The following is a 72089-nucleotide window of genomic DNA, read 5'->3' as shown; positions in this document are numbered from 1 at the left end:
CGGCAGGCAATGGCAAACCTCCGAGTGTATTTCTTCCATGAAAAAGCTCCTCATAAAAAATATCTGCCGTTCGGGGTCGGCTTGAAACTGTAGTCCCTCCTTATATACATATATATAAATCTCCTGGTGCTCCTTGGCTCGACCTTTTCAAATTTTAATTAATTTCAGGCGTGCTCCGCTTATGATAGTTGGTCCACATTTGCTAAAGATCTAATATGTATATCTAAAACTCTTTCTAGCGTTTTAAGGAGGAAGGAGGTAAGACTAATCGGTCATCCTTCGCCATTTCGTGTTTTTCCTTACCCGCTTTGCGTATGAAGATTACCTTGACTCTTCTCCAGCTCCCTGGGATATAAGTTAAGCGGAGACTTGCTTTAAAGATTCTTAAGAGCCAGATTTGCATGTGCTCCAAAAGCTTTGGAGGCATATTTGGTGTAAGGCCATTTGGACCTGCTGATTAATAAGGCCCAAAACTGTTAATTAAAAATACAATCTTTTCTTTATTTACTATTAAGTCTATTTCACGTACTAGAAGTTTTTGGACATTCCCGATTCTTGGCGTGCCATAGAAATTACCCACAGGAAAGTGTCATTTACCTAACACTTCTTGTGATTCTTGTGCAGGGATTGTTCACTCTCCGACATCGCTTCTAATGATGGTGGGACTGTAGTATTATTTTGACAGTACCCTGCTCAGCCTTGCGGATTCCCTAGAGTTTTCTATTGATGTGCAATAGGATATGCCAGTCAGATGACATTCGTTAGAAGTTGACCTTTATTTGTCTCTGATCTTTTTCAATTCTCCGTTCCACCATGGTGGAGATTTGTTTTTGATAACACAGATTGGTGTGGACTTCTTGAAGGCCCTATTCAGGACCCTCCACAACACGTTAAATTTCATATCCAAATCGGCAGTGGAGTGTATCCTCTCTTCGGGTTTTCTACCCCTGGTTTACGGCTGGATATTCTAATGAATGCATCCCAATTCGTTCTCTGGGATTTCTAAAGATGGAGGGAGCATAGATCGATCCTTGGAGATTGAATGCTATAAAACAGTGGTCAGACATTGACATTGATTGATCTGATACCATCCAATCCTCTACAGACACACTACTGCTCTCTGTAAACAGTGTAAGATCTTCCTCCCATCATTGAAATCTATCTGCACTTAGGAAGATGAAAGTCGGTTTTTTACCTCTATTACATGTACTGAGCTTAGTATTTAGATGATGACACCGATGCCCTGTTGATACAGCTTGAAAGCCGTTTTCAATTCCTCCGGCGGTGCTTCCTTGTCGTGAGGCATGTATACTGAGACAAAAATTAGGTTCTGGAACCCGGCTTAATATATTTTTACTACCGTCATATCTGATGTGCTGCAATTGTATCATAGGAAAGCATTTCTATATTTCTAAATAAGAATGCATGTCCTAGCACTACCTGCCTCTTTTCGGTAGAAAAAATTGCATGTACTGTTGTTTAGCCCTATGACTTTACCATTTTTAACACACGGCTCCTGGAAGAGGCTAATGTGAATATCCAGCTCTCTGAGAAGGATATCTAGATTGTTGGTAGCGGGTTTTGAATGCATGAGATATATCTGAACGAACCTTAACATCCCTAATGTTAGTGTGTATTTATCTCCATAAGCATCTGATCCGCGAAGTCAACTTTTTTGGTCTTGTATTCTTCTGGGTTTGCTCCGCCTCTGAAGGTTTTCATTTTGGCGAGCGATTCTTCACTTATGGTCAACAGGGAAAGTCGGGCGGTTTTCTTGGCTTCTTCTACTTTAATCAGCTGCCATTCATTTATGGCTGATATCTTGCTATTCTGTAGCTGATACACCGAAGCAGATTTCACCTGGCTCGTTCATCGGTGGCAACCAAATGCAAGTCCTGTGTCTTCTCGGGATCTCACTCGCCGGGATCAGCTTGAGCTTCAAACCCGATACCGTGGCACTTAGCGACACTGTCGAAGAGGAAATCCAGAGAGAGTTGATCTGCGGATTTAATTACCTTATAGCCCCTAAAGGTTTCCGATGAATAAAACTCCGTTTGAGCAACTTGCGGTTTTGTCGTTACATTCCCACATCGATCTATACCCAATTTTGCTGAACTGACGGTGTTTTGCTTTCTTCATCTATGATCGCTACCTGTAGATGGTGTCTTGGCACCTCGCTGAAGTGCCTTATGACTGCTTGATCTTCACCTTGTTGTTCGTTCCCCTTTTTGCCCTTGTTGGATGAGCAGTACCGCTTTCATTATGAGTTTCATTACGTTATTGTAACTTTTTGTACTCCTCTACAACCTCCTCGGGCTTACCGACTGGGTCACGCTCATGCACGGTACCGGCTGCTGCATTCTTGGCTATTCTGTCAAGCATGCACAATAGAATGGGCCGAAAAATTTTTTTTTTTTAGGTTCGAATTGTAATAGTGCGGAAAAGTTGCACTGTTAGAATAATAAAGTTTTTGCCACTTTTCAGCCCAATCGAACGATCTGAACAATCTGAACCAGTTTAACTTTTTTGAAAATACTATTTGTTATCATACTGGCATATGTTAAATACAAATTTTATATGAGAAGGCCCACCGAAACAATTTAATTCACTACACTCCACTCTGTTTGTTTGATCAAGCAATACGTTTATGGAGCTCCCAATAGCTCAGCCTTGTACTGCGAGTTGAATTGAAGTTACAGCAATTACTTTGTCTATTTTTTCTTCCGCTTTATTCGTATAAAAGCATTTAATTATAATGTTTTATTAAAAGTTTATATGACGACAATGGCATTAACCCAATTTTCCCTAATACAAACGTTTAATTCCCATTGTTTTGTAAGACCTAAAGATTTGCTACGTCATCAACCACCAAGTTATGAAGATCTAATGAGATGTTGTTTTTTTCAAAGACGGGAACTGGGAGTAGTCAGGAGAAAACAGAGAGTCGGCCTTTTCGATCATAGCCGGATAATTTGCTAAGAAAATCATTTGTATTTATAACAATACTTCTATTCCCACAGTTTCACATTCACGCGTAATATACATGATAAATGAGTATCATAAAAAGTACAGAGAAATTAAAAAGGGTTTGTATTCTGCACATTGAAGTCCTGCTTTAAAAAAACGTGCTGATGACTTTAAGTTGAATACTTCAGGACTTTTTGATAGTTCAGCTTGTAATTGTCAAGATTTTACAACTTGCTCACGTCCAAGAGAAAAAATGTTCTCCAAAAAGAGCAAGCTTTTCTGTCAGACCAAAGAGGTGCTCGTATAGGCCGTATCAGAATAGTGGACATACCTGAAACAAAGAAACTTATAGAAAAACAACGACGCCGCGATGAGATGACCAAGCAAATTACTAATAAAAAATTCTGTGGTCCAGAAAACTATCCCTCTTGCTCTACGTTCGGCTGCGATATATCGGAAGTGAATTACAGCAAAATGATAAACTGGTTTTCGGTAAAAATAATCTCTCCCGCCGATCTAAGGAACGTATCAAATGAAATTCTTACGAAGATTTTATCATCCAACAATGTGTATGAATTGGGCGTTCTCTAAATATACATGCCACACACTTGCGATGGAGCAAATGGTGAAACTCGTTACTGAAGCATCGCTTCTAGTATGCGGAAATGACGCTCGGGATGAATTTATTCGGTGTACTTTAGCATCCCGTCAAATTATGCCTCAGTTTGACAACAAAGCACAATACTCCCTCTGATTTGATAGATATGAAATGAACTATTGATTTACGTTTAAAAAACGCAAAACGTATTTCAACTTTTATTTTATTATTACAGGTGCTTAATCTTGGATAAATGTATGTCTAATTAGGCGTGGCTACACCAGAGGCCACCTTCAACGCTGCTTTAGAGTTGAAAGCTATGACTAGATGTGTACTCTTCTTAGAACCTTCCCGTGCTTTAGTTGTCGCCGGGATTGTCTTTGGGTCTGCTTGCGATTCAAACGTACTACGTCTAACCCTATCCTGAACGGTAATCGAAGTGTCTTGATTGAAGGCCTAAAGTATGTCTTCGTCCAAGTCGATGGAGATCTCCCCCAGAGTCAAAATTTTTGGGTCGGTTTTTTCGTTTTTGTTGTTGTTCCTGTATCGTTCATTTTTGGTCCCACGAGTATGCTCGGAAGGGTTTGGTCACTCGTTTGCAGAGCCGGCATAAGTAGAGAAGGCACTTAGTACAACCGACCTTACCCGGGCGTCGAAAGGGACCGTAACCGAATGGTTGTTTAGGCACTATCAGCCATGCAGCTCTCGGCACGAGTATCTCAACACCTTAGCTTAAAGTGTTGTGGGAATCTTAGTCTGGCACAGCAGAGTTAGCCTGAACGCTGTCCATTCTGTCGGCATAGCCTTACTCCTCATTAATGCACGCAAGCCCCTCTATAGCGGCAATGTTTTGTTACCCAAGAAGGGGGGAGAGGTCATGGATGCCTAGAAAGTAATAACTGTTTATCCTGTATTCACAATCTCCAAAATATCCGCGGGTTCAAAATTCCTTGAACTTGTTGTGAAAGATAAAATTTATTTTGTAGTTAATCGTTTAATCTCTGTAGACTAAAGTGGTGCACAAGTCGACATATATGTGCTTTCAAGTCATTTGCTAAATTCACACAACAATGCAGTGTTTTGTTCTCAACTAACAGTAACAGGCAATAGCAGCTAGAGAGAAAACCAAATCATGCTTTTGTATGACTTGTTTCTCTCTCAGCATTATCACAACACACATATTTCGGCAAGATAGCAAGAAAAGCAATGACACTGAAAGGCAATGAAAAACAATTCAATTCAAACAAGTGAATTGTGACAAATGTGGATTATTTACTTACATGAATTCCTAATATTTTAAAATCAAATAGGCAGTTAATGTTTGGTATGATGGTTTTGTAGAATAAAAATTAAATTCTGATTAATATTTGAATGTAACTTACACTTTGCCTGCAAATATTCTTCTGCGCACTTTATTGGATTTTAAGTTTACTAAAAGCTGTCTTATTTCATAACTTCAATAGCTTTAAAAATTATTCATCGAAAGTTTACCGTTATTTATTAATATTCTCCCCTTAATACGCAAAAGTGCGCGGGGAACGAAGAAATGTGTATGTTTGCAATTTTCATACATCTCGAAGGTGTGCTAATACACACTACGTACATATGACACCAATTCACACATTGTACTTGATGTCTTTCGGCTTGTATGAGAATGTTTTTCTACCATTGCCATGCAAGCATATAAGCAGCGTCGTGCAATTCGTGCACTGTCGATAGAGCCGAAGTAGTATTGCTTGTTGAAGACAGTTTTTCTTCGTTGCTGTTCAAGTTGTGTGCCTACATTGCTTTTTGTCTTCACAAACAGTGTCACATGCAATGTGTGACTTGTTGCTTTGTAATAAGCAAGTCATTTGTGCACCACTTTACTGTAGACCAACATGGGTTCAGAAAAGATAGATCAACTTTTACAAATCTACCAGTTTTTCCTGAACATGGTATATCAGCTTTTCCAAATAAAATTCAAGCATTGAGTATAAGATAGAGTCACAGTCACTTTCAATTGCCTATTATTATATATTTATATCTATAAATTATCTCCTCATCATGTTGGTCTCCTTACCGCGGGGATGAGGCTTAAGTGGTAGTCTGACCCCCATATCATGGGGACCAACCCAACACGAACTAAGAGGGAAGCTCCATATGGGGGTTGGCTAGTCATCCATCTGCTTTACGGCGTACTTGTCACCGTACCGACGAACATCCCTTTGTCATTCCCAAACCCCTTTCATCCCGTTATTTTCTCTCCTTACCCATCCCCTAATCCAGGGTGTTATATGACACCGCGCTCATTGGATGGTTTGTACCCAGGAAGTTCACCAGACCGGCTGTATTTCGACGGCGCCTTCCAAACACCGGGCCGCCTTAGGAAGTAACTGCGGCCTTGCCACGGCATGGGGCACTGGCAGGGGTTGCGCTGGAGTGCTGCAAGGATGAGACATTACTCTTTGGGTCTTGTTATACGCCACATGATGAAGAAGTACCACAGACGGAACTTCGGAAGCTGGTAGAAACAGCTGCCAGAAAGAAGCACGCTCTGGTGGTAGGAACGGACGCAAACGCACATCACACGGTCTGGGGTAGTGCAAACATAAACGACCGAGGTGAGTCACTATTTAACTATATTCTTCAGAGTAGCCTAGACATGGTTAATAGAGGTGAAGAACCAACATATGGGACCAACCTCGCAGAATGTACATGATTTAACACTTTACACAAGCAAGCATGTTGTGGAAGAGGAATGGAAGTGTTGAGTAGCCCTCAATCTCTGATCACAGATACATAAGCTTTCAGGTTATATTCCGCTCAAAAAAAAACTTATATCCTCTAGAAATCCTAAGAATGCGAACTGGGACTTGTATTGGGATATACTATCAAAAACACCAATGATACCCCGGAAATACAGGTCACATGTCGCACTTAAGAAAGGGGTTGAATTGTTTGCAGCTACTCTCGTCAAAACCTTCAAAAGATCCTGCCCCCCAACACGTAATAGACGCAAGGTGAAGCTTCCTTGGTGGAACAAGGAATTAGGAGCACAAAGGCGTAGGGTACATGAATTCTATAGGTTAGCCAAAGTTGCTGACAATGAGTTCTGTTGGAAGGAGTATAAGGATCTACTAAAATTATACAAGAAAGAGATGCATAAAGCCAAGAGAGAATCTTGGAAAGACTTTTGTAGCAGTATGGAAGACACTAACGAAGTGGCTAGACTTAGAAAACTGTTATCCAAGAAACCGTCTATGCCAAGAACAATACGAAAAATTAAAGAGGAGTGAGCTGACAGCTGTGAGGATTCTCTAGAAGACCTAGTCAGCACACATTTTCCAGGATGTGCGGACACTACAGATCTCGAATCTAGAGGAGATATTGTGCACGACATCCCGACGAACGTAATTACGACCAACAAGATAGAATGGGCTATACAAAGTTTGGGCCCATATAAATCGCCGGGCTGGATGGAATCTTCCCAGCCATGCTCCAAAAGATAAGCCATCTTGTGGTACCATGGTTAAGAACGATATTCAGGGGATGCTTGAGGCTTAGTTATGTTCCTGTATTGTGGAGAGAAGCGAAAGTTGTGTTTATTCCAAAAGCTGGGAGAAGCAACCCTCTCTACTCGAAGGAATACAGGCCCATTAATGGTTATGGTTAATGGTTGTAAAGGGTTAAGGAGTAGCCCTTTAGCACTGCGACCATATTGATCTATTGTGCACCCTATGCTGTCTATTGACTGTTAAGTATGCTTATGAATTGTACCAGCTCCTTCTGAGGGAGTGATTGAAGGTCTTCATCTGTAAGCATGAACTTGTTTAAAAACCTTTTCCTTCTATGCGTCAACCCCGGACATTCGATAATGAGATGTTCTATAGACTCCTCATCTTCGCAGCAGAATCTGCAGGTGCTGGTGTTAGTTATGCCTAATTTATGTAAGTGTTTGTTGCAGGTGAAGTGACCCGTGAGGGCGCCTGTGAGAGTGCGAATGCTCTTTTTGTTTAACGTGAGGGCCATGTTGGCTCTTTTAGCGTTGAAGCTTAGGAACTTTTTGGAGTGTCTAAGACCCTCTACATTGTTCCAATGCTGATTTAACAGAGTTTGGCTCAGTATTTTATTTTTTGTTTTAGGTTGTTTTTGTTGAATCCGAACATAGGACTAGGTCCGATGAAGTTTTCATCTGCCCCTTTTTTGGCTTGAACGTCTGCCTTTTCGTTGCCGTCATATTCCTCATGTCCCGGTACCCAAATTAATGAAACATTGTTTTTGGATGCCAGATTATTGAGTGCCTTGTGGCATTCTAAGAGGGTTTTTGAGTTGTATGTATAGCTATCTAGAGCTTTTAGGACTGATTGGCTGTCCGAGAGTATTTTAATCCTTACTCTCTTGTGGTTCCTGCGTTGCATGATGTTTACTGCTTCCATTATTGCGTATAGTTCCGCTTGGAATATAGTGGTGTCCCTGGTGAGAGTGTATGATTTGTGGATTCTGGGTCCCATTACACCTGCTCCTACACCGTAAGGTGTTTTTGATCCATCAGTGTACCATTTTTGTGAATCATCATTCATCCATTTCGGGTTTGTTTTCCACTCTATCCTCTCTGGAAAGGTAACTGAGTATCCTTTTGTGAAACAGCGGGTTGGGTCAATGTGGTCTGAAACTTGAGCCATGCTTATGGTGTTTTTGATTTTGTTTAGGATATTTAGGTGACCGGTGAGGTTGCCCAATTTGAAATTTACTTTCATGTGTAGCATGAGTGCTTGCGTAGCTGCTTCCTCTTGGATTGCTATATGAAGTGGTGGGAGATTAAGGAGTGCTTCCATGCCAGCAATTGGGGTAGTTCTCATAGCCCCTGTGATGCATAGGCAAGCAAGCCTTTGTACTTTTCCCAGTTTGGTTATCGCTGTTTGTTGGATAGATTTGCTCCATAATACTAGTGCCCCATACAGTATGATTGGTCTAACCATTTGGGTGTATATCCAGAGGGCCATACTAGGGCTGAGGCCCCAGGATCTCCCTAGTAATTGTTTGGTTGTCCACAAGGATTTCGTGGCTTTTTTTGTTATATTATTTATATGTGATTCCCAAGTGAGTTTTTTATCTAAGGTTAAACCTAGATATTTGACCTCTTCCTTTAGTTCTATCACTGTTTCATTTAGTTTCAATGCAGGAAACTTTAACTTTCTTTTTCTTGTGAAGGGGATTATTGTGGTTTTGTTAGGGTTGATCGACAGCCCCTCCTTTTTACACCATTCCCATGTTGCGTTCAAGGCATTTTGCATTAAGTCCGTTAGTGTCCTTTCATGGTTGCCTTTTATTATAACAGATATGTCATCTGCATAACCAATGGTTATGAATCCCTTGCTGTTTAGGTGCTGCACCAAGTCATCAACTAGTAGGGACCATAGCAGTGGAGAAAGAACTCCTCCTTGCAGACATCCCTTTACTGTTGTGACATTAAGTTCAGCTTGGCCTAACGAGGCTTTAATAATCCTCTGATTAAGCATTTGGCTTATCCAGTGAGTTATTATTGGGTCTGCACCTCTTTTTTCGAGTGCTGTTTCCATGGATTTGTAATTTGCGTTGTCGAAGGCTCCCTCTATGTCCATAAAGGAACATAGGGCTATTTCTTTTTGATTTAGGGCCTTTTCTATATTGACAACGAGTGTGTGCAGTGCTGTGACTGTGGATTTCCCTTTTTGGTAAGCAAAGTGCAGCTTATGAAGTGGTTTTTTGAAGATTACTTCTTCTCTTAGATGGTATTCGAGTAGTTTTTCCATTGTCTTTAGCATGAACGATGATAGACTGATTGGTCTGTAAGATTTTGGAGAGTCAGGGGGTTTGTTACCTCCCTTAGGAATAAATATTACCTTCACTTTCCTCCATATCTTTGGAATGTATTCCAATATTAGGCTAGCTCTGAAGATTTTCACCATGACACAGTGCCTTTGGATAGAAGTGCTGGGAATATTCCATCCGGCCCTGGTGATTTAAAGGGTTTAAAGGAGTTAATTGCCCACTCTACCTTTTCGAAGTTTACGATTTTATTGACAAATGAGACCGTAGATCTCCGTTGATGGTGAGTTACCATGTCTAGACTATTGTCGATTGATGGGTCATGACTTTTACAATCTGGGAAGTGAGTCTTTAGAAGAAGCTCTAGTGTTTCTACGAATGTGTTGGTAATAGTTCCGTTTGGACCTTTTAGTGTGCCTATGGGACTTGAGTCACCTTTGGAAAGTGATTTTTGGATTCTATCTGTTGCTGGAGTATCTTTTAGATCCTCGCAGAAGTTTTTCCAAGAGTTTCGTTTGGATTTCCTTAGTTCTTTGTTATAGTTAGTTGGGGATTTCCTATATTCGTCCCATTTGTTTGTTTTCTTTGCAGTGTTGAATAGTTTTCTCGTTGTTTTCCGAAGTTTGTAAAGTTCGTTGTTCCACCAGGGGACCCTCTTCGTGGAGGATTTCATTTTTAGTGGACAACAGTCTTGATATGAGGCCATGATTGAGTCAGTCATTTCTGTTACTGCCTCTTCTAGTTCCTCTGTTGATGTTATTTTGCTTACGCTGTTATTAAGCTTAGCTGAAAGACATTCATTGTATCTTTTCCAGTTTGCTGTTTTTGGGCTTCTGTAAAATGTGGAGAACTTTACCACCCCATTTAGGTCAAAGAGTATGTGTTTATGGTCAGACATTGAGTCCTCATCCGAGACTCTCCAGTTACTGATCATATTCAAAGATTTGTTAGTAATTAGAGTTAAGTCGAGTACCTCTTGTCGTATTGCGTTTACAAAAGTGGGTTTATTGCCCCTGTTTACTATTGTTATATTACTAAGTAATAAGAATTCAAGGAGTGACTCACCTCTGTTGTTTGTATTCGTGCTTCCCCATGCCACATTGTGGGAGTTGGCGTCGCATCCAATTACGAGGGTTAGATTGTGGGCTTGGCAATACTCCACTAGACCTCTGATTTTTTCTGGTGGTACTATGTCGGCGCCTCCGGGGAAATAAGCTGAGGCGATTACGACCTCTCTCTTGCTTCCGCCAGACACCGCTTCGACCAGTATTGTTGATGTGTCGCCATCCATGAATTCTGTGAATGGCAAGAATTTAATATTGGTATCTATGATTATCGCAGCCCTAGGTTTGACAGCGCTTTTGTCATAAATTACCTGTGTGTTTTGGACATTGAGGCCTTGAGGACGGCCTCTGTAGATCCAGGGATCTTGGATCAGCCCTATGTTGATACCTCCGGCAAGTCTTCTGCTAAGCTCAGTGGTGGCAGCCTTAGCATGGTGAAGATTTGCCTGGAGGCACCTCATTTCGCCGGTTGTTTTTCGGAGTCTTTGGGACGACTTTCATCCTCTTCTTGTAACTCCACTGCCTCCATTTGGTCCACTAACTCCTCGGTCGTTATATTTTCAGATTTCAGCCTGAGGGTCACTTGTATGAAACGGTAGTTTACTCTACCATTGTACTCCTTCAGGCTGGCGGCTGATTTTTGGTCTACTGCTATGACTAGCGTTACGTTGGAGCCTCTTTCGGCTCTTTTTAGCAGGCGCTAGGAATCAACATTGAGGCCTTTATTCTGCCCCTGCACAAAGTCCAGTATCTTGGCTGTCTCGACTTTGACTGAGTTGGGAAAGTACCCCACTGCGATCCGAGAGTGAGGAATTTTGGATTCCTCTGTGGCCCACAGTGTTGCACCCTCCCATGGCGACGCATTAGAAATGGCCGCCTTGACCCATTCCGCCGAAGTGCTCTCCTTACAATGCAGGACAAGGTATCCTGCCTGTGTATCCGATGTAGACGGACCATCATCTTTAGGCCGCTTTTTTGCTGTTGCTTCGGGTGGTGTGTCCTCAACCGACCTTAGTCGTTTCGGCCCCGTCGTTGGTTTTTCTGTGTTTTTGCACATGGGCTCCAGAGCCTTAGCATAAGCTTCTTCTCTGGTTAGCCCTTTTTTAGAAAGTGTGCAAGTCTTCTCTTGCCCGCACCACTGAGCCTTTTTGGCTGTTCCGTTTTCGGCCCTTCGCCATCGGTGTTTGGAGTCGTCTCGGCAGTTCTCACGCCTTCAACTGCGGACCGTTCCTCCTTATTAGTTTGAGGCTTGGTGGCCTCTTTCTGTTGAGGTGTGACCGCCTCTGGTTTTTGAGGTTTTTTGCTAGCCTCTTCGTTGAAGCCTTCTTGGCCGCTTCCGCCATTTTTTTGTTTTTGTTTACTTGTATTCATTTTTGTTCCCACGAGTAAAGGGGTATATCGGTCACCTGCGCCAGTGCCCCGGTAGCGCAGGAAGGCATTTTTGAAATGGGGCCTCGCCAGGGCGCCCCAAGTCCGCATACTAGCGACTAGATCCCCCTCTAGCCAAGCATCCCTCGGCGTATGCTGTTCCACCTTGGATTGGGGATTTATACTTACCCAAGGAAGTTTACTCTTCCCGCCCGACTGTATTAGCCAGGACCCCAACAGAGACATGACCGTGCTGGGGTATCCTGTTTCCAGTGGCCACCACGGGGAGGAATAGTCGCACTTCCGACAGTCTTGCAGTTACGGCACAAAGTCCACGAAGGCCTTTGCGTTATTCCCCCTACAAAGACTTTTGGCGGTGAGGTTGGGTTAAAAATGCCTTCGCACCATATAGTAACCGTCGCTACTACGTGTGTGGTGATTCCACTGGGTTTTTCCTTCCATCCCGGGACTACTTCCGCATTGCTTCGAGGTAAAGGGCCAAGACGGCGTCCTAGGAAGGACACTTACTTACTCACCCTGCGTCCAGGGTCACCTGTTTTGAGAAACCAATGATCAATGCTCTTTAGCATATCATTCCATTTCGCGGTTCCTTTTTCGGATAATATCCTCCACAAAATTTGCGACGGCATTCCATTTTTCTGCGTCTATCATCATTTCCCGATAATTTCTTCAGGAGTAAATACACCAATAGCTCGTTGCAGACCTGTTCTCCCTACGTTCCATCTCTCGCATTTAAAGAAGGTGTGTTCCGCATGATCATACTCAGCATCTCCAGTATCTCAGTATCCTGTATGACGAAGCCACTCTGAGAGTGCAGGTACGTTGCACAGATTGCAGAGTTTTCCGCCGGCATTGCATCCTTAGCGAATCTGCCCATATTTCGCATCCGTATAAGAGAATCGAGTTCGTCGTGTCCATTAAAAGTTTTCGCTTGTTCTGCGTTGGACCTCCAAGGTTTGCCATGAGCTTACTTAACATGCCGCTTACTTTGGCAGCTCTTGTGGCAGCATGGTTTATGTTGCCCAGTAAGTTAGTCTTGTGTCTAATTGCATTCCTAGGTTCTTGACCACTCTTTTTGTCGAGTACTTGTATGTCTACTTCTAATGGGATACGTCTGTTCGTTAGAAGGATTAGCTCTGTTTTCTCTGTGGCCAGCTTTAATCCATGGTCTTCTAGCCATGTCTTAACTCGGATCATCACCTGATTTAACTTCCTTTTGGCTTCGTCAGTTTTTTGGGCGATTATTGCAGCTGCAATGTCATCTGCGTATACCACTAAATGCACATCCCCAGGCATCTCTATTCGAAGGATTTCATCGTAGCTTATATACCAAATTTCAGGTCCGAGCATTGCTGTTATTTGTTTAGTCTTGTACCCTTCTTCAATAGATTATTCGGGACCTTGAATTTTACCAATACGGTCTGTAAGCGGACGCTAATGTTGGGTCTCCCTTTCCCTTACTGACTAGTACTAGTTTTAGTTTTTTTCCATATTTCTGGAAAAATGGCATGCGTTGTACATGTTTAGCAGCAAAAGAGGATGTTCGATTGCGAAAAGTTTCAATATTTCTGCAACTATGCCATCAGGTCCTGGCCCTTTATTGCATTTCATTGCTTTTGCATCATCCATAAGCTCTTCTTCTGTGAATTGGACAGGTTCCGTTGCTTCATACTCGAGTTCTTCCCTCTCAGCACAGTGTGTTGGGAAGAGTGTGTCGACTATTTTGCTTACCACTTCATTTTCCATATCAGCAGCAGGGGATTTGGCTCCTAGCTTTTTCATAACGGTTTTGTAGCCCAACCCCCATGGGTTATTGTTTAGATCAGTGTTTCCCAACCTTTTTTAGGCCATGCCCCACCTTAACATTTCTAAAATTTTTATGCCCCCATACATAATTTTTAACCTTTAAAAAATGTTTTGTTCCCTTAAGAAATATAAATGATAAGTTTTAGGAAGGAATCACTATGAAATTGTTATCAAAACATCGTAAGTAAAATTTCAAAACGTATAATGAAAAACTGAAATTCAAAATACTTTTAATATTGATTTTTTTATATTCATTTCGTGCGATCCTTGCGCTTGATGCTTGCTGCACAGAGATTTTATTATATTAGGTTCCAATTTACTTAGCTTTAATCTGAACTCTCCACGTTGTGTTATATCAAGTCGATTTCTTTTTTTTATCAGTAAATCATTTACAGCACTAAATCCACATTCAGCTAAATATGAAGATGGAAACGGTAGTAAAATTTTTCTTGCACATTTGGTTGCATTTGGGTATTTAGTTCCAGTTCCTTCACAAAGTCATGCCATCGCTCCTTTTATATTAAATAAAGTTTTTACGGATTCATCATTTTGCAATTCTGCGAGTTCTTCTTGATACTGCATATTTGATGTATCAGACAAATCCACTAATATTGGCTGCATCATCCATGTTGGGAAATCAATTTGTTTTAAATCAGAAAATCTTTCTTTTAAATCAGCGGATAGAATATTCAAATGATTGACAATAACAAGTAAAGCGGTATCAGTTACTTCACATTTTTGGAGCCAATGAAATTGTTCAAAGTTTTTGTTGTTAATGTGTTTCTGATATAACTCTATATTGGTAATGAAACCAAATATCTTTGTTTTTGCATCGACAAGTGTTTTATTTGGTCCTTGAAGTTGCTTATTTAATGTACTTAGTTTTTCAAAGATATCAGCTAAATAACTTCCAAATGCTTTACCATCGATTGTTAACAGATACTTCATTTCAGGTTTGTCGCTTGAAAAATCACTAAGAGTGTCAACAGTTGCATAAATCTTTTCAAGCAGTTGCTTTTGGATAGCCATCTTACTTCAGTATGAAGTAAAAGTCTCACATGGTCTTCATTTTGTTGTTCACAAAATAACTTGAAAAGACGTTCACATTTGGCACTAGCTTTAATAGCATTAACACACTTTATTACTGTATGTAGTACTTCATTTAGAACAGGCGAGATATTTTTAGCTACCAAGTTTTCCTTATGAATAACACAATGTACAATAATCATTTCTGGATTCGCATCTTTCATCAATTTTAAGCAGCCATTTTTCTTGCCCATCATATTAGGGGCGCCATCTGCAGCACAAGATGTTATATTTTTCATTGGTATATCATTGATATCTAAGTAGTTTTTTAACTTATTATATATATCTTTGGAGGTAGTGGTGCTTTCTAATCTTTTACAGAACAACATTTCTTCAGTAAAATGCCCTTCATCAATATATCTTACATAGGTTATCAATACTGCCTCACTATCTCTCAAAGTTGATTCATCCATTTGTACTGAGAAATTTCTTGTTTTCAGCTTTTCAATAAGTTGTTTTTCAATATCTTCACTCATTTCGTCTATTCTTCTGCTAACAGTATTGTTACTGAGTGGCATAGCTTTTACATCTTTGTCATCTTTTTCCATTTCCGTTTTAAGAAATGCTGATATTGACGGTTTTATCAAATTCTCTCCTATAGTGTGATTTTTTCCAGTTTTAGCGATTAATAAAGAAATTTGATAACTAGCCTCAGAAAGACGATTATTTGTTAAAGAACGAGCAGTAAATAGAGACTGTAATGTTGTTCTTTTTTCAAACTTTTCTTTTAAAGTTTTAAAGTAACTCAAATCTGAATTTATATGAGCATTATGTTTCGCCTTCAAATGCGCCTCAAGACGACCTCGTTTCATTGATTCGTTGGTCAAGCATTGCTGGCATAAAAGACAAAACGGCATCCGCTCATCGTGAACAGCGGGTATGAACCCAAATTTTATATATTCCTCCGAATATTGACGAGTTTTTTTCTTGTTTGTTCCACTCATTTTATTATGGGCTAAAAAAATCAATTAAAAAACAATATAATAAAATATGTGTTAAAATTAATTCAATATGACAGAGTAAACGTATGACGCAAAGAAACATATTTATTTAAATGTATATAATACGATTACCGACATTTTTTTCACTTGACAAAAATTTCTGGAAAGTTAAATGCTTCTAAAATTAAAATAAATATAAATAAAATCAAATACTTACCAATTATATCTGTTTAAGCAAAAATATACAACGTGATCACTTCGAAGCTGTACAAGCAATGAATTTTATTGAGCGTCTCATTTTAAGTACAAAGGAAAATAACTGTTTAAAGCTAACTGTGCATAAATACCATATGTATGTATGTACATCATGAAGTAAATAACAGATGCGTACGAAGAAATAATACCAATACATAGTAGATATGTTATAGTACATAGGAAGTTGCTATAAATTAAGGTGGTGCCAGATTGGACGAATTCTAAACAATATCTATACAATATTGTTGTTGGTGGGTGTTAAAATAACAATAACTAAATAATAATTATATAATTTTATTTAGAATATAACAACTTAAATACTTTTATATATTGAAAACTGGTTGCGTATCTTGAGCGAACGATGTCGACTATATTACTGATCGTGTTATGATGCGCATTGCGCAGTCATGAGTTATGTATGCATGTGAGTAATACGACATAAGCGTAACTGCTACAATATATTATATCTAAATATATTTGTTAAATCAACGATTACTTGACGGATACTTATTTCAAATTAATACCAACTGAATGATGTGAAACACTTCAGAAGTTGAGTTGGGCCAATTAGGTGCGAACAACGCCGTTGTTTAGCGAGTTTTAAAACGTCCGGGGTTCCCCGCGACAGGTGGCGCACTCCACGGTGAATCCCCGACGAAGTTTACTTGACGAGTCTAATTACCCAGTTGATATTTTGGTAACGTCAAACGAAATTATACCTAATAATTATTTACAGCATTTTTTTAAGAATTTGCCTTTTTTGTTAAATTTGTCACCGATATTTAGCATTGCATTTAAATAACCCAAAGCGAAAGGGTTAAAGTCGTGTCGAGTCCATTTTAAAATTGCCCCCCTTAACTATCAAATTGATCCCTGTGGGGCGTGGGCCCCACGTTGGGAAACACTGGTTTAGATCGTTTCGTAGGTCTTCCAATTTGTCTTTTTGGCTTTGGCTTATAAATAGCTTTCCTGAATTATTTTCTGCTCTTTTTGTATTTTTCGGACTCCGTCATCGCCGGGCCCAATCTTCTGGCTCTAGTGTACTTTCTACGCTTATGGATGCGCATATCTCTATGTTCTGCTATCTCATGTGTCCACTAGTATACAGCATTTCTTTTTTTGTTCTTATCTATTTAGGCATAGATGCGTTGCAACCTATAGTAATGCATTGCATTGTTGTCTTGACTAGTGTTTTTTCTGTACTATTTGTACAGATCGTCGTTGTATTTTCGTCAATAGTTGCAAGGAGCGTCGCTGGGTTTAGCTTGTTTATGTTCCATTTGCGGGTACATTTATTTCGAACTTCAAGCACTCGTTGGTTTTCCATTGTAATCTTACAGGACTCTTCAGTCGTCAGTAAAGGTGCCTATGCTTTGCGATACTAGGGTTATGTCGGGTGTTGTGCCTTCGCAACCTGGATTTCGGTACGTAGTCGTTCCTGTGTTGAGCACCACTAAACCTAGTCAGGCTGCCATGCCCAGCACTCGTCTACCTCTTGAGTTCGTTTTCGACGAGCCCCATTTGGTTGCTTTTGGTTTGGGTATCCCACTATTACTAATCGTCCCTCTAAACTAAAGGCTTTGTCTTCAATATTTTCCAGTTTCCGGGTGAATTCATCTATATTGTCCTTCGGTGTAAGATAACAGCTTATCATTGTGAATTGGCTGTTTTGAACGTAGACGAAACCATCGCCTGATCCTTTCGCACTTATTACGAAATTTGTGCTCTAGGCAGCCAGATGGCGGCAGTTCCCGACTCGTCTTCGATCCAAGCTTTCTCGGATTGCGCATATTGTTCGCTTATCAATACTGCTTGAACTCCTTTTTCTAAGACCATCTGCTCCATTAGCAGGTCTGCATTTTTACTCCTGTGCATGTTAGCTTGAAGTATAATCATATCTTATCTTACCTTGACATGTTCTTTTGTCATCGGGCATTTGCCCGAGCCTGGCATATGCTTTGTTTCGCTGCGATTTGCATCAGTACATAGGCAGCATTTGCCTCTTTGGTGCACTCTTTCATTTTGTGCTCAGTTTCTCCACATCGGATGCATATACCTTTTCCGCTTCTGTCTGGTCCTTTGTAGTTTGATTGAAGGTGTCCGACACCGAAGCACCGATTGCACCGCTTCAGAGATGTGTTAGCTCTCATCCTTGCACTAACCCATCCGATTTTGATAGGTACTATTTTGCTTGAGCAGTTTTTCTGCACTTTCAATAGCGAGAGTAACATAAGCCCGTACTTGTTGTCGTTGATTAGGTTTTGTGATCCTAACATCGATATTTTTATAAGTGCCAGCTAGCATTTTTCTCACAGCGTCTTCAACTTCCTTCTTCTCCGTGACGGCATCCAAGTCTCTGATCTCTACAGTTGAAGTTGGTCTGAGGGTTGTAATGGGACCGACCGATTTTACAGTTTGTTTTAAAAAATTAGCGTTAACTGTTTTCCCCAATTTTGGTTGTTCTTTTGCCTTTCACCGTTGTGGTTTCGTCTGCCATGGTCTTTTATCGGATGTTTTTGAGGATTTCAGCATAACTGTTGCCCTCTACCGGCTTTACCAACACAGCCTCCGATTTTGGTTTTGGTATTCGTTCATTCTTCTTTTGGTTTGCTTTAGCCTTCCTTGCTCCATCGTTCTATGCTCCATCACTTCCTTTTGGCACGGTATTGGGCCTAGATTTTTGCCAACTCACCACTTGCCATTTCTCAGGCTCTCGAACTCTTGGTTCTTCGAAGAGTCGGGTGCGGCAGGACTTGGTGCATTCCGTTTTGCGGTTAAAGGAGTACTCTCCTGGACAACACCAGTTTTTCGAGCTGTTGCGGGGGTGTCACCTCCGAATCCTTTCGTTGATGTGTCCGGCAAGAGACGACCTTTACCGGCTTTCTCAGCTCGAATCCAACCTCTTCTGCAGTTTTTCATGACGTCGAATAGTTCGTCAGGCTCTGAGACTCGGGTCTTTATTTCCGTGGAAGTATTCCTACTCTTCAATATAACTGCTTTAATCTTTCTAAGCACTCTCAAACCTTTCTCTTTGGCTTCCTCTTCTCCAGCTCACATTTTGAGAATAAACTCTTGTCACGGAAATGTAGTTTTTTCCTGTTCTGTGTTTGCGTCCTTTGCAGTAACAGGTGTATGTGCCAGCGCATTGGGCGCATTTGCAGTATTTATTTTATATTAACCTCTTTTGACGATTGATTTTCCTATAGTTGGCAATGTTCCACTCGTAAGCAATGTTTCACTCGTAGCACTCGAGGTTTCCTTACGAAAGGGCACTGCTCTATATCTCCATCAGTAATGGCCTTCTGCTGTTTTTCTTCGTTTTGATTTTTTCCATTCTTTTTTATTTAACCAGTGCATCGTGAGCAGGGGGGTGGGCCGAAATAGTCACCAGCGGGTGCACCCTCGGAGGCAATGCTCCTACCCCAGTTCCCTGAGGCCTGACCTACGCTTTACCGATCCCGGAAAACACGGACCGACCGGCGCTCGCGCGGAGCTACGAAAGCGACTACTCTTTCGCCCAATGAACACTTCCTGACCAGGGTCCAAGGCGGCTGGTTACTGATATACAACGAAGCCAACACATCGGCAGAGCGAACTCACATCACCTTTTGAGGTCGCAAATGGAAAGCCATAACGACCTATCCAGGGACTCCCAGTGCATCCCGTTGCATACCGGTCATGCTTTTTACATACAGTCGCACCTAACACGGTGAACAGACACTGACCAACACACCACCAAATATGGGAACAGACATGTGCTGGATTTTGTGTCTTAACTTTCTCACTAACTCTTACAAAGTCGCTGAAATGAGGGTCATCTTGACTAGGGTCCGCGGGGTCGTCGTACTCGTCCCCTCCTTGTGAGAGGTGCCCTTGCGTGGATTTTAAATAGCATAGAGTCACTTAATATGCAACCCGCGATTTATCTATGGATGAGGTAGCTATTAGCTAGCAGGAAGATAAGAGCGGAATGGAACGATACGAGCGTCACCAAATATGCATGCAGAGGCAGTCCGCAAGGTGGGCGACTATCGCCACTATTATGGTTAGGTTAGGTTAGGTTATGGTGGTAGTCGGTCTGCACGACCAACTCACTTAGACCTTACAGGTCCGTTGTGATACCACTGTGCTACACGGGAACCTCATTTATCTTCCTTCGTGGAACCATTTCGTGGCTCTTATGAAGCGTAGTATTGATGCCAACCCCACGCCAGACAGTTCTGTAGGAGAATTAAAAAAGTATTTACCTAGACAACCTGCTCTGATTTTAGCTAGAGCTGGACAGTTGCAAAGGAGGTGCTCAACTGTTTCTTCCTCTTCCTCATCTCTGTAACTTCTGCAGTATTCATGGGAGAAAACTCCTAGTCTCGAGAAATGCCTGCCAAATAGCCAGTGACCGGTTAAACAAGCCACGACCTTCGAGATATTGTCTCTTGAGAGACTAAGCAATTCCTTTGTTCTTTTCTTGTTTATTTGCGGCCATAGAAGCCTAGCTGTTAGACACGTATCTTCATTTCTCCATGACCATGGATAAAGTGGTTTTTTATTATTAGTTTACTCGTGGCCATGGGTATTCCAATGGTACTTTTATCACTCAGCAGTTGGAGAGCGGTACCCTTTCTGGCTGGCTCATCTGCTTTACAGTTTCCCTCAATATCTCTATGTCCCGGAACCCAAATAAGGCTGACCTTGAATACGTCACTAATATCATTTAGAGCTGCCCGGCATTCCTGTGCAACCTTCGATCTTAGTAAAGCCGCATTCATTGATTTGATGGCCGCCTGGCTATCCGAGAATATATTTATAATCGTTTTTGTTACGGCGTGCGTATTTAGGTATGTAGCCACTTCTTTTATAGCTAGTACCTCTGCCTGATAGACGCTGCAGTAGTCTGGTAGTCGAAGGGATAGTTCCAGTCCTAATTCCTTCGAGAAAACTCCGTAGCCAACCTTATCGTCTAGCTTGGAGCCGTCTGTATAAAAGTTTAATTCCCCCCTTCTCCATGGCCTTCTTGTATGCCACTCCCTTCTTGACGGTATGCTCGTCTTGAAGAGTCTTTCAAAGGTGAGTCTAGGGATAGAGTAGTCTATTTCTTGTTTATGACTATTCAGAGAGTGCAAAATGGAAGCGTGGCCAAAGCACCGGTCTTTCCATAGCGCCATACTTTTTAGTCTGAGCGCCGAGGCGGCGGCCACGTGTTTTCCTACCAGATTTAGGGCAGGTAAGTTGATTAGCACTTCCAGCGCTTTGTTTGGAGTAGTCCTTAAGGCGCCAGAGATGCATAAAAAGGCTGTTCTTTGGGCCTTACTCATGATTTTAGCGTAAGTCGCCTTTTGAACAGATGGCCACCATACAAGTACTCCGTACATTAAGATTGGCCTAACTACCGAAGTATAGAGCCAGTGCGTAATACGGGGTGTTAGTCCCCATTTGATACCGACCGCTTTTTTGCAAGTGTATAATGCAACGTTGGCCTTCTTTACTCTTTCCTCAATATTAGATTTCCACGTGAGTTTCCTGTCTAATATGAGTCCTAGGTACTTGACATTCTCTTTCAAAGGAATCTCCACACCCTTAAAAATTAGCGGGGAGATTATAGGGAGCCTATGTTTTTTTGTAAAGAGAATTATTTGAGTTTTTGAGGGGTTTATATCGAGTCCCCTGTTCTCAGTCCAGCTTCAAAGTGTGGCCATGTTAGAGCGCAGAATATCCATAAGGGTATTAGGATATTTGCCTTTAACGGCGATTGCTACGTCACACAGTGGTGCCACAGCGGCCAAAAATACAAGGAGTCATTATAGAACTTTGAAAATTTGCAGAAATCACTTTCAAGACATTTTAAACTTCTAGTTAAAAAATCAAAAAAATCCGCCCACTTTTACGCCTACCTCCCACACAACCTTAACAATAAAGTAGCCATAACTTCCATAAAATTAAAAAAAAAATAACAAAATTTTGTATACTTGTATTTTGTGTAATTCCTAATATTGGGTAATAATTTTGTAAAAATCTGCCCTCTTTTACGACCACCTCCCATACAATACTAACTTAAAAAATGCTCTAACTGGCATACAATTTTAGGTCAAACTTTAAAATTTGGTACATTTACGTTTTAAAAAGTTTTCAATATTTGGTGTGAATTTCAAATTATTTCTATTGGGAGGTTGAATTAGTTTTAAAGGTGACACACAGATGGCGCTATTTATCACTTTATCGCGTTGGCAATACTGAATATATATTCATGACAAAGCCTCATCCCTAGGCTTTGCTTATCAGTATCTGTCACTTCGCTGAAGTATAAACAACGCAGTGTTTTCGTGCTCCGAGTATGTCAACTTTCGTGCCGTCGAAACGCAATTTGCGGGAAGCTTTGCTTTTGCCGTGAATTGCTGCAGGAGGCCTACCCAGACCATACTCCGTCGATTTCAACATGTGAGTACGGGTTTCGACGATTCAAAAGTGGTGATTTTCACACCGAAGACAAGGAGCGTCTTGGCCAGCCCAAAAAGTTCGAGGATGCGGAATTGGAGGAATTGGTAAACGAGGACTCGTGCCAAACCCAAGAAGAGCTTGCTGAATCATTGGGCGTTGATAAATCAACCGTTTACAAGCGTCTAAAAGCGATGGGAATGATCCAAAAGCAAGGGCATTGGGTCCCGTACGAGTTGAAGCTGCGCGACGTCGAACGGCGATTTTTTACGTGCGAATTGCTGATCGAGCGACAAAATCGGAAGGATTTTTTGCATCGGGTGGTGACTGGCGACGAAAAATGGATCCACTACGATAACCCAAAACGCAAAAAATCATGGGGTTTGCCCGGCCACGCATCAACGTCGACGGCCAAGCAGAATATTCACGGCAAGAAAATCATGCTCTGCATTTGGTAGGATCAGGTCGGCGTCGTATATTTTGAGCTGCTCCAACCGGGCGAAACAATTACGGGGGATCGTTACCGACTGCAATTGATGCGTTTAAGCCGGGCATTGAAAGAAAAACGGCCGGAAACGGTAAAAAGGCACGACAAGGTTATTTTGCAACATGACAACGCTCGGCCGCATGTTGCTCAACCTGTCAAAAAATACCTTGGAACGCTTGGCTGGGAAGTGTTACCCCACCCGCCGTATAGTCCAGACATAGCTCCCTCCGATTATCATTTGTTCCGGCATATGAGTCTCGATTTGGCGGACCAGCGGTTCTCCTCGTACGAGGCTACCAAAATATGGGTTGAGTCATGGATAGCCAAGCAGCGGCCAGAATTTTGGAGAAACGGCGTCCGGAAATTGCCCGAAAGATGGGCGAAAGTTGTAGCTAGCGATGGCCAATACTTCGAATAAAATATTTTGTACCGTTTTTTCACAATAAAGCCCCAAATCTTCGAAAAAAACCTTTAAAACTAATTCAACCTCCCAATACTATTTTGACGTCTACTTTTCATAGCACTGCAATAAAAATTTTTTTTTTTTTCAATCTTTTAATAAATTTTTTACATCATCATGGTATTCCAATTTCTTTAACTGCAATTTTGTTCTAAATGAATTAATATATGGATCAGATGATATTTGAAGATGATGCATCACATCTTCATTCGTAGAAATGCGGGAGCTTTTACGCGAATGAAATTGCCGACAGTTTCTGTAATTCTTATTCATGGCTTCTTGAGCTTCTTCAGATAACATTCCTGTAAAACAAAATATTAATAGTTGTGATTAAATATAAACATTTATCAAACAATAATATAGCAAGAAAAAATAGCTATAGGCAATATAGCCTCAGATACAATTTTACTGCCATGAATCAAAACTTTATGTACAGTAATGGGCATATAGTTAATACCACGCATAAAGTTCTACATATAATTTTGCAGTGTCCATGCAATAGACGTGGAACTTGTTGGTATCTATAGGTTTCCTACTATTTATGGTATTTAAAATAATTTTAAATCGGTGAATTAAATTTTTATTAACACCAGTTATGTCAGCCGTTGTTTCTTTATTTTCAAAAAATCTTCGAGAAACATTTCCATCATTGGTTATACCCATACCCTGCTTAACAATATCAACTTTTAATCCCAGTACTGATCTAAAATTTCTTTGAATTTCTTTTTTAGTTTCTTCCTTCTGTTCTTTTGTATGTTCATTTGTCCTCCATGCTGCAAAATTTTTATTATAAATTTAATTCTCGCATGAAGCGGAGAAATTCCAATTCGTTCATTTCAGTGGGCTTTGCTCCACATATAAAACAAACTGCCATAGAGGAACTTTTACTAACAGTTGTAGCAACTTTCCCATCTATCATCGTCATCGCTAAACTATGTGATATTGTAAATTTCCTATTAAACACCTCAATTTCAGAATTTTTCAAATTTTGAATTTCATTATTCATTCTATTTACTTCGCTATTTATAACATTTGCGGTTTCTTTTACAAATTCAAATTTGATAGGCCTGCAAGTCTAGTTGAAGATGGATCTGAATTACTCCAACACGTATATAAATCATTTTGACAGTCAATTAATGTCAATGGCACTAGAGACGTTAAAAACATATTTTTATCTGATAAATTTTCATCAGAGAATCGTTGATGGTATTCGCTGTGCCCAGATGACCCATCACAGCCCCATTTGCTTAATAAACGCAACTGATGTGGAAACTCTTCAACCTCACATTGCGATTTAGATTTAAAAATTCTTGAAACTGTGTGATCAAGTAATTGTTGTAATCCAACACTACTGCAATTTTCCTCAACCGTAATATTAGCAGGATAACATTGCTTTTTAACTGCCAAAATTTGTTCATAATTTGGAAAAATATCGCTTCTTAAAATTTCATACTGGTGCTTGATAATGCAGCATCGATTATGAGGCTAAGTGCTTTTTCAGGTGTAAACGATTTAAAATTTTCTTCTTTATTATATCTTTTAGCTGCAGACACTATCAGCTCTTCAGAATAATTTTCACAAATTTGTTTTATTTTAGTCCTCTTAGTTCTCTCATGACTTTCTTCAAATGAAATACAAGGTCTTCCACGTTTGGCTGAAAGCGAAGTACTTGGCTGCTCAATATTCAAAACGTTTTTATTTATCGTATAAAGCCGTGAAAGCCATTGTTTATTATCAATTAAAAACCTGGATTTAATGCGCGCACTTTTGTTCCACTTTAATTTAAATTTTGGATAGAAATATTTTATTAAAAATTTGCGAAAATTAATTATATTTGTCTCAGACAAATTATAATTTGCTGATATGATACCAACAACAACGTCAATATCTTTATCCCTATCGAACAATAGTTCAACAATCGCATTATAACGAATATTAGATTTATCCATAACTTTAATAAATTTCTAAACACTTTATATTAAACTTGCATTAACTGTCACTGTCACAAAGATAATAATGCAAGCATATTTATATTTTAATCCATAACGGACAATTGACGATTCACCGCCAACTCATTAAGAACTCACTTCTGTGTACTCTCCCATCACTCGCTTTGGCGACAAGACTCGCTCCGACTATTGCACGTAAACATATGCATAGCGCGCAGTGTGAATTTCGCGCATGGTTGTTTGTGGTTTTTGTTGTGTATAAATCGCTGTGCTAAGCTGTGCTATGTCTTATTGAAGTGAAAACTTCTTTAGAATCGTTGGGAGTGATTTGAGGAAAAGTGAAACGAAAAAGCGACCCTCTTGGCTACGAAGCGTTATATTATATGTTGATATAAACGTAGCGACGAACTAAATAAAAATAACTTTTATTTTTTCTTGTGATCCGAACCAAGGATTTTGGATCGGAAGCTCACATTGCTAGTCGCTCGGCTACCCCGCCATGCTGTCATCGCTGGCCTAAAAGTTATTTAGTTACGAAGCGTTATATTATATGTTGATATAAATAATTTTTGTGAGCGTGTAATTCTCAAAAGGTTTATTAGAAAATCTATTGAAGTAGGTAGTGTGGTATCTGTTCGTATCAGCTTAACATCTGATAGATCCTCCGTCAGAGGACAACAAATGTTAAACTGATTTTTGGAAATGGGCGGAGTGTTTTAAGGGCTTGCTCCACCTCTGCCACGGGTTGACCCGGTATTGCAGTACCGCCGGGATTTCGGCCTTGAATAAATACAAGAAGAAATATACTAATACATTTAGCTTTGGTGGGAAGAGCCATAAATTTTTATATGAATACATGTAGACGAAAATGGAATTTGTTTTTTTTTTTGAAATTTGCATTGTAGGACATTTCTGATTATTTATTGAAAACAGTTTTTTGGTTTAGATACTGAAAGTCAGTTTAAGTGAATCGGTATAAATATTTCGTACATTAATTTTTATGAGCGTGTAATTCTCAAAAGGTTTATTAGAAAATCTATTGAACTAGGTAGTGTGGTATCTGTTCTCTTATCAGCTTAACATCTGATAGATCCTCCGTCGGAGGACAACAAATGTTAAACTAATTTTTGGAAATGGGCGGAGTGTTTTAAGGGCTTGCTCCACCTCTGCCACGGGTTGACCCGGTATTACAGTACCGCCGGGATTTCGGCCTTGAATAAATACAAGAAGAAATATACTAATACATTTAGCTTTGGTGGGAAGAGCCATAAATTTTTATATGAATACATGTAGACGAAAATGGAATTTTTTTTTGAAGTGAAATTTGCATTGTAGGACATTTTTGATTATTTATTGAAAACGGTTTTTTTTTATTAAAATTGATTATAGAAGAAAATTGATTGATTGAAAATTGAATTTTTTCCAAGGTGAATTCATACACTAAGCTAAGTAAAACGTTTCGTAATTCAATTTTGTGTTGACAACCAAATGTACACGGCGGAAGAAAAAAATAGCAAATCAGCTGTGTTATTGCTACCACCTTCAAAAGATTCGCCTTGATTTTTCATATAAAAATTATACATACATCACTTGTGACAACTGTACCCAGTCGGTCGACAGAGTGTGAATCATCTTTACATTCTGCAAGAATACCCCAACCTGCGCAGCGCACAGTAAAATCGACACAAAGCTGAGCGCAGAGCACAATCGTACAAACACACTAACGTACATACATACATATATACGCTCGAATACATTTTCTTACTGTGCTCAGCCAAGGCTGGTAGTCATGCACTGTGGCGATATGAACGCACAAATGCACATACACAGGCACGAACATGAAATCAAACAGCTCGCCGTGTTTAAGTTTTTCGGTATAAATATTTCGTACATTAATTTTTGTGAGCGTGTAATTCTCAAAAGGTTTATTAGAAAATGTAATGACAAGGTAGTTTGTTGGTTGTGTATGGTTATCGCTTCTCGGCCTTATGGCTAAGATCAAAGTGTTAAACTAATTTTTGGAAATGGGCGGAGTGCTTTAGGGGCTTTCTCCACCTCTGCCACGGGTTGGCCCGGTATTGCAGTACCGCCGGGATTTCGGCCTTGAATAAATACAAGAAGAAATATACAAATACATTTAGCTTTGGTGGGAAGAGACATAAATTTTTATATGAATACAAGTAGACGAAAATGGAAGAAATTTGTAAGTCTGTTTCTTCGGTCCGTTTGGGTATTTTTTTTTTGACAACATCGAAACCAAAGCATTTGTATCATATTTTAGCTATCATAAGCCACTCGTATCATTTGTTGAAATTGAAAACATTGAGGATGAATAATAATAAAATGAAGAAAATAAAATATGAACTTTATAGCAATATTATAATGAACCTATAATTATCCCGCTCCTAATGCTGCTTTCGTCTCATTCTCTCTCAGTTTGTTTTACGGAAGGTTTCACTTCTATCGCGTCTAACCGTTAGACACGTATTTTTTTTCTTCAACTTTTAGCTGAATTTTCAAGCCTTAATTTGATATAAGTCTTAATGCGGTGCTCAGCGGTGCAATATATTTTCTAGTCCTTTGAAAATGATAAATGTTCATTTTTTTGGGCTGTATATATGCTACATGCAACTTTTTCCATTTTTTAGGAATTTATTTTTTTTGTCATTTTTTAATAAAGAAAAATGGTTCTTACGAATTGCATTTTTAGAAATGTTGTGTGGTGTTTCATATGTAAATAACAAGCATTCAAATATAGCACTTTGAACTCCCATATTTCAAGTATGTTGTCATACCTTAACTTTGACATACTGTGTACAGAAAAATAATAAAGATTATGGTCTAAAATTGTAAAACAACAATTCTTAATTAGTTGTTAATAAATTTTGAAAATTTTATGCAAATCGAACGATGTGAAAAAAATTGATTTATGGCCGCAGTCTACATGAAAAGTTCCCACTGTGCGTCGGTTCGAATCTCGGTGAAAACACCAAATTAAGAAAATCATTTTTCTAATAGCGGTCGCCCTTCGGCAGGCAATGGCAAACCTCCGAGTGTGTTTCCGCCATGAAAAAGCTCCTCATAAAAATATCTGCCGTTCGGATTCGGCTTGAAACTGTAGGTCCCTCCATTTGTGGAACAACATCAAGACGCACACCACGAATACGAGGAGGAGCACGGCCAAACACCCAAAAAAAGGGTGTACGCGCCAATTATATATATATAGCCTCAATTGTTCGCTGCTTATTTTCGTTTTCGTTGGTTCTGGTCAAGTTTCAGCTGTAATAACTATATTTGATTATTTATCGCTTTCGTTTTTGTGCTGATAACCTTTCAGAACCGTTTTTGTTTTACAAAAGCCACAGGCTAAAGCAGCAAACTTCAATCTCAAAACATGAGTACACCAAAGTCGGCTATTTCAACTCTCTCTCCAAGTAGGGATATGATGGACTTAAAGTCTTTAAAGCGCCAGAGAAATGTTGCAGAAAACAGCATAGATCGCTTAAAAACGGGTCTCCTTGAAAATACCATGTCGCTAGATCTAATTGAATTGACGAAGAAGACATAGCCCGTGGAGAGTTAGAAGACTTAATTGTTAAGACAAAGTCCATTATGGCGAGAAATAAATCGCCAATTGCCGAAGAATCTTTCATTTCCTCTCACAGCTCGCAACTACCACAGGTGGCGACATACCTAAATTCAAAAGAGAATATTCCGAAATTAAAAACTTTATGAGTCTGTTTGAGAGTTTCGTGCACAATGATGCCACAATCCCGGATATTGTGCCTTAGGCACAGTGAAGTCCTTCCAAATGTCGGAAGAAAATTATTCAAAGGCGTTGGCAAGTTTGAGAAAGGTTTATGACAATAAATGCCTGATATTTTTTAATACAGTGTCGAATATTTTTGAACTGTAAAAAATCCAAAGGCCTTCTGCGTCGCCTTTGCGACCAATGATTGATAAAGTGTCTGCAATTGCGATTCCCTTTTATAGCTGGGTGACGATTGATCCCACTATTCGGTTAAAGTAGGGGGAGAAAATTGCCTATGATAAGCTGCCGCTTTGGGCTGAGTGTGAAGCTATGCTAAATAAGATATACTAGCATTTATCAGCTGAAGAGGCTTCCTCATCCCAACAAAGGCCAAACAATACACGGCAGAAAACAAAAAATCAACAGTTGCAACACTCAAAGACAACATTTATTGCGACAAATTCTAAACTGCCGATTTGCCTTCACTGTGGTTCTAAGGACCATTATTTAATAGCTTGCCCAAAATTCCAAGGGCTTACTGCACTTAAAAGATTTGAATTTGCAAAATCTATTTCCACGCGCATAAATTTGCATGCGCAAGGGACATACGGTCTCAAAGTGCAAAGCAGATCGCTGTGGTGTGAGCAACGTGGTGTGGCATCAATATCCGCTCTCCTTTGAGGCTGAGCTGCAACCTTCGACGTCACAGGCCATGCATATTAGCTGCGTGCCTGATCCAGTCATGTTAGCTTCAGTCGTAGTTAATGTAAAGGCCAGCTCAGGTGTATACGTGGTGCAAGCGCCAGCTCTACTTGACTCAGGGTCTCTAGTCAATTTTATGACCGAAGAGCCTGTTCAGATATTGCGAATCCGAAAAGAAAAAAATCGCTCGAAATATAGTTGGAATTGATAATTCAAATAAAAGGGTCAAGGGCAAAATAAAAACATATATTAATTCGAGGATCAACAATTTTGAGTTTTCGGCGGACTTTTGTGTAATGCGTTCGATATCAGCCAATCACCCAGATCGGACGGTTAACACACAAACAAATAATAGCACCAGTGCCCAAGCAAGTAGCACATTATGTCGATTTAAAGAAAGCGTTGATATCATTCATGCTACGATCCGAAAAGTCTTAGAATTAGAAGAAATACCTGCACAAGTAAATTCCACACGGCTGACTCCAGAGCAGACTAATGTGAGAATTTTCTTTCGAAAACCACACAGGTTTTACCATGTGGAAGGATTCAAGTCAGACTGAAGTCAAGGCTTTTCCGACGCTTCAATATAAGCGTATGGCTGCTACGTATATATACGTAGCCAATCCGCTAGTGGTATGAAATGCACGCTGCTTACTTCAAAGTCTAGAGTAGCTCCACTGAAGACTAAATCTCTTCCGCGTGTAGAGCTCTCGGCAAATCCTGGTCAAGAATTTCACCAATGCTGAGTCGGCCAATAGAACAAACAATTTTCTGGACAGACTCCGAAATAGTTCTGCATTGGATTAAAACGCATCCATCGTCGTTGCAAACTTTCGTCACAAATAGAGTGTCCGAAATCCAAGAATGGAATATATCGTGGCGTCATGTGCCCACAAAACAAAATCCAGCGGATCAAGTGTCTCGGGGTTGTAACGTTGACGAATTGGGTAATTCAATATGGTTAAGTGGTCCACAGCTCCTCCTAGAAGACCCTGCTACATGGCCACAAACTCTCAACTTCAGTATCTCTTCACAAAAAGAAGCACTCGAGAAGAAGAAGAACGCAATTACATTAACCGCAATCAATGCCACAACAAATCCACTTCTCGAAATAATTGAAAGGCAAAGTAATTACAATGGAGTTTCCTTACGATTTTCGAGATAATTCAACATTTTGAATTTAGCGATGAAATTAATAAATTATCGGAAAATAACGTACTTCCCTCAAGTTTGCCGAAATTAACTCATTTGCTATTACGCAAAAATTTGCACCTTGTGAAGGCATATATCCGGTTCCTACATTTTCGTAATCGCCGGTCCAAAGGCGTTGGTAGCGCTTCTGCGAGAAAAAATAGTCGAACTGTAAGAGAATGCATTCACTGTTTTCGTTAAAAGTAAAAATTGCAAGGTCAGATCATGGGCAATCTACCCGCCGATCGACTATTTCCTCAACGGTCCTTCACAATATGTGGGGTAGATTATTGAGGGCCCATTCACAGAACCTTAAAAATTCGCGTTTGCCCTCCCGTGAAAATGTATAGTGCCATTTTCGTGTGTTTCGCGTCAAAGGCAGTTCATCTACAACTTGTAACTGATTTAACTGCTGATACATTTTTTTCTTTCTCAAAAGGTTCATTGGGCGCCGAAGAATGCCAGCCAAAATGTACTGCGACAACGCGAGGAGCTTTATTGGAGCAGAGAGGAAACTGAGGGAGCTTCGAGAAGCCTTTCTGGCACGGATGCAGGAGATTCTCCAATAAGCCGCTGACGAAGAATTCATCTTCGCCTTCATACCTTCGAAGGTACCCCACTTCGGTGGCCTGTGGGAAGCAGCAGTGACGTCGGCCAAATATCTGCTGGTGCGCACCGTAGGCAACGCGCTGTTAACCGCCGAACGCTTCACGTCGAAATGGAATCAGTACTGAGCTCCCGACCGCTCGCACCACTAAGCAACAACCCCAACGACGGCGAGGCGCTAACGCCGGCACTTCTACTAATCGGTTGCCCCTTGCGAGCTTTGCCATCGGAGAAGGTACCCGACAACCCCAGCCACTGGTTAGAGATATGACAGCTTGTTTACTCTCTCAAGGAACACTTTTGGTGGGTGATGGATCGAGTAACGGCAACCGTTCCCGAAGCGGACGGGGAAATTCGCGTCGCAGATATCGCAACTAGGTCGGGTGAAGTGAGACGCCCTATCGACAAACTCGCTTTGTTATCGATGGAAAATGAAAATTGAAGGCTGTTCGATTCCTTCAAGGTGGCCGTTGTCAAGCCAGGTTCTGGCAAACATCGTAATAAAATAAAACATAATAAATTAAAATTAAAATTGAATTTGATAAATTAAAAATTATAGATAGAATTATAATTATTATGGCTAATAGAAATCTCGTTTGAACTTTTAAATAATTGAAATTAAATAAATATGTAAATATGTAATGGGCGCCGTGTCTGAATGGGCTCGTGCGTGACTACCATTCGCAATTCAGAGAAAGAACGTCGGTTCGTATCTCAGTGAAAGATCAAAAAATTAAGAAAAAGTTTTTTCTAATAGTGGTCGCCCCTCGGCAGGCAATGGGAAGCCTCCGAGTGTATTTCTGTCATGAAAATGCTCCTCTTAAAAAAATATCTGCCGTTCGGCTTGCGGAACAACATCAAGACGCACACCACAAATAGGAGGAGGAGCTCGGCCAAACACCAAAACGGGTTTACGTGCCAATTATATATATATATATATATAAACTATACTTAAGCTTAATATTAAGTTATATATATAAATATATATATATATAAATATAATATTACTTTTTCGCACTTTCCTTACTTTTCGTTATTTACTTTCGGTCATTAACTTTATTTCTACAGCTATTCTCTTATTTCTATTTGCCTACCTTTTTGCTCGCCCATACCCTCTGTAACTGTCTACTTACGTTTCCCCTATTCCTTTAGTCTTAGTTTTAAGCAGTAATATAAGAGTAGAATTTAATAGGGAATTTCACTTTTGAATTGTTTATCGGACGTGTGCGGTGTTCATTTTTAATCACGCAAACAAGCAATATTAGATTAATTTCGGGCTATGAGGGATATAAAGTTTTTAAATAATTTAAATATCTCCACAAATTAGTGAAGATTTTTCACTCATCCCTACGCTTTTTTCCGCTCGATTTATAATATAGTACACTGTCGTATTACCGAAAACATTTCAGACAATTCGTGAACACTTTTACCCAAGTGGTAATTATAATATAATAATTGCGTAATATCAAAGGATATCTCTTGGTAGGTACCTTAAAAAGGCAATATTTAAATTTGAAGGCCGAATAAACCAAATTTTTTGACTGAATTGTAAAACGAAGCATCAAAGTGATCATTGCACAACAGAGATAACGGTGAATCGAAGTTAATCATGGAACACACAGAGAACGTTAATGATAGAGAGAAGCCTCACAACTACGAGCAGTGTGAATTGTCAAAAATGAAGTGTAACCGCGAAGACTTTTCACCTCGCCTAACTCGACAGCAGAGAAGTTCTTAACCGAGCTGAATGCAGTGAATTCTGTCTTGAATTTGAATTTGAAGAGGTCGAGCCAAGGAGCACCAGGAGATTTGGTGGCTCCTAAAACACTCAGGCTAAAAAGCCCATTGTATTTAAAGCTCTGGAAAGGGGGTAGATAGTCAAGGAGTGAGGGAGAAAAGTATCAGAGAAAGAGATAGGAAAGAGTAGAGACAGAGATAGAGATAGTTAGTCCTGTGAGAATTTTCCAGATTCTTTGGCAAATCTGTATATATCCTTCAGTTTTAGAGAACGAATATTACTCGTTCCCATGACATCGGAACCCAATACTCGTAGTCGCGCTCTAGCAAAGGCAGGACACTCACAGAGAAAGTGCTCAGTGCTATCCGCCTCCTCCAAGCATGACAGGCATACCGGGTCCTCGATGATTCCAATGGTGGTCATATGCTGACCTAATGGGTTGTGTCCTGTAATGATGCCGACCATCAACCGAATATCTTTCCTTCTAAGTTTTAGTAGAAAGTTTGACAGTTTTCTGTTCGGACTTGTCACAAAACACTTTGCAGTTCTGCAGCGTTCTAGACCGGACCATCGCTCTTTATGTAGATTGCCTGCATAATCGTTGATCCAATTCTTGATTCCTGCGGCACTGATTCCGATTATTGGCTCTGGCCCCTGTGGGGGCATCGTTTCCTTGAACACCGGAGTGTCCCGGAACCCATATAAGTACAAGCCTGTTTTGCCTTGCGACAGAATTGAGCTTCTTCTTACATTCTTGAACAATTTTTGAGGTTTGCTTCGCGTTCTCCAGGGCCTTCAATGCACTCCAATCTGTTTCCCGCTCAGGAAGATAAGGAAAACCTTATCGATTCCCTTGTCACTATCCGACTAGCAATATACCAGCTGTACCTAGAGGTTCCACCGTTGCCACCGTCATTGTTCATGTCACTCTCAGCTTCAGAGAGAGTTCTACTACCCGGAAAATGGGTTTCGAGTAGAGCATTAAACGTTTCCGATTTGGAAATGGTGTATGAACCATCAGGTTTTCGAATGGAATCCAGCCTTACTGAGCGGTCTAAATGAAGGACCTTACAAAGTCTCGCTGTTTCCCTCATTTCTTCGACGTTACTGCAGAAATTTCTATAGTATTCAAGTTTGGCTTGCCGTACTTTTTTCTTATCTTCTCTCTGTGTAAATCGATGATTGGCCCAGTCCTCTTCTGTTTTGGTCTTCAAGGCCTTATTAAGAAGTTTCCTGGACCGTACACGAAGTTTCGACAGTTCAGGGTTCCATCAAGGAACCGCTTTCCCCTGTCTGCTTTGCCTGAGTGGATACAGTTCCTCAAAGCAATTGATTAAAGTACCTTCTAATTTCTTAGTAGCATCTTCAATCATTTCTGCTGATTTGAGTTTTTTCAGGTTTGGTAATCGCTCTGTTACAAGCTCACCATACCTGCCCCAGTCCACATTTCGAGGATTCCTACCGGAAGGTATTGATATTGTGTCAATTCTCAGTCGGAATTCGATAAGACGATGATGAGAAAGAGAGTCCTCTTCCAAAACTCGCCATCGGTTCATTTGATTTCCAACTGACCTATTGGTAAGTGTTAAATCAATCACCTCTTGTCTCCTTCTGGTCACAAAAGTTGGTTTGTTACCAGTGTTTCGGATGACCAAATCGGATGACAGGATAAAATCCAGTAACTTGGGACCTCTGGGGTTGCATTTGCTTCTTCCCCACACAATGTTCTGTGAATTTGCGTCACAGCCCACTATTAGCCCCAGATTATTGGATTCTGCGTATTTGACCACTTCTCTTAGCTACCTCGAAGGAGGTGGCTGTAAAGAGTCGTAGGGTAGGTAGGCCGAAACTATGATAGCTTCGACACTGTTCCCACTTTTCAAGTACTTTATTTTTGCAGCAACGATATCTCCGGAGCATAGTTCTTTTAACATCGTGTGTTCGATCAACCTCGGCATAATAATAATAGCTCGCGGTCTCACATTCCCTTCACAATGAAGTATTTGTCCCCACGACATAGCACTTAGACCACAGATACGCTTGTGACATACCCATGTTTCTTGTATAAGTATTATGTGTGGGTTTGTTTGCAGTTTTGCATGCCTACGGCACAAGAGAGCCGTAGACGCTTTGCTATGCTGCAGGTTTATCTGTGTAAATATTACTTCAGTCATGAGACTGAGTATATTTACGCTTTGTCCTCCACCTTATCCTGGACACGGAACTGGATCCGCCCCAGATGTAGGTGAGGATGGCACGCGTACTTCGACTTAAGCACCTTGAGGGACCCAAGATCGATACCCAGTACCAGGTGGGAACCCGCCTCCGAAGTGGTAGCGGATTTCTGCCTGGTGCACGAGTATACTCTCCAGAGAGTCGTGTCAAGATCCTTATTCTGAACACGGATGCGTTTGAGGAGTTCTGCTGAATTACAGGAGGGACCCGGAATCCAGACACTCGCTCATACCAGCCTTTCTTGGCTACTCTCAACAAGAATGAACTTGCTGTTTTCGCAGGCTGGAATCTTTGCTATCGCTTTTTCTAGCCATTTTCGGGAAAAAGCATTGGAACAGTGCACCTTTACGATGCCGTCCATGACGCTTTTCCCCTCGGTATGTATCTCCACCGTCATTGCCTTTGCTGCCATTCTCGCGAATGATTCGCCAGACGTTGACGGAAGAGTGACATTCGACATTTGAGGTCCCTTAGCCTCTGCCTTGTCAGGCAAAGGTTTGTCTGCCTTGGATTGGGTCGAGGATGCAGGCATTTCCGAATTCAGTCTCTCGACTTTCCTCTTCTTTGCCTTTCTCCTCTTCCCGGTCGTTGGCACAGACCCTGTTTCGTTTCCGGAAGAGCGCAGCGCTACAGAGGAATCCTCTGTTCTACCACGCTTTCCCGTTTCCGTTACAGGTGTCGAAGTTGACGGAGCTTGAGCCCTTGCCTTAGCTGGTGCTTCGGCTTGCCCCGCCTTCTGTCTTCTTCGTTTGATCTGCCTTGCGGTTAGACCAACACCTGCGCTCGAATCTCCAATAACTTCGGTCTTTTTACCGGTACTTACCTGATTCACACCAGGTTTAACCGTTGTCAAAGACTTACTCGGTACCAGAGATCCATCTGAGTCTACTGAGAGATTGTCCGCCATGTCCACATCCTCCACAACTTGTTCAGTTGCTTCAGATCGTTTCGACGGCGGTGTATCGCTCACACTCACTCGGCTCTCCATTGGCATAGCCAATGTGCCATGTTTCACCACTAGTAGTGCGCTTCCTCCGGAACCCTGGGTGTCAGTTCCGGTCATAGGGGAATGTGGGGTTCGGGCCTGCACATCCGATGCCCGAGCCGTCGATTGCTCGACGGGAGGATTTCCCAGAAGTGGGTTACCTCGTGCAGAGAGATCCTTGTTTAGCCTCCACATTGTAGGAAAATGCATTTTATACCTCCTGCCAGGTTGTCGGTACGGTACTCTCCACATAGTACTTGGGCGGCCACCAATTCCGCCGTTCCGCGGTTGAGTGGATACCCAATTCCTATATGGAGCTGCCCTCTTAGTTCGTGGTAAGTTAATCTCCATAGAAAGGGGTTAACTCGCCACTTAAGCCTCATCCCCGCGGCAAGGAGACCGACATGAATTCTGTCTACTGCAGGCCAAAAACGGAAAACAAATCCAAACAATCGGTAAAAATGCCAGATCATATGCCAATTAAACTGACACTAAACATATGTACATAGATAGAGCGCAGAACGAAATGGAAAATACAAGCCTGCTACCAAAAGTAATGCTTAAAGAAAACTTGACAGTGTAATAAAAATGTCTGTGCTGAAGACAACAGCAGAAAACACTAAAGCCGTTTTCAAAATCGCTTGGTTTAATATGAAATGTTTGAATGCAAGGAAGCTTTCCTTTAAATATTGGAATGATCTCAGAAAATCCAACCAAGCAGACGACAAGCACAAACATTTGCAGGCAAAGCAATTGTTTAGGAACACATGCGAGAAAGCGAAGAATGATTATTATGAAGAACTGGAAAAGAGAATCAATAAAACCGCAAATTCAAAAGAATGGTGGAGCCTTGTCAAAGAAATAAGAGGAGAATCATTTAAAGTTGGTGCAGATATTACGACATCGGAGTTCAAAAACTATGTTCAAGCCTTATTAAATCAGCCCCAGTTAACAAAAGATATTCATTATGCAGCTGCTTTGCATACAGATACGGAGCTTGATAAAGATGTAACAATAATCGAAATCCAACAAATAATTAAAAATGCGAAAACAATCAAAGCACCTGGAGAAGACAGAATACATTATGAGCTAAAAAAAAAGAAAATGCAAATATAGCAAGTAATTATCGGAGAATATCCTTTATGAACTGTACCGCAAAAGTTTTAATGGAATTGATTAATGCAAGACTTACAAACTGTATGGAAAACATTAACATGCCCACTGAATTTCAAGCCGCCTTTAGAAAAAACTACTCAACGGTGGATAGCATGTACAATCTATAGTACATTTAAAGTTCAATGAAAACAAAATGCTTAATACATACCTTGTGGATTTCGAAGCGGTTTTCGACAGGGTACCCAGGAGGCCATTAATTTACAAATGGCAGATGGACTATCCAACAAAATAACAAATCTGATTGAAAATATGTATTCGAATACGAGAACAGCAGTTTGGACATAAAGGGAAGTATCAGATTACTTTGAAACCGGAATGATCTACATACATGGAATGATCTACATACATGGAAAAATTGTGGTACAAAGGTGAGGAAATAAAAGTGGTAGCAGAATATAAATATCTTGGTGTCTTTCTCACATCCAAAATGGCGTTTTCTAAATATGTGCAGGCCAGAAATAATTCAGCAAAAGCTAGCATTAATTGTACATAGAGCAATTTCTCATCTAAGCCATACATCTGATACAAAGCTAAATGGAAGCTCTTTCAAGCTGAGTGTAGAGCCCAAATCTGGGGTTATACGCTGTTCGAAGAAGTAAATAAACTTCAGCGTTATTTTATTAAAGAATTTTCAAATTACCTGATTTCACCCCGAATGATGCAATAACGCTAGAAACTAACCTAGAAGATAGCTACTTATATTCGTTAGAACTACATATGAAATACATTTGGAAAACTATCTATGAATACAACAGCAGTAGGCTCCCGCACAAACTTACACAGTGCATATTACGAAAAATCGTGTTTTGGCTCAAACAACTCAATGACTTAGGTAAGGATTCGGCCTAAAGCTTGAAGAAAACATAACTGCTACGGACTGGCAGGATCGCTGTATCCGGCTTTTATCAAACATTAAACTAAAAAATTTAAAAATACAAAACAAAAAGCATTGTCAAACACGACACGAATATATAAACACTTAGAGCACTCAAAAGGAGAATCATACCTTAGAGAAGATATGCGGCTACGTGGAAAAAATTTGCACAATATGCAACTCAAACGAAGAAGAAGATATGTATCACTTCTTAAGAAAGTGCCCTGTACTGAAGGAAATCAGACAAAGATACTTAAATGCAGCTAACGACGCGGAAGTAATACTATATATATACTTAATGACCAAAATTAGAGGACACTAACTGGTTTCATATACTCAGCTTGGCACTATAGATATGTTCTTATATCAGAGTTCAATTATTAGTTAATTTAAGAGCTGTGACATCATTATTGTCACAAACAGTTTTATTTACTTCTTTATTTACTTTAATATATTAATTGAATCAAATCAATTATGAACCCTCATTTTTTATAAATTACTATTTACTACTACTGCAATCGGTAAAAATTTCAACAGATTGACGCGTGTGTGGCGCAGTTAGCAAACCGATTAAAAATTTACAAAAATGTTTGTGAACTTCCAATTGGTTGCGTGTGTGTGACGCGAAGTTCAGGATTTTCCTCACTTCTTTTGAAATTTTGAAGTGTGCACATGAGCGGACAAATGACAACATTAAGCAAAACATTTATTGAGGCAGGCCCATTGTCTTTATCTACTAGTATCTCTCGTAATGTAATATAATTATATAAATATAATAATTATGTAAGTATAAATATATTTGTAAATAAATAACAAAAGTCAGCCATCATTGTGGAAAAATAAGAGCGGTGAATATAAAGACATAAAATGTAAAATAGTGGCAAATTTTATTAGAAAAATATATAGAAGTACACCATAACGCTAATATAGAAAGTGTGAAGAAAATCTTCTTCTCCCCTCTTGTTTTCAAACACAAACAAATACCATACATGACCATCATTTTTTTCTGTCTTCGATGTTCACTCAGCAACGCACAGCGTGAAACTAAATGCTGAAAACAGCTGAAACTAAATGCTGAAAACAGTGAAGGCCGTAAACGCAATCCCGACTCAGCTGTTTCGATCAAACTAATGAGAACCCCATGTAAACGAAAAGTTCCTTCCTTCCGTATCGTAGTACCGTAGATTTTATTTCACGATTATTAAAAAAATTCGGTAATACCGATCCAGCTGATTGCTCTCTCACCACACAGTGTTGCCAAGCAGTAAATTTTGAAATCATTTACAAAATAAACTTAGAAAAATGATAATTTTTGATAAAATAGCTTAAAAATACTGTTGAATAATGTTAATTATAGATAAATGAACTATTTGCATTTGTTGGTTTTTGGCTTTGGTTTATTAAACAATGAAAAATTGTAACTGATAACGCGGATGTGTGAAAAAGTGTGTAAGCAAAAATATCAATGACAACATTGTGTCGATACAAGCAGATGCATATGCATATATATTCACAAATTTGTGTAGAAACATATTAAACACGGAAATGGCGCTGAACGGCGAGCATCTTGTATCGCTAGTACAAGACAAAAAGGAACTCTACGACAAGAGCAATCCTTTATATAAGTTCCAGGGAAGGAAAACGTTGATATGGGAACAGATCGGAAAGGATCTGCGCACAAGTGGTGAGTGGGAGCTATGTTTACTAGTATTTCAAATTTCATAACAAAGTTATTTTAAAGGTTAGCTATGCAGACGGAGGTGGTTAGCTCTTCGCGATCGGTATGGCAGAGAAGCCTGGAAATCAGAAGCACCATCAGGCAGCGGAGCAGAATACCAGAGGCCGCATGTTATTCCTCGACCGTAAGTATAGTTGGAATATTTTTATAAAGCGATAACTAATAATGTTTTCTTAAAGAATTAGGTGCTCACAAAATGTGTGCCCAGAAGTAGCTTCGCTTACGCCTTCAACTGCTTCTTCTATGCCCTCACTGTTGCCACCAATAGTGCCACCAGAAGAGTTTTTTGATGATGTAGATTCACCATTGCCATCAACATCAGCGTCACAGTCACAGCGACCTAGTGGAAAAAAACGCGACAGAAGTACTGAGGTTGAGAATGACATCTTGGAAGCAATCGATCTCTTGAAAAAGAGATGCATAGAAAAAGAAAACTAATCAGAGGACTCATTCGGTTATATGATTGGCTCAATGGTTGCCAAAATGAGTGTAGCTAAGCAAGCCCGGGCCATGCAGAGAATCCTGGAGGTGATATTTAAAATAGAGCAGGAGCCGGAATGAGGGTTCGTAGTTTTTTTTTCTTAGTTTGAATTTTTTTTAATTTAGTTTTATAATTCGTTGAATTTTTTTTTATTTTTATCTTAATTTGAATTTTTTTTCATTTAGCTTTATAATTCGTTGAATTTTTTTTTATTTTTATCTTTTATTGAATATTTTTAAGTTTACTTTTTAAGAATCTTTGAATTTTGAATTTTATAGCATAAGAAAAGAAAGAATTTGGAATATGAATACTGTGATTTTGTAAATATGTAAACTTTGTACATATGCGTATACCTGAATACTGTGGTTTTGTAAATATATAAACTTTGTAAAGGGTGTTTTTTTTAGAGGTTAGGTTTTCAAGTTGGCACTACTTTTTTCGTAGATGGTCTTTTTGACAGCTGTCACTTGATTTATGCTCAGTTTGGCTTGCCATTTCATAATGAATAGACTTACACCTGAACAACGTTTGCAAATCGTGCAAATTTATTACGAAAATAATGGTTCGGTTCGCGCGACGCATCGAAGAAAATTTTGTTCAGCGATGAAGCTCACTTTTGGTTGAATGGGTATGTCAATAAGCAAAATTGTCGCATTTGGAGTGAACATAATCCACAAGCCATTGCTGAGACGCCGTTACATCCTCAAAAAGTCACTGTTTGGTGTGCTCTATGGGCAGAGGGAATCATTGGTCCATATTTCTTTAAAAATGAAGCCGGCCATAATGTTACAGTCAATGGAGAGCGCTTAGGGCCTTGATTAATGACTTTTTCGTGCCTGAATTGGACGATGTTGATGTGGACGACCTTTGGTTCCAACAAGACGGCGCTACATGCCATACAGCCAACGCAACAATCGATTTATTGAAGGAAACTTTTGGTGAGCGCATTATCTCGCGCCGTGGACCAGTCGCGTGGCCTCCAAGATCGTGCGATATAACACCGCTGGACTATTTCTTGTGGGGCTCTGTGAAGTCGCTTGTCTACGCAGATAAGCCCAAGACGATTGACGTCTTGGAAGAGAATATTCGGCGCGTTATTGCTGACATGCGGCCCCAATTGCTGCAAAAAGTGGTGGAAAATTGGGCCTCTCGGCTGGAATTTATTCGAGCCAGCCGCGGCGGCCACTTGCCCGAAATCATTTTTAAAACATAATGGCAAACCCTTATCTTTATAATAAAGCTAAATTCTTGGCCATAACATTAAATTATATACATTTTATTTCATCTTGAAAACCTAACCTCTAAAAAAAACACCCTTTACATATGCGTATACCTGAATACTGTGATTTTGTAAATATGTAAACTTTGTACATATGAGTATACCTGAATGCTGGGTTTTTTAAGGATGTAAACTTTGTACATATGCGTATACCTGAATGCTGGGTTTTTTAAGTATGTAAACTTTGTAAATATGCGTATACGAGAATACTGTGATTTTTTAAGTATGTATACATTGTACCTGAATTTTGCAATAATAAAAGAACTACTTGAAGAATGAAAATATTTCAAAATATTTTTAATTGCATAAATTTACAGTTGGACTTTATATTTGTAAGTATATTTATGTAAATAAATTGCATATCTAAAAGTTCGTAAATAAAATTCATAAATAAATAAACATAAATAATAAAATAATTCATTATATGTATATATTTGTTTCACTTCAAATGTGTTTTAATTTTATATGTAGGGTCCGCCAATGGAAAGGTCTATGTCATTTTGGTATGGTAAAGCTCATTCATTTATGAAATAATCAGCAAGCCTATCGCGGATATTAAATGCATTTGTTGAGGCTCTCCGAATTGTAGTCCGTATACGTGCTAATGACGATTCACTATTTATTTCTCGTCGCCATTCCCCACAATGAACGATTTTTCCTGGTTCTTGTCGATCAACATAATTTTCAGGGCAATACCAACGATTGTGATCGTTTAAAATTATAAAATTGTGTAAAACAATGCAGGCTAGCACTACTTTTTCGCAATTTTTAGGGTCACATTCAATCGTGGTGCGAAGAATTCTCCATCGCGCCGTTAATATTCCAAAGCTTGTCTCTATTACTCTACGCGCTCTTGAAAGGCGATAATTAAAAATCCGCTTGGTTCTTGGTAAGTTAAAACCGGGATATGGACGCATCAAGTTTGTTCTCAATGGGAATGCAGCATCACCAACGAAAAAATGTGGTAGTGGTTGGGGCGATTCCATAGATATTCGCGTGGGAGGCGGTAGTGGCAAAGTATATTGCATCAAGTTCTGTGCAAATGATGAAAGTTGAAAAATGCCTGTAAAATATACATACCTATGTATTAGGTGAAATAACTTATTACATTTAAATTTTATTACCTCCGTCACTCTGACTACCATAACTCTCGATGCTTACTGCAGTGAAGTATACTTGGCATCACAAACGGCCATCAGAACGATGCTAAAGAATTTTTTGTAGTTGTAATACATCGAACTTGACTTGGCTGGACATTTGATTGCAACATACTTGCCATCGATTGCACCAACACAATTTGGAATGTTCCACATATCAAAAAAATCCTTTGCAATATCCTTGTACTAGGATTCTGTAGGTTCGCTAACGTAAACTGGAGAAAGTAGCCGCCAGATAACTTCACAAGTTTCCTGTATTATTTCGCGCACAGTCTTTGCACCTAACTTATAACTCCATGCAATGCTCTGCACAGATACACCTTGTGACAAATATCTAAACAACCAATAAGAAATAAATATTTATCGAATTGAAGCCTCGCTTTCTCAATATGCATACAGCAAAACTACAGATAGTCTTTCCTCAGGACCAATCCGCTGTTTTGGTTTCCTCAAGGAACTGCTCACTAATTTTAAAAGCAGCTCATACACAGTTCATACACAGGCCTTGTGTGTGAAAACAATTCATCAGGCTCCAATGTTTTCATTCGGCGGAACATTTGGATTTGATAACCACTTGTGCCCCAATTCCTATTTAATGGCCGAACTTTATACCTTTGCACTTTTTTTGGTCCTTGTATTTTTTATATAAAATATATAGTTGAAATAAATTAAGAAATAAGTCGCAAATTTCGATGTCTTCTTCATCCTTTTTGTCACCGATGGATTTTGTAAATATAGTTTGTATGTATGTAACCAACTAAAACAGCTGTTATCTACGGGCTCAGTTTTGTGCACGGTAAGGGACTGCGGTAAGGGATTCCGTGCGGTCTTCACTGTTTTCAGCAAAAATCGTCAACAAATCCACACGTGAGTGGCAAAGTTTCAACCGATTGTTTCGATTTGTTGTCCGTTTGTGGCCTGGATTGGCTCTGCGCGGTTTTTGGGTTCTGTATGAAATCAAATTGCCGACGGCATTTTGAAAATCTTTTGAAGGTGCATTTCTATGTTCCTTAGAACGAAATTTTATTTTTATGCATTTTCTAAATTGTATAACGCTTTGAAAATTAAAATAAATAAATTAAAAATTTGATGAAACCCATATGCATATATAGGGCAACTAAGCAAAAGTTCAAATCCATTTTTAATTCGTATAGTGACCATGACCTACCTCACGAGGCATCGCCTTATCATATTTACATAAAATAATTAGGGAGTAAAACTAAAAAGATCGAATTCCTGCCTAAAAAATGCTAAAACAATTATCTTTTGCATATTCATATACGAGTATGTACATACATATATATTTCTATTTGAATCTGCACAATTGATGCCCTAGCCTATGTACGAACATATTTGTATTCTGAACTTCCAATAAAACTATGATTATTAGTATTATATATACATGTGCATGTACATATAACCGCATACATAGGCCATTTATTCCTCGTCCTGTCGTCCAAAGCTAAAATTCTAAGAAATCACTGACGATCATTCGAAAATTATCAATACTGGAATATTTCTTGGGGAAATATTTGCCAATATTTGGTGAATCGTGAATTTTTGTCATGTCGAATGGTTGCGGCTGCGTATACATGTTTGCACCCATATATGTGTAAATATGTCTTCTAAATTCTTGACAGCCGCAGCTGCTGTGCGTCAAGTGCGAACAGGAATGTATCATACAATAAGATGCAGAAAACAGCACAAGTAGCTTATGAAAAAGTTCTGTCCTGAACAATTGTATACCAACAAAAATTTCGAAAGAATTATTTTTATTATTATTCCGATAGTCGGTAAATAATTAATTAGTACAGTACTCCCTGGATTATCCGTCTCTCTGTTATCCGTCACCTCTATTAACCGTCACGTTTTAAGATTTTCCACAATACATATTGCAATAATAGTCATGAAACGGTCGAAATCATGTTGGAACAAAACTCCTCGCGCAATACTTTTGTTTTTCACTTTATTCATTGATTTTCTTTTGTTTTCGTTCGCTCGATAGAAATGCGTGTGAACACAGCAGAGCAAATTCTTGGAATTCTTTTTCGATGTGACATTCAGTACAATGAGATTTTCAGTTTGATGTGAGTTTCATGATGAGCAGACATTTAAAATGGAGCCTTGAACAACAAAAAAAATACCGAATCGTAAACGAGTAGTGGTCACTATTGAAACGAAAAAAAAAATTATTGAGGAAATAGAAAAAGGTTCAACAATTGTTTCATTAATTGAAAAATATGATATTCCACGCACGACGATTCAAGATTTTAAAAAAGATGCCACTCAAACCAAACAATATGCTGCGTCGATGGAATCTTTGGGAGGTCGGTCAAAAAAACGTAAAACGATGAAAAAGGCATTAAATGAAAAAGTCGATGAAGCATTATTCTTGTGGTTTAATCAAATTCGGAGCAAAGGCGTTCCATTATCTGGTCAAATATTGAAAGAAAAGGCATTATTTTTTAATGAAAAGCTAGGAGGTCCGAAGGATTTCAAAGCTAGCTCAGGTTGGTTGTATGGCTGGCAAAATCGACATGGCGTGAAGGAAGTTTCGATACAAAGTGAAAAGATGAGCTCCATAGGTGCCAACGAAATCGAAAAATGCACAAAAAATTTCAAAATTTTCGTCGAAAATCATGGTTTTACCCGTGAGCAAGTTTTCAATGCTGATGAAACGGGTCTGAACTATAAAGGACTCCCAAAAACGGCACTCGATTTTTGTGTGAATAGCTATGCACCTGGATGGAAAATGCAAAAGCAACGAATAACATTGATGGTTAGCGCAAATTCAAGATGTAATAGGCTCCCATTAGTTGTAGTTCATACGGCTAAACGTCCACGTTGTTACACAAAATCAAACATGAATGCTCTTCCTGTGGCTTATTATTCTCAAAAGAATGCTTGGATGGATCAAACGATTTTTCGCGACTGGTTCATGAACAGTTATGTATGTACTGTATGTTACTTTACGTATGTAGTTCTCCAATTGATAAAAACTGCACAAAAACATACATACTATATGTATACAGCCGCAAAGTTAGAAACTTACACTGAATTCAGAATGCGACTTATTTCAATGTTACTGTACATACATTCAGCCTTAGGATGAATCCCAAAGTGGCAAATATTTAATATTGAGTTGAGCTGTGCAGCGCTGTTCATAACAACAAGGGCCAAAGCCGCATATTTTTGAACTAATTTTTTTCCTTATACAGGGTGGCTGATGAATTTTGCTACATTAAGAAACTCAAATAACTTTTTTTTTAGTGTATGGAATTCATTTATTTTTTTTTTCAAGTTGAAGGCCATTAAATTTTATTAAATGTAGCTTATATAGTTTTAAAAATAATTGAATTTAAATGCCCCCCATGCTCGTTGACGCAAGTGCGGCATCTTAGTAAAAAGTTGTTCATTGCTGCTTTGATAGTTGCGACAGGAATAGCCGCAATTGTTGCCCGAATGGATTGTTTTAGTTCATCCAAATTTGTTGGCTTTGTTTTATAAACTTCTTGTTTACATAAACCCCACAAGAAAAAGTCAGGTGCAGTAAGGTTAGGCGACCTGGGGGGCCAACGAAATTCGAAGTTTCTTGAAATCAGTTTGTTGGGAAATTTTCGTCGCAACTCTGTCATAACAGTCTGGGCTATGTGAGACGTTGCCCCATCTTGTTGAAACCACACACAGTTGAAAGGAATTCTCTTTCGGAGTAGTTCTGGATAGAAAAATTCTTTCAGCATTTTCAAATAACGGTCTCCAGTAACCGTAACGGTGTGACCATTTTCTTCAAAAAAATAAGGCCCGACAATACAGCGTGAAGAAACCGCACACCACACTGTCACACGAAGAGGATGCAATTCCGTCTCGTGGAGTATCTGTGGGTTAGAAGTGCTCCATATTCGACAATTTTGTTTGTTCACATTGCCGTTTAAATCGAAATGGACCTCATCAGACATGAAAAGGCAGTTTAACATGTTTTGGTCTTCTTCCACCATTTGCAGGATCTTCTGGCAAAATTCCAAGCGAATCGGCAAGTCTGCTGCATTCAGTTTGTTAACAATTTTAATTTTGTAGGGAAATAAGTCTAAATCTTTGTACATTATTGTTTGCAAAGACTGTCGGCTGACACCAAGTTAAGCAGATAAGCTTCTTGTTGAAACCCTTGGATTGCTTTGTATAGATGCAGCTACAGCAGCGATCGTTTCCTCCGTCCGAACTGGTGGGTTTCGATGATAAGGCCTTCTTGCGACTGTTCCTTGCTCAGCAAAATTATTCACCAGTCTCATTATGGTCCATCTGCTCGGGGGATCGCCGCCAAACATCCTCCTGTACTCTCTCTGTACCAAAACTACGGACTCCAGTGCGTGAAAGCGGCGAATTTTAAAGATCAATCTACAAATTAAAACAAAAATGGAACAGATAACTTAAGGGGGGAAGCTGGTCTAGAATTTTGAAAAAATCGAAAAAATTTTTTTTGTCTTAAAAGGTGCTTTAGGGTCTTAGAAATAATATACCAAATGAGGGATGCCAGCAAAAATGTCTAAATGCCCAAATTTTTCATTCGACGGCAGTGCCTCGCAGGTATGCCCCGAACGCTACTTACAACTTTAAACGCGTTTTTCTCGAAATCACTTTTTTTAAACTGGCCGAAGACATAACTCGAACAAATCTTTACCGATTCTTACGAAATTTTGACAATACATTCGAAATACCTTTCTCCGGAGACGTACGTAGGATTTTTTATTTATATTACATAGTTTTTTTTTTAATCAACAATTTTATGTCGTTCTTTATAGTGAAAATTGTAACTTTTTGTTCAAACGTGCACCATTTCGCGAAAAAACAAAATATCGAAAAAATCCTACTTACGTCTCTTTCTGTTGTTATATAGAAACTAAAAAAATTTTATTTTTTGATCCAGGACAAAAATTAAGGAGTTTACGTCTTCGGCAATGGACCCACTAGAAAAAAAGGCGCCTTAGGAGAACTGCTGGACAGCGGCCATTTTGAAATTAATTCAGACGAAAAACTTTGTATTTGTACCATGAAAGCTATATTATTAAACCTATTTCACAGATTTTCGATTGATTCCTTTGTTGAGTCAAAATAAATTCATAAAATGTGCCCATTTTTTGCGCTCTAGACCAGCTTCCCCCCTTAAAAAGAAAAAAAGTTATTCAATTTTTCTTTGATAGCGGCTTTAATCAGCCACCCTGTATATGCAGTTTTGATTTCTAAAATTTATTACATTTGGTGGCCGCCGTAGCCACATTCGGTGAAACACCAAAATTAAGAAAAAGTTTTTTCTAATAGCGGTCACCCCTTGGCAGGCAATGGCAAACCTCCGAGTGTATTTCTGCTATGAAAAAGCTCCTCATAAAAAATATCTGCCATTTGGAGTCGTCTTGAAACTTTAGGTCCCTCACTTTGAGGAAAAATATCAAGACGCACGCCACTAATAGGAGCTTGGCCAAACAGAGTGTACGCGCCACGCCGTACCCGAATGGATAAATGCGTGACTACCATTCGGAAACCGGAGGGAACGTAGGCTCGAATCTCCGTTAAACACCGAAATGAAGAACAAGTTTTCTCTAATAGCGGTCGCCCCTCGCCAGGCAATGTCAAATCTCCGAGTGTATTTCTGTCATGAAAAAGCTCTCGTAAAAAACCATTTACTCCATTTGTGCAACAACATCAAGACGCACGTCACAAATAGAAGGAGCAGCTCGGCCAAACACCCAAAAAAGGTATAAGCGCCGATTATATACTTGTATATGTATATAAAGAGGTGTTACAGGTGAATGGATTGCGCTATCGAGAGATGATTAACAAAGTTTTTCGGCCGGAATTGGATGGTATTGATCTGGACAACGTTTATTTTCAACAAGACGGCGCTATGTACCACAAAATCAACGAGACCATTGATCTTTTACGGGTAAAGTTTCCGGACCGTGTTATCGCTCGACCACGGATTTAACGCCTTGTGACTTTTTTCTTTGGAGCCACCTGAAAGAGAAGGTCTACGCCAACAGCCCAGGGTATATTCAAGACCTCAAAGGTGGAGTTCGTGAGACTATCGAGGACATAGGGCAGCCACTTTGCAATTTGGTTATGGAAAATTTCATGAAAAGGATATTGTCCTGTAAGCGTGGTCGTGGTGGATATTTGCCCATTATTTTCCACTGTTAACGGCATACCTTCCTCTTTATAATGAAACTAGCAAACCCGGCCCCCTTCGCTGGGCACACTAAAATAGAATAGATATGGTTTAGAACAGAAAATATATGGTTTTCATATTATTTATTTCTTTATTCTTTATTCAAGCGCTTTGGCATAAACAATATTTTTTGTTTTTCTATTTGTTTTTGAGTAAATATAAAATATAAATTGAAAATCAGGAAAAAAGAAGATTGTTTTTAAATTTCAAATCAACGCATATGAATAAACAATCGTCTTTTTTCCTGATCATCCATGAATTTTTCGTTTCAATTTATATGTTTTATTAAGCATTGGAGCTTTTTTAACCATTATCCATTTTTATTTTTCAAAAAAAAAAAACGAAAAAAAAGTTTTTTTCCACGAACACATAATTTCATTCGGATTTCACATTAAATTCTCGAATTTCGTAAGAAATTATTCACTGTTCCAAAATCCACCCCAAAAGAATTCACAAACAATTTTTACATGTTGCACTTACGTTTTTTCCTTATGGCATCCAAATCAGAAAGAAATATTGACACATTGTAACTCACACTGTCAATTTGACAGTTCAGTTCCGCCCCAAGCGTTAAAAAGGTAAGCGACATTATGGCTGGCTCAAAAGAACGCTGTACCCGTTGCCAGTGCTCCGAATTACAACCAAACTTTACGAAACCCATTTTCAATACTTACTTAACAATGTGCGTAAGTTTGGTTTAATTCGGTGCAAAGACACGGCGGGTCCACGTTTTGGCATATATTTCGAGACCCTAGTCATCAATAGGTATGAAAATTACCCCGTATTAAAGCACTTATCAACAGCTTTCATTTGATACCCATATTGTACATACACAACCAAAGGTTACCCGGGTCCACGTTTTGACCTATATCTCGAGACCCCAGTCACGGAGCGGCATGAAAAGTACTCTGAACTAAAGCATTCACCAACAGCTTCCATTTGATACCCATATTGTACATACACATCCGAAGGTTACCCGGGTCCACGTTTTGACCTATATCTCGAGCCTTATCCACCAATAGGTATCCAAGCTATACGGAAACCATCTTCAATACCTTCTTAGCAATGTGTGTAAGTTTTGTTTAATTCGGTGGAGACACGGCCGGTTAGCGAACACACACAAAAAGTTGACTTTATTTTATATATAAGATTTTTTTCAGTTTGTGTCCGAAAAATCCAAATATCTTACGGAACCCTATTTTTTTCCAAAATAAAATGTAATCCATGTTACTCTTGGATAATGTAGTTTTCGAATGGTGAAAGAATTTTTAAAATCGGTCCAGTAGTTTTTGAGCCTATTCGTTACAAACAAACAAACAAAGTTTTCCTCTTTATAATATTAGTATAGATAAACATCCGATCATTTATATTAAAAAATAGCATTTTTCTTTCAAAATCAAAATAGCACCTCTTATTGAAACCCTTTACATATACAAATATTAGGTACGCAGCTAAGTTCTCGCAGTTTTTTTTTTTTGATGAAAATACAACTTTATTCTGAAAAAATGGTTACAAGTGAATCATTGAAAGTGATGGGCAATACTTTTCTCATCTCTCTGGTACATCTCGTATACCGTCGCGGTAAAACTGTTTATCTTTTCATGCTATCCACGGATCAAGCCATTTTTTGATGTCTTCATATGAATGGAACTGCTGGTGAGCTAGACCATGTGCCATCGATTGGAACAGGTGATAATCAGACTACGCAATATCTGGAGAATATGGCGGGTGGGGTAGGATTTGCAATTTCAGTGTTTCCAGATAGGTTTTAACGGGCAAAATTACTTTTTCATGCCTCTCCGCGTATTGCGGCCACTCTCGCACAGTGCTCGGCTCAAGTGAAGTCGATATCGATCCTCAGTGATGGTTTCGCTTGCTTTTAACAGTTCATAATAAATAACACCAACTTGGCCCCACCAAATACATAGCAATACTTCCAGTTCAGCGTCTTCGAAGGTTTTTGGACTTCCTTCAGATGGACGCTCGTCAATATTAAAATCGCCGGCTTTGAAGCGACGGAACCACTCTCGGCACGTTGTTTCACTTAAAGCAGCATCTTCATAACCTTTCTGTAGCTCTCGATGCGTTTCAGCCGCCATTTTTTTCGAATGAAGGAGGAAAATCAACACTTCCCGTAATTGACGATTCTTCTTCTTAATTGGCGCGATAACCGCTTACGCGATTTTGGCCGAGATTAACAAAGCGCGCCAGTCGTTTCTTTCTCGTGCTAACCGGCGCCAATTGGACACACCAAGTGAAGCCAAGTCCTTCTCCACCTCATCTTTCCAACGCAGAGGAGGCCTTCCTCTTCCTCTGCTACCACCAGCTGGTACCGCATCGAATACTTTCAGAGCCGGAGCGTTTGTTTCCATTCGGACGACATGACCCAGCCAACGTAGCCGCTGGATCTTTATTCGCTGCGCTATGCCTATGTCGTCGTAAAGCTCATACAGCTCATCGTTCCATCGTCTGCGATATTCGCCGTTGCCAACGTACAAAGGTCCAAAAATCTTACGCAGAATCTTTCTCTCGAACACTCCAAACGTCGCTTCATCGGATGTTGTCATCGTCCAAGCTTCTGCGCCATACGTTAGGACGGGCATGATGAGAGTCTTGTAGAGTGTTAATTTTGTTCGTCGAGAGAGGACTTTACTGCTCAATTGCCTACTTAGTCCAAAGTAGCACTTGTTGGCAAGAGAGATTCTACGTTGGATTTCAAGGCTGACATTGTTATCGGTGTTAATGCTGGTTCCTAAATACACGAAGTCTTTTACAACCTCAAAATTATAACTGTCAACAGTGACGTGGGTGCCGATACGCGAGTGCGCCGACTGTTTGTTTGAAGACAGGAGGTACTTCGTTTTGTCCTCGTTCACCACCAAACCCATTCGCTTTGCCTCTTTATCCAGTTTGGAGAAGGCAGAACTAACAGCGCGGTTGTTAAGGCCAATGATGTCAATATCACCGGCATACGCCAGCAATTGTACGCTCTTATAAAAAATTGTGCCTGAGCGATTAAGTTCTGCGGCTCGTACGATGCTCTCCAACATCAGGTTAAAGAAGTCACACGACAGCGAGTCACCCTGTCTGAAACCTCGTTTGGTATCAAACGGCTCGGAGAGGTCCTTCCCAATTCTGACGGCGCTGCTGGTGTTGAGCAACGTCATCTTACATAGCCGTATTAGTTTTGCGGGGATACCAAATTCAGACATCGCGGCATACAGGTAACTCCTTTCCGTACTGTCGAATGCAGCTTTGAAGTCGACGAAAAGATGGTGTGTGTCGATTCTCCTTTCATGGGTCTTTTCCAAGATTTGGCGTATTGTGAATAGTTGGTCGATGGTAGACTTTCCAGGTCTGAAGCCACACTGATAAGGTCCAATCAGTTGGTTGACGGTGGGCTTCAGCCTTTCACACAATACGCTCGCTAGAACCTTATAGGCGATATTTAGAAGACTAATCCCGCGGTAATTGGCACAAATTGCAGGATCGCCCTTCTTATGGATTGGGCAGAGCACACTTAAATTCCAGTCGGCAGGCATGCTTTCATCCGACCATATTCTGCATAGGAGCTGATGCATGCACCTTACCAGCTCCTCGCCGCCATGTTTGAATAGCTCAGCCGGCAGTCCGTCGGCGCCCGCGGCTTTGTTGTTCTTTAGCCGTGATATTGCTATTCTCACCTCGTCATGGTCGGGTAACGGAACGACAATTCCGTCGTCAACGATTGGGGTATCGGGATCTTCACATTCTCTTTGACATGCGCAGCTGTCACCGTTTAACAGGTTCGAGAAGTGTTCCCTCCATAATTTAAGATTGCTCTGTACGTCAGTCACCAGATCGCCGTCTTTGTTCTTACAGGACAACGCCCCGGTCTTAAAACCTTCTGTAAGCCGCCGAACTTTCTGGTCAAATTTTCGGGCGTTGTTCCTATTGGCCAGCATCTCAAGCTCCTCGCACTCACGTATTTCGGCCTCTCGTTTCTTCTGTCGGATAATACGTCTCTCTTCCTTTTTTAGCTCTCTGTAGCGTAATTGACGATTATTCGGCACAAAATCAGACATTTTCACAAGACCAAAAGTATATGATACCAAAACAAAATCACTAATGTGTCGAAGGCCTGGTTTATTACGTTTAGGTTATGTTAGAATCGACTAGCACACACTACAGGCGGAACCTATTGACTTTTTAATTATTATTTATTTATTTATTATTATTAAGCAGTTTAAGGCGGCCGCCGTAGCCGAATGGGTTGGTGCGTGATTACCATTCGGAATTCGGTGAAACCAAAATTAATAAAAAAAAAAATAAATAAATAAAAAAAAATAAAAGATTTTTCTAACAGCGGTCGCCCCTCGGCAGGCAATGGCAAACCTCCGAGTGTATTTCTGCCATGAAAAAGCTCCTCATAAAAATATCTGGCGTTCGGAGTCGGCTTGAAACTGTAGGTCCCACCATTTGTGGAACAACATCAAGACGCACACCACAAATAAGTGGAGGAGCTCGGCCAAACACCCAAAAAGGGTGTACGCGCCAATTATATATATATATATAAGTAGTAAAAACAAAACGAACAATATAAAATTTTTTTTGGTTAAACCTAATTTGCAGAATATGGTGTACGCTATCTTAATTCTTAAATACACTTTTTCGATAAGATAATGTTGAACAATATATATAAATTAAATTAAGGGGGGAAAACTACTATAAAAACCCTTATGAAAAAACAGAAAACAAGAAAAGGGAAGTTATGTACATGTACAATGCAGATATTTGATGACTTAAACATGCTGAACCAGATCTAATATTAATTGGTTATTAGAATAACCACATTTTATATTATATTAAACTTATCATTAAGTTTTTCGATTCGTGAGAATATCATTTCTATTTTGTTTTCGTTGTGTAACCGTTTTGTGGAATAGTCCCATGGTAAATTAAGCATCGTTCTCAGAAGCTTATTTTGTGGTATTTGCAAGGTCTTTATATGTGTTTTTGCACATGTTCCCCATACAGGACATGCGTAGAGCATAATTGATTGGAAAATTACTTTGTATATTACAAGTTTATTTTCAGTACTGAGCTCCGATTTCCTGTTGATTAAAGGATATGGGTAAGGCTTTCTCAAGTGGGCATCAAAATTACCAAAGTGAATATTTTGCGATGAAATTCAGTCAGAACTGAGTTCTATCATCCAGAAGCACACTCAGAAAATTTTGTTGTAAAATTCTAAATAGTTTTTTTTATTAACTATCGAAGTTTTTTGCAGCGCTTGAATAATTATCACATTTCTCGTAAAGTACATGCATACAATACATACATAAATGCACAGATGTTTATTACGTTAATATCCTTAAAAAAATTTCATCCCAGAGGTGCAGAAATTAGTTAAATTTTTAATTGTTTATTAAAAAAAAATTTTTACAAAAACAAAACATCAAGTTTCGGAACAAAAATAACGTTTTTGGAAAATATCATCCTTTATCAGTCTGCAGTTGAAAAATCGTTGTAATCGGAGACGCGAAATATGATAATTATTCAAGTGCTGCAAAAAACTTCGAAAAAAAACTATTTAGAATTTTACAACAAAATTTTCTGAGTGTGCTTCTGGATGATAGAACTCAGTCCTGGCTGAATTTCATCGCAAAATATTCACTTTGGTAATTTTGATGCCCACTTGAGAAAGCCTTAGGGTGCGGCCAGAGTGAACGCTGATGCCGAGCCGAGCCGAGCCGAGCTTATTGACGCTTATTTTCATGCGAGAAGAAAATTTGTATATAACACAGTGAATGCGAGAATCAGCGCTGAAATTTTGTTTATTCCATGTGTTTTGCTCTTATGTCATTTAATTTTGTTGTTCATTTGTGTTTATAAAATTGCTGTACACGGTAATGGATTCATCTGATGAAGAGTATTTTGCTTCTCCTAGTGTGATTAATGCAATTATTAACACAAAAGAGTTTGGAAAACATCCAATTACACTAAAAAGGAATGAATTTGGTGAATTTCATCATTTATATAATGATTTATATTATATTTATTTCGTGGAGGGAACCTGAGAAACGGCTACCCCACTCCATTGGCGATTTTCGTGGTGTGGTGCACTATGGATTCCTTCCACCTGGCCAAACTGTTAATAAGGAATATTGTTTAAGCGTTATACGTCGTTTACGTGAAGCAATTCATCTAAAAAGACCAGAATTATGAGCCAACAACTCTTGGTTTTTGCATCATGATAATGTCTCACACTGCACTCGTTCTCCGTGACCATTTCGCCAAAAATGCCACGCACATCGTTCCGCAACCATCGTATTCGCCTGATTTGGCTCCGTGTGACTTCTGGCTATTCCCAAAACTCAAAAGACCACTCCGGGAAACGCGTTTCGAGTCAATTGAGGAGATAGAAGCTGAATCGAAGAAGGTGCTGATGGCCATTACCGGAAATGGACTATATGGCATGTTTCGGGGATTGGAAAAATCGTTGGCATAGGTGTATTTTATCGAGAGGGGATTATTTTGAAGGGGATGAAATTGATTTACAAGAATAAATAAAGATTTTTCATTTTACAACCAAATTCACCTTGCTTTTTGCCCACAGGTAAAAAAAGAAAATATTAATCCTGGCAATCCTAATAAGGATAATGGAAAACTTTTATCAAATTATTGCATTGTCATCGGTCCTTGATAGGTGTGCAAAATTTCAAGTCGATCAGATTTTTAGAAGCCAGTGAAAATTAAGCTCAAAGATTCCCCATACATGCATACATACATACATACATACATACATACATACAACCCGACCTAATAAAAGTGTGTTAAAAACACAACTAAAAAGTAAACATCAACAATCCAAAAAAGCGAGCAAAACGCTTTGAAACTGTTTTCTCGCACTCATCGGCTTTGCTCTCTGCTCTTGTCGGCGCTTACTGTGTTATACACAAGCTTATTTGTATTGACTTGTATGTAACCAGTTTTATCGCACTGACAATCTTTATCGCACTGACAATCTCGGCTCGGCTTTCAGCGTTCACTCTGGCCGCACCCTTACCCATATAGCATTTTGATTGCGATATTATATTTATTATTTATATGGTGAATGTGATCACGGAAGATTAGCTTTTTGTCTAATACTACGCCCAAATATTTAACGGTGTTTGACCAATTTATATCATGCCTATTAATATTTAGATTTATGCTGGGCAAATTGCATGGACTTCTTTTTTTGGTAAAAAAGAAGGCTTGCGTTTTACTAACATTAAGTTTTATTTTCCATCTGTGAAAATAACTTGCGATATGATTCAGCGCACTTTGCATTTTACTCACTATGTCATGAGCAGAATTGTGCGAATAAAAAATACCGATATCATCAGCATACATGGCGTAGTGGCAGTTGTCAAACTTAGGGACGTCAGACACATACATATTAAATAAAATAGGTCCTATAACTGATCCTTGAGGGACACAAGCTGGAACTTCCGTTAGGTCTGAAAATTCATTATTTATACAGACACAGAAATAACGATTTTTTAGAAAGCTTTGAACAATCTTGATAAGTTGGATTGGAAATTTAAAATCTATGAGTTTAATTATCAATCTATTGTGCCAAACGGAGTCAAAGGCTTTTTCAATGTCGAAGAGGACTAAAGCGGTGGACTTTTTATTAATGAAATTAGATTTTATATGGTTGCAAATTCTCTGGATTTGGTGTGTTGTACCGTGAAATTTTCTAAATCCAAACTGTTCAGCAGGCAATACATTATTTTCATTAATAAATGCTGTTAATTTATCTTTTAGTACTTGCAATACATTATTTTCATTAATAAATGCTGTTAATTTATCTTTTAGTACTTGCTCGAATATTTTACCGAGACTACTTAAAAGGCTTATTGGTCGATAGCTTCCGATTTCATTTGGGGGTTTTTCGGGTTTTGGCATTGGAGTTACTTTTGCCGTTTTCCATATATCCGGAAAATACTGAAGCTTAAGACATGAATTGATATCTAATAAATGTCAAGAAAATAACTGTTATTTTAGGCAAATTCTTAAGCATTATATTCCTTATATCGTCTAAACCTGGGGATTTTCATAGAGCTGTTTGTTGAATTAATAAATCGATGTATTCGCACTTAACATAGTCGGTTGGTGAGGTATTAGCATATAGAGAATTCAGTTTTAAAATTTTTTTCATTTACCGCATCTTCATGTAGTTTAGAGCTTAAGTGCTCCGAAGGTTTGTGATTATTTTGGAAAGTGTGAGCAAATGCCTTTGCTTTTTCGTGGCTTAGCACAATAGTTTTGTTTTGATCGAATTTTAAAACTTTGCTTATATTCCAGAAAGGCTTACTTCTTGTATCTAGTTCACCTATCCTTTTATTCTATTCTTTGTTCCTATGTTGAAAAACTTCTTTCCGTATGAGCCCAGACAATCTAAATATCTCTAACTGTTCTTCCTGTTGCCAGTAGTGGCTCCATTGCCTTCGAAAGTAATTTCTTATTTTAATCAAATTTAATATATGAGGTGGCAGTTTAACAAAATTAATCTTTGATGTTTTCTGAGGGACTGAAATTCTTACTGCATTCATTATTTGACTACTCAAAAATTTTATATTTTCGCCAACATCTTCGCTGGAGTTAATCTCCTCTAAATTTGTAGATGTGTTTTGAAGGGCATTTTTTAAAAACTTCTTATATGAGCACCAGTTAGCATTTGATAAGTCCCAGTTAAAATTGGAAATATATGGATCCTCCATCTTCAAATTAAAGTTTACTTGCAAATGATCAGAATTCAATTCATTAATAGCTATTGGCTTAGATATATACTAGTTATAATATATAATAGCTATTGGCTTACATATATATGTATACTCGTATAGTAAGTTGGAATGTTAGTCAATACAATATCTTGATTTGACGGTGAAGATCTTGTCATAGATGGAATATAGATAGGATTATCTGAATAAGAAATGGTAATTGGAAAAAATGGTAAAAATTCTTTGAGTATATTTTCCCAAGCATTTGCTCTTACACAACCCCTTTCACGATGTTTACTATTGAAATCACCACACACTACACTTTCTTTAACATTAAAAAGACGTCTTAAGTCTTTTTTATAAAATTTACGCAGATCATTTGTTGGTGAACCTCCCGGATAGTACACAATAAAAATCTTAATTTTGCTATTATTTTTACCAACAATTTCAATTCCTACGTTTTCAATTACTTTAGTTTTGATATTTTCTATTTCATAATAATTAATTGTTTTCCTGACTAAGATGGCAACCCCACCTCCAGCTGAAATAAGTCGATCCCTACGTATGACCGAATAGTGTGGATGATATAATTTGTTCTCGCTTTTGAGCCATGTTTCGCTGAGCAAACAAATGTCGATGTGGTTTTGATATAGAAAATCAAAAACCTCATAATACTTATTACGGATACTTCTACAGTTCCAAAAAATTATATCCGGTTCAGACATCACTTATTACTTGAGTACAAATATTTAATAGCTAGTTGAGTTAAATATTAAATTGTTGGCCTTTACTGGTACATGTTTTAAGCTTAGAAATAATATCGAGCGTCAGTTGAGTGATTTCCTCGTACGTGAACAAACAATAATTTGACACCATGATTCAATTATTAAAGGTTTGCTCACTAGTGACATTCGATTTTTGACACTCCCTTACAAAAGGTTGTATTTAAGAAGGTGAATAAAGGGGAACAAATTAAATCCTTTTTTGGTAAAAATGGTAGCAAAAAAGTATTTTTTTACTTAAATGGAAGCAAACAACGAACGGTTTAAAAAACAAATTTTAATTAATATTTGAATTTAAATAGTGGTACAAATAGAAGTTATTAGCGGAAGTTACCAAGTCTGATATTAAAACAAGAAATTATTTCACTTAAATCAAGATTTTATTTTGTGAATTAATTTTTAAATTTAAAACCGATCACGAAGTTGCAAAGTTTTGCCAATATGAAACTATTTCGTTAAAAATAAATAAATAATTGGCGCTTACAATTCTGTTAGGTGCTTAGCCGAGATCCTGCTCCTATTTGTGACATGCGTCTTGCTGTTCCACAAATGGAGGGACCTACAGTTTTAGGCTGAATCCGAAAGGCGGATGGTTTTTATGAGGAGCTTTTTCATGCTGGTACTGTACTTCGCTAAGCCTCCTCTGGACACTTCATCCATCCATTGGAAACAAGTACCGTCAATACCAACTTTCTCATAATGAGGTCTGCAATGTTATCGATTGCGTCGGAACTATCCCATTATTCTCCCTGTCGTAACTCTTTGGGAAATGCTCTTTTCAAAACATGAATTCCTTCTAAATCACCACATCATAAGAAATAAAGATTTTTAAATTCTCCTTTTATCAATCTCGGATTACCTCAATTACTCTATCATGTCCTGACTTAAGCAGTATGTATTCCATGTCATACTACCATAGTCCGATAAAAACTCTTTAGCGGGTTGTTGCTCGTAAGCAGACCATTTTGAAAATGAAATGTTTTTTCTACAAATTTTACTTTTCCTCCACTTTTACTAAACATTTCTCAAGCTACCAACCCAGTGTATTGCTAAGGGAGCTGATTTGTCAAGAGGGAACGAGAAAGCTGCTTACTGATCAAACCTTTTATTATTGAATCATGATTTGACACGCTATCAGTAGCCGCATTATTTCCAGAGCGCCAGCCCTGCGTAGTTGTTGTGGGAGTCGGCAGCCTTTGGTTCAGCTGTAATCTTTTCGCCTTTAGCTTCGGAAACTGTTCATCGTTCAACTGCAGCTTAAATTGTGCTTGTGAAATCTTGTTGAATTTTTGTTTGATTTGCATATATGCAGCCCGATTTCGGCAAGTCGGATCAGTAGACTTGTGGCTGCTATTGCAGTTAGCACACCGAACTTTATTCGCAATTGTACAGTCTATGGTTTTATGTTTACCGGCGCAATTTGAACACTTTGTTTTAATGAAGCATCCGCGCTCTCCATGACCGAACATTTGACAATTTCGACATTGTGTTGGTTGGTATTTTTTTTCGCTGGTAGTCCCATCGTGTAATCGTTTGAAATAGCGATTTTACATTTCGACGAAGATCATGAAGTCTCACTGTCCCATTTTCAAAATATACAACGTATATAGTATCAGTATCATTGTAATTCTTTATGATTGCTTTTACTTCTTTGCATTTGAATCCGAGAGAAGTTAACTCGGCTTTGACGTTTTCGGCACTTTTGTTTTCTAAGCCGTATACTATATTACCGCTTTGAATGCGCGATCACTCTTTAAGCCATGGGTAAAAAATTGTAGTTTATTTTCCCTCAATTCATTCTCATACACATTAATATTTTCACAAATAATTTTAACACCCATTGATATTCTTTTAATAAGGAAATGTTTAATTTCTTTTGCAGTCAAAAGTTTAAGTAAATAGTCACTACTAATTGCCAGCACCTTGATAGGTGGAATAAAAATTTCTCAGGTTTTTTTTGCTTTGAGTGGTTGGCACCTATCTCCATGTCTGAATCACAGTCAGAAAGGGCTTGCAGAGGTGTCCAAAAGTTTTCATTTTTAAGCTTCACGGTATTGGCTTTAGCCATGATTTTAATTTTTTTTTGAAGGTGACATTTCGCCCTCATCGCAATACTTCACTATACTTTTTGCTATTTTGCTTCTTTAGTGGCTCTTTTAGTATTAAGAAAAACACGTCCTACGCTAATCAGAGCACGACTCACACTGAAACCTATTGACTCCTGGAACTTAGTTGCGCACCTAATATATGTTCATAATTTTGCATGATTTCGAAAAAATTCAAACATATTGATCATATTAAAAAGCAGGTCTACAGCGTTAATATTCTTTGTTTCTAATCACAAACGAATTCTACTCGACTGCTGCTAAATTTAAATAATTCAGTCTCTTGCCGTTAACTTTTGGTGAAAAATGTAACTGTGGTTATTAGTCCTTGTGTGACGAGTTCCTGCGTTCCTGTCATTGAGACTTGTCTATACATTAACGTTCTCTGCAACACATTCTAAAGAAATTGAAAAGCAAAATGTAGAAACAGTTTATTGACAGTGATGATATAGAGTGTTATTTGTGTTTGTTGCTTTAGTTGCTGTGTTTCCAAAGAGTTTTAATTTTTCTTTTTTAATTAATTTCCCTTTAATGCTGTGAATAAATATAAATCAGTATAATCAGGTCAAGGTTAAATAAGGAGTGCAATTTTTTTCCAATGAAGTGGAAAAATTGATTTTATTTCCTATGTCAAAAGCCATTCTTGACAAAGTATATTTATTTTTAATCAAAGACCATCTATTTTCACACAGAAAACGATCAGAAGTAACAAGAATCGATAAACCTTAAAGTATTCATAGTAAAACATATTTCTCAAAAGCGGTAAGTTCTACACATGTGTGTATAAGAACACAGGATTTATTTTATTCGAATGGTTCATAGGATTCAACAACTTCTAAAGACGCAAAAAATGTTATTCTAAGGGTTCAGCGTGACCACCATCCATCTCCGTAATAGGCCGTAATATCTTATAAAGGCGTTACATCTCTTCATTTCTGCGAAAAACGGATTAAGACCGTGGCACAAGCGTACAAGGAGGATGTTTTAGAAGACGTGGTGAAGCAGTTGAGCGGTGCTCTTTTCAATGAAAAGCGTTGAATCTTCCAGGAAGATTCCGCTCCAGCCCAAAGCACCAGGCAAAAACCACCCAGCTATGGCCAAAAAGCAATATTCCTGTGTTCATAACCGTCATTTGCCGTAAAGAAAATGTTGACCATTTCGAATAAAAATTTTTACTTTTAATGTTTACATGATTAAATAAAACTAACGTCATTAAAAAAGGGATTATAATTTGATACCTATAATGGACTTAACTTGTAACAGAACTTATGGCAGGACTAGGTAGTGATCGAAATCAGAGGAATCAATGTGAGGGATTTATTTGGATTTTAACGTAACAAAATTCATAACAGTATGAATAAGACAAAGTAAATATTTTAATGGCGGCCGCCATAGCCGAAGGGGTTCATGCGTGATTACCATTCGGAATTCACAGAGAGAACGTTGGTTCGAATCTCGGTGAAACCAAAATTAATAAAACCAGTCGCCCCTCGGCAGGCAATGGCAAACCTCCGAGCGTATTTCTGCCATGGAAAAGCTCCTCATAAAAATATCTGCCGTTCGGAGTCGGCTTGAAACTGCAGGTCCCTCCATTTGTGGAACAACATCAAGACGCACACCACAAATAGGAGGAGGAGCTCGGCCAAACGTGCGCGCCAACTATATTATATAGGTATACACATAAATATTTTAGTGGCAAATAGGCCACATGTATTTTCAATTTTGTTGATTTCCTTTCCTTTCATCTTCCACTTCTTAGACTCAACTCTTAATTACATTTTGAAGGGCCAAAGCCTTTTAGCGTAATGATCACTTACCGTGTGGAGTTTGCAACATTTTCCAAAAATGGCATTGCTATCGGAAGAGATTTGGCCCATTCTTTTGCAACATTAAAAGGAGCCATAGAGGTTTCTCTACCTTTTTCTAAACTCCGAATCTATTAATAAATTCGGGATCACAACTTTATAAAGTTTATTTATAGTATGTCTTACCGCTGCTATTTCCTCCAAGCGTAGTCCTTTTCCTCAAAGTTTTTGTTTTTTTTTTCCTCAGTTTTTGCATTATCCGCGAACAATACATCTTTATACATTTTTAAGTCTGATATGCATCTTTAAAATTAATCATTAATACACAGAATGTATTAATATACGGAAATTACAAAAATACAGTATGAAGAAGTTATAAACGCAAAACTCACCAAATACAATAACATAAGATGCACCATCGAGATAAATGAATTTTAATAAAACAAACAGTTGTGCGTTATGGTGAACACATTTTTTTTGCGGCCATGGAACAACACATCTCTTTCATATTAAAATGTTCTGTTTTAAATAAGGCCTCTTTAGTTGATACAAATGACCAATTACCCAAATGGCGAATTTATTAAAGGTTTTGACATCCGCAAGTCTGACGACAGCTCCCTTCCCAATACAAAACAAACGAACAACACAAGAAAAAGGAGGAGAAAATCAATTCGGTAATATTCGAATGTGTGAGATTGAAACTAAACAAACTAATAAAAACAAAGTGCCGAGTATTAAATTGTGAAAGCACAAATTAAATAAAGCCTCCAAATGCAGTTTGTTTGCGTCTTCATGCGAAGACGCCGTGGATGAAAGCATGTGTGTGTGCGTAGAATGTCTTTTGTTTGTTTGTTTCCATTGCTTTCGCCTACTCTTCTTCTTCACCCACAAGCAATCACCCTTCCTTTTGTTTGATTATTCAAAGACTCTTACGATCAGCAAATTCGGAATTCGCAATCTCTTACTCTTTCATTTTAGGGCTGTTTTCATGACGAAGTACTTGTGCTAAAAAAATTTTGTGTTTTATTCATATCTTGTTGATATGAATTATAGATGCCAACCATCACAAGCAGCAATTTACGAGAAGCACAGCGTGGTCTTGTACTTCCAATTTGGTTTTTTCATTTGTGAGTCTGACTTTTAACCTAGCAAATTGCTTTGATTTTCAAGATGCCAGCATTGATAGTAAACTTCTCTGGCCAATGAAGTATGTTTGTTTGCGTTGTGGTAATGAGTATGCAAATCCATGTGCAGCGCCAGCTATGCGGATTTGATACAAGTACCTGAATCAGATACTAATTCCAAATTGGAAAGTCAATTAAGACCATATGCTGCTGGCTACCGAAAAGCTAGTGGACAAAAGGATGCTATCAAAATTCTCGACTTTGCTTGCGTAAGCGTCAAACTAATTAGAAAAAATATATATGTACCTATATGAATTTCTGAAAATATCTGCCCTTCGGAGTCGGCTTGAAACTGTAAGCCCCTCAATTTGTGGAACAACACCAAGACGCACACCACAAATAGGAGGAGGAGCTCGGCCAAACACCCAAAAAAGCTGTACGCGCCAACACGCGTGTTCTTTCGGATAATACGTCTCTCTTCCTTTTTTAGCTCTCTGCAGTGATCCCACATGGCTCGCGGTTAGCCCGATCGCAGCGTGGCCCTATAGGGTGCATCTTTTCTTTCTGTGGCAGCATGACATTCCTCGTCGTACCAACTGTTTTTTCGGGCTCGTCGGAATCCGATTCCTTCTTCGGCAGCGGTACGTAGGGAACGAGAACTGTTGCTCCATTGCTCGTGCATGCCGGTTTGTTGGGCAGTGCTCTCTGAGAGCAGGAGTGAGAGTCGACTGGCGAATCTTCTATCTCTCTGTTGTGATTGCAACTTTTCGATGTTGAACATTCTTTGTGTAGGTAGATGTACGTTTTTTGTTGCACACAGGCATGTGCGACAACAAGGTAACAACAAGGTAATGATCCGAGTCGATGTTGGGTCCTCGGATCGTACCTACATCTAATACACTAGAAGCGCGTCCTCCATCTATCACAACATAATCGATCTGGTTTCGTGTCTTTCGATCAGGAGACACCCAGGTAGCTTGGTGTATTTTCTTATGCTGGAATCTGGTGCTGCAGACTACCATGTTTCGGGCCCCGGGAAAGTCGATCAGCCTCTGTCCGTTACCGGATGTTTCGTTGTGCAGGCTGAATTTTCCGACTGTGGGACCAAAAATTCCCTCCTTGCCCACCATAGGGTTGAAGTCGCCAAGCACGATTTTTATGTGGTGGCGGGGGCAGCGCTCATAGGAAAGTTCCAAGCGCTCATAGAAGGAATCTTTGGTCGCATTGTCCTTCTCTTCCGTCGGGGCGTGGGCGCAAATTAGCGATATGTTAAAAAAACGGGCTTTGATGCGGATTGTTCCGAGACGCTCGTCCACCGGAGTGAACGACAGTATTTGACGACGAAGTCTGTCCCCCACCACAAATCCAACACCGAATTTGCGCCCCTTTACATGGCAGCTGTAGTAGACGTCGCATGTTCCTATGCTTTTCTTGCCTTGTCCCATCCATCGCATCTCTTGAATGGCCAGGATGTCAGCCTTTACTCTCACGAGGACATCAACCAGCCGGGCAGTGGCACCTTCTCCATTAAGGGGCCGAGCATTCCAGGTGTATGCCCTCAAATCGTAATCCTTATTTCGTTTGCAGTGGTCGTCATCAGTATAGGGCGGTCTCATCCGAGCCTTTTTTAATCTTTTCATGGGGGTGATTTTTAAGTGAGGGGTCCCAAACCCAGCGCACAACCTGCTGACGTTAGCTCACTCCTGAACGGGTGTTCGGAAGTTACCCAGAGGATACTTGGGCTAATCCCGGACGTTGTGAGCTGCTTTAACCATATGCAGAAGAATCGTCCTGGCCACTCCCAGGTGAATGGCGATCAGTAACATTCCCCACTTGCGTGGACACCTACATATGGAACATCCTCGTTTACAGATATGAAATTCGTATATGCACCAAATAAACTCGAAGACATAACACAACCATATGGACAGTTAGAATTAGTTAAACACGCACGATCGAGCACACAGGGGATACAAAAATAATGTAAAAGAACTATTAGAACAATACTATTGGCCGAACATAAAACAATAATTTAAGGCAACAACAACAAATTGTGCACAGCTTGTCTTTACGGCAAATACGAACGGAATCCCACAAGAGAACCATTAAAAGAATCATACGTACCAACACAACCAGGGGAATACATACATTTAGATATTTATTTTAATGAACACAAAACATATTTAGTAGTAGTAGATAAATTCTCAGAATACATAACTATCAGACAATTAGACTCAAAAACAGAAATGGACAAAAGAGTAGAAGAAATTCTTATCAACAATTTTCCGAATGTTTGGCCGAGCTCCTCCTCCTATTTGTGGTGTGCGTCTTGATGTTGTTTCACAAATGGAGGACCTACAGTTTTAAGCCGACTCCGAACGGCAGATATTTTTATGAGGAGCTTTTTCATGGCAGAAATACACTCGGAGGTTTGCCATTGCCTGCCGAGGGGCGACCGCTATTAAAAAATAAAATAACAACTATAACTAACAGGATATATATTCTAACTAGAACCGACGATGCATATTTATTTGACGAATTCACATTTTTATTCTACGTAACTAATTGACAGAAATTACTACATCATACGAACAAATATACAAATATCCTATCATAAATAATCATTGTAAACTATTTAAATTCACACCACTTAGAACCAAGCATGTAAAAATTTTCAGCGATAAGGAAATTGTCCTTTGCAACAATATTTACACTAGAGTGAATAACTGTAAAAATTACTTAGGCAAGAACAAGGAACAAACATTATTTCGGTATAAATCGGGACGATTTAATTTAGGAAGGGGAGAGTTAAGGAAAGATTTCATGAAGAACCACCGTTAGCTTAAAACAAGTTGACGTCTTCGAAATTTCGTACTAATGAAAATTTAAAATCCATTCGTTTTTGTTCTCTTGTAGAAGATAAATACGTAAGAACTTGCTTGGCTGCGTCGTACAGTGTCTTCTTCGCGGGCGCAAATAAAATATATTATTGTCAGGCGTATTTTGAATTGTTGAAATGCTTTAGAAAAAACATTTTTAACCTTCATTTCAGACTTAATTTCATCAAAAATATAAGAGCTATAATACCAGTGATTCGGCGTAGTCTAGCTCACTAATAAAACAATTTCTATCAAAATTAATTAATATTTGTCCACTGTTTATATTGTACCTTTAATCTTTGTGTTTACGAGCAAAGCCAGCACTGGTCGCTTTTATTACTCGCGACGATGATTTACGTATCTCTATGCATTTAGTAAGTAATATTATTAACAAGGACTCGAACCAACACGCTTTGAAATTCGGATTAAACACGATCTAATACGAAAACATTACTTGGCCCATCGAACTTTTTCAACGGCACAGGAGCAGTGCTTTCGCAGAAGCACTAAGTCGAAAAAGTCTAATAATTGAATCCTATGTTCTCTACACTCATCAATAAACCACGAGCTAATACGAAAACATTACTTGGCCCATCGAACTTTTTCAACGGCACAGGAGCAGTGCTTTCGCAGAAGCACTAGGTCGAAAAAGTCTAATAATTGAATCCTATGTTCTCTACACTCATCAATAAACCAACACATTTATCAATTGTCAGTCTGTTAATTCCAAGTTCTTCTGATTCAGATTTACACCAATCTCATCATTTTCCACATTTCGCATTTTGGTCCTTATAAATAGATATGCCTGCATGTACATACATATGTACGTGCATGCGAAATATCATCATTCTTATGGGAATGTTGAAAAACAAACGCAAGTTAAATAGGTACTTTTGATGTATTAATATAAAAATATATTTTATTCGTATCAAGATGTACTTAGATCAATTCTAAACTGAAGTTTATATGCTTCAGTATAATAGAAGACTAACTTATTTCTATGCTTAATCGTCTATTTATAGGCTCTGGTTTCTTTTGTTTATTGGTTGCTGATAATGTTCAAAAGGAATCTTTTATTTGCTATTTGCTGATAATGTTAAAATAGAAATATACTATATTATTTGCTGATAATATTTAAATAGGAATGTTTTGTTTACTATTTTCTGATAATACAATATTTAAATAGGAATGTTTTGTTTGCTATTTGCTGATAATATTTAAAATGAATATTTTGTTTGCTATTTGCTGATAATGTTAAAATAGAAATATTTTGTTTGCTGATAATATTTAAATAGGAATATTTTTATATAAACTACTGATTCTGTATCATACATTGGATGATGTCATCGGTACAGTAGTGTGTTTTCTGTTACACTAACTCTCCTCCCTCTTAAAATTAAGTGTCCTCATTTACAATTTGGACTCTAGTAATTTTTGTGTCTGAACTAATTCTGTTTATGCACAGCAAGATTATTATTATGAGATTCATTTCTAGTTCGTACGGATGTTAACTTTGTGTATTATTCTATTATCAGTTGTTGCGACTGTTTTACCGTTATCCTGTTCAATTATCTTTTTCATGAATCTATCGTGTTTTTTATTTCTTCGGCTTCTCTTAAGGGGTTAGTCTACTTTGTCACTTTAAAATTTTTCAATTTTTTTTTTGCATAATTTGAAAGTATATATATCCAGAAATATTGTGTAAAAATTTTAAGAAAATCCGAGCACTCTAACTATTTTTTTTTTACCTGAACATCATTTCGTCTACCTGCGCGTATAGCGTGCATTAAAAACTTTAAACGCGTTTTTCTCAAAACAACGTTTTCAAAATCTAGCTCCACTGTATCTCAAAAACTAATCAACCGATTTTCATAAAATTTGGATCACCTATTCTAGACATAATTTGCACCAAATTGACGCTCGGGGGTTTTGAAATTTTAAATTTTTACTATATATTTTTTTTAAATATGCGAAAAAAAAACCGTTCTATCAAAAATTTTCCATTTTTATCAGCCATTTTTTTTGTCTTCATTAAAACCTAATATCCGAGGGTCATTTTGTAGCCAGTATCTTACTGAATCTGAAACATTTTGATTTTTTTGTTTCAGACAAGCCGTTCTTGAGTTCTGATGGAGCTGCCTCACCAACCCATGTTTGAGACGTTACGCTTCACTGCTATTTTTTTACTAAAAATACTATAAAATTGAATAAAAAAAAAATTATTTCTGAATTTTAAGACTTTATTTAATAAATCAAACAAATTTTATATTACTATCATTTATAGTTTTCTCAAAAAAAAAATCACGAATATAGCCTTTTTTTCGAGTCTCCAAAGTAGACTGACCCCTTAACGTAAATAATATCTCCTTTCTTGTAAGTAATTTGTTTGTTCGGTGCCTTCTGTTGGGTGATATCTCTTTCTTGATTATAACGAATTATATTTCCGATGACTTTATAGTCGTATCCTCCTCTGTTGAAAAACACGTCCTCGGGTTTATGTCCTGTGACCGAGTGAATGGTTTTATTGTACTGTCGTACTGCTTCGAATATCACCTCTTCGTGTTTACCTTTGGTTTCCTTTACTAGTAAGTTAGTTAGCTCCACTATTGTGCTGTGCGTCCGCTCTACTTGACCGTTCGTTGTCGAATGTTGTGGTGGCACTGCTGTGTGCTGTATATGTAGTCGATCGTATAGGGATTTTGCTATTACATTAACGTATGTCGGGTCGTTATCGGTTGTTAGGTTCGTTGCGTATGGGAATATTTGTGATAGTATTTCATTCAAATATATGTATGAGTTTTTCCTATCTGGTATTTTTCATATATAGCAGAATTTTGAGTATCTGTCTACTGTAGTTATATATTTTTGGTTGTCCATAAAAAATGTGTCCATGTGCAAATGTGTACCTACTTCATTTGGTATTGGTGTTTTTCCGTAAAGTAATTTATTCGGTCGTCTGTCGTATTTACATTTTTTACATATCTCACATTCTTTGCCATAACTTGCATGTTAGGCCAGTAATAGCTCTCAGAGAGTTCTTTTATATTATTGAAGTGAAAACTTCTTTAGAATCGTTGGGAGTGATTTGAGACTCGATGAAACGAAAAAACGACACCAAAAAGAAGAAGAAAAAAAAAGATATACGTATATATATGTATGTATAGAAAATGCTTCATTACCAGGCACACAGAAGGATGGCATAAGCAAATTTAAATTTGTGAATTTATATATGTATGTATATATGCGGATATATGTATATATGTTGTGTGTATGTACATATGTGCCTCGCCACAGCAAAACATACGGTAAAATTTCTCAAGAAATCCAGCGCGCATTCATAGGCACAGCGCACATTCATAGGCACAGCATTGCATGTACAGTAGGGCGGGTCGATTTAAAAATCGCTCATTGCTCTATGAAAATCGTATTCTAGGGATCAAAATAAGAAACTTTGCCGAAGGAACCATACCTCTAAAACGAATTCTGATGTCCCCCAATTTCAAAATATCACCATTTTTGGCCTTTACATGAAAAAATCAGCTAAATGGCTATGTTTTTTCTTTATTTTTATTTATTTATAATATTATCTATTTTTTCTCTTAATTTTTTTTACTTTCTATTCTTACTAATCCATTGTTAGTTTGGATAATAATTTGATTATTAACCCTCCGATGTTCGGTGCCTTATGATGCGGTAAGTGCATCATAAGGGTCTGCCCAGACCCAGACAAATAATGTAAGAAATACGGTTTTAAAAATAATTTTATTTATTTATTTGAACAGATTAGTATTAATTACGAAGAGCAATTGGGTTTACAACTATATAGTTGCATGGAATGTTCATTAAGACATATGGGACGATTACATTTGCTGCAGTTATAACGAGTTTTACGTCGCTTTTTCGAAGAAGAAGCAGCACAATGGTAGCACGATGACCGTGTTGAAGCAACTTGAGCATATGATTGTTGCTGTGCTGCATCTGATGTCGATGGACAAGATTCCGGTACCTAAAAGTAGGGAAATAATTTATTTAAATTAGTAAATATGAATAAATGCATACACATATCTTTATACGCGGAGATATATGTAGGTATGTATATAATTCATACTCACCTTGATATTGAAAAGATTCATTGCTTGTCTTATATGAGCAAACCTCCATACTAATGGGTTAGTCGCCCGTTTCGTCATATGTTGGATAACTAGCTGACTTGCCAATTCAATGATAAATGAGCGCCTCTTATCACTCTGCTTTGCCGGACTCAGCTCGTCATAGATGAATGAATGAGGCCGAACCGGCAATATCAAGCATATTATAAAACATTGCCAGTGGCCAACGGTTTGTCGAACGTTTGCACGAATAGCCAGTCAACATTTGATCCATTGTATCTACCCCCGCTTCAAATTTATTGTAGTCCAAAATTTGATCTGGCTTGAATCCTTTCAATGGATCGGTGCTTTGACGGTAATGGGCAGTGGATAACATAATTACTGGCTTTCTCGGCTGTGCCATATATGAGCACAGAGCGATATTATTATTGTGATAACAAAATAAAGTGTTTTTAACATCACGCTTCGGGTTAAGCAATTCATGCGGAATGAAGGTCTTATATTTTCTTACGGTACCGACGAAAGCCACTCTACGATCCATCAACATTTCTGCCAAGTTGTATGTTGAAAAAAAATTGTCAGCATAAACAGTCCTACCGCTGTCCATATAATTTTCCATCAATTTCATGACGACCCGTTCACCTTGATTCGCTTCTCGCTGGCCACCTGGTGGTTTTCCGGTATAAATTATACCTTTCAAAGGGTAGTTTGAAACAGAGTCACAAATCCACCACACTTTTATGCCATATTTTGCCGGCTTACTCGGAATATATTGGGTGAATCGAGTGCGCCCACGATATGGAAATAACTGTTCATCGACATGTAACCGACAATCCGGAGTGTATGCTTTCTCTAAATTGGGCATCAGCATGAGCCATGCATCGTCCAGGGCAGCAGATTTGCTTTGCTTCAACCTCTCAGCACGAGTACCACTGTTATCGAAACGGATGAAAGTAGTTAAGCTCTTGAACCGATTCAATGACATAGTGGCCTTATATTCTTTCGCTGGCTGAGAATTCGAGTGGAATACAGCAGCAATAAGTAGCATTCCAAAAAAAAGCATACATTTCGTCTTCATTAGTCATTACCCAAGAACGCTGTTTATTACTGGGATGCTTTTCATTCCATAGACGAAACGCTTTAACGGCTTTTCTGTTGGTTTCCCTCACAATGATACTTACGAT

General features: G+C 38.7%; 1 protein-coding gene, 1 non-coding gene and 3 pseudogenes across 2 annotated transcripts; 4 read left to right on the top strand and 1 right to left on the bottom strand.

The window, feature by feature from the left end:
* Positions 1-25824: 25824 nt before the first annotated feature.
* Positions 25825-26010, top strand: LOC129250939 (U2 spliceosomal RNA; annotated as a pseudogene).
* Positions 26011-26243: 233 nt separating this feature from the next.
* On the top strand, positions 26244-26441 carry LOC129250931 (U2 spliceosomal RNA). The gene has a single exon (XR_008582863.1). It is a non-coding gene; the product is annotated as a U2 spliceosomal RNA (small nuclear RNA).
* A 752-nt stretch (positions 26442-27193) lies between these two features.
* Positions 27194-27332, top strand: LOC129250986 (U2 spliceosomal RNA; annotated as a pseudogene).
* Positions 27333-31583: 4251 nt separating this feature from the next.
* LOC129250599 (uncharacterized) lies at positions 31584-40655 on the top strand. The gene is made up of 3 exons (XM_054890206.1): positions 31584-31706; positions 40226-40341; positions 40397-40655. The coding sequence occupies exons 1-3, from the start codon at positions 31584-31586 to the stop codon at positions 40653-40655; spliced, it is 498 nt and encodes a 165-aa protein (XP_054746181.1).
* A 1783-nt stretch (positions 40656-42438) lies between these two features.
* On the bottom strand, positions 42439-43290 carry LOC129250598 (uncharacterized; annotated as a pseudogene).
* Positions 43291-72089: the final 28799 nt, after the last annotated feature.

Source organism: Anastrepha obliqua, chromosome 6 (assembly GCF_027943255.1).
Source record: "Anastrepha obliqua isolate idAnaObli1 chromosome 6, idAnaObli1_1.0, whole genome shotgun sequence".
NCBI lineage: Eukaryota > Metazoa > Arthropoda > Insecta > Diptera > Tephritidae > Anastrepha > Anastrepha obliqua.
Note: the sequence above shows the minus strand (reverse complement) of the source record. Positions and strands in the feature narration are given on the sequence as shown.

Coding starts and splice junctions, on each gene's coding strand:
- LOC129250599 (XM_054890206.1), top strand. CDS start 31,584: ATGGAATCAGTACTGAGCTCCCGACCGCTCGCACCACTAAGCAACAAC. Junction 31,707..40,225: donor GAGCTTTGCCATCGGAGAAG/GTACCCGACAAC, acceptor TTTAAAGGTTAG/CTATGCAGACGGAGGTGGTT. Junction 40,342..40,396: donor CCGCATGTTATTCCTCGACC/GTAAGTATAGTT, acceptor GTTTTCTTAAAG/AATTAGGTGCTCACAAAATG.